This window comes from Phyllobates terribilis, unplaced genomic scaffold (genome assembly GCF_046119375.1).
Source record: "Phyllobates terribilis strain yellow unplaced genomic scaffold, ASM4611937v1 Scaffold_3__8_contigs__length_932513732, whole genome shotgun sequence".
NCBI lineage: Eukaryota > Metazoa > Chordata > Amphibia > Anura > Dendrobatidae > Phyllobates > Phyllobates terribilis.
In genome coordinates this window covers 343,348,003-343,420,091 of record NW_027362763.1, presented here as the reverse complement: position 1 = coordinate 343,420,091, position 72,089 = coordinate 343,348,003, and the positions used below count along the sequence as shown (strand labels likewise).

Here is a 72,089-nt window from a genome sequence, read left to right as displayed (position 1 = left end):
TGACCCGGTCCGTGCCCAGGGTGTCAAACTCAGTTGTATGTGGCAGTCCTACAGATGTTATTAAGTTCTTAATGTCGACTACGCCACCCGTTGTATTGCGGTCACTATGGCCGCCGCTGCAGCAGGGTCCGCTGAGGCTGATGGTGTTGGTGCAGCTTTTGGTGGTATAACCCCCAACGGGTGGGGTATAGCCTCAGGGGGTCAGGTGCAGAGAATGGGGGTTGTGGTGGTGCAGCATAGATGTTAAAGGAAGACAGAGTCGGGTTATGCAGTTAAGGGTATTTACTCACTGCTGATGTTCCGGTCACTCCAGCTTCAAGTGACCTCCCGAGCCGTGCTGCATCCACCAGGTCCTGGATCCAGCCAACCCCCAAGCGAGTCCGGAGCGTGACCCTGAGCTCTCCTTCTGTCCTCTCTCTGGCCGTCCCCACTAGTGATCCACCCAGGTCCAGCTCCCTCAGGCCTTCTGTTGGGAGACCCTTGGCCTTGGGTTCCCTGACCCTCCACGTGGTATGCTTTCGGGGTGGATGTGGTGGGTGGCCGTGGCAGACGCTGCCCACGGCCTCCGGTCTCTGGCTGGGGTGTGTTTTTGCCCCCACCAGCTTGGGTTCCGGTACCCTGATGCCGACTCTTCACCCGATGATTGGATTTGGGGTCTCAGAGTCCTCTCTTCTGCTTCCCCCTCTGGGTCTCTCTTACTTTCTCCTCTCTCTCTCTCTGGGGCTTCTCTGCTCCTCTGACTTCTCTCTGCAAAGACTCACAGCCTGACTGACTGTGGCTGACTGACTGACCCTGTTCTTTGATGGTGCCCACCTTATATACACCCTCTATGTGTGAGCTCAGGTGACCAGCACCCAATGAGCTCCTATCTTTACCCAGGCTGCTCCCCCTATCTGCCCCTACACTACTTGGGATGTACCACCCCCCTCCCACTCCAGCCAGGAACAGACTCTGTCGTACCTGCACATTTCTAAGTGGGAGTACCGTCGGCCTGTTCCCCGGAAATGGGATGTGTGTAGTGCATGCAGCCTACCGAACTCAGTTCCACACTCCATCCTTACCCGGGAGTGGAATATCACACCTCTGGGTTGAGGTGCAATACCCCTGTAGCAGCCGAATCCTCAGGGTGCTACAGATCTCCTATACTGTTATTGCCTATGCAGTGAATGCAAGGGCTGCCAAAAATTTGGACGCATCTCAATACCCCTTTGAAGAGACATAGAAGAGGGCCTCAGTAAAAGAAATGTTCCCATTATAAAGAAGTGGGTCTCCTACAGTGGTAATGCCCATGCAGTGAACGCAAGGGCTGCCATAAAATTGAATGCACTCCAATACCCCTTTTAAGACATGTAGAGGAGGTCCTTATTCAAAAAATTGTTACTATTGTTAAGGACTGGTAATGCCCATACACTAAGTGCATGGGCTGAAAAACATTTACCCCTGGGGGGTATATATGAACATACTGTATATCATACAGAATGTTAGAGGTAGACCTCTAAAAAAATTACCAACCGGTATCATAAACACCCTTTAAAAAAATTATGTGGGTGTTACATCACGGTCACCTTGGTGATATGGTGGTGGAGGTGGAGGATGAGGAGAAGGATGAGGACAGCAGAAAATAGACAAAATCAGGAAGCGTATAACCATGTCTGGGTGTGAAGAGGTGCATGGGAATAGACCTCCCATAAAAAGACACTGGATTTGAGTTTATGTTACACTGCTATCATTCGGTGGTGTTGAGAAGTCTGGCCCAATCCCGACTTCATTTTTATTAGAATCAGTCTGTCAGCATTTTCCGTTGATAGGTGGTTGCGCCTTTCGGTTATAATTCCCCCGGTGTCGCTAAAAACGCGCTCTGACAAAACGCTAGTGGCAGGGCAGGCCAGGTCCTCCAAGGCATAGAGAGCCAGTTCATGCCACATGTCCAGCTTGGATGCCCAATAATTATAAGGCACAGAGGAATCTCGGAGGACATTGGTATGGTCGGTAAGGTACACCTTCAGCATCTTCGTAAAATTATCCCTCCTTGTTAGAGTATCCCGCGCATCAGGGCCTGTGCGATGGGAGGGTCTGAGAAAACGCTCCCAGACCTTTGACAGTGTTCCCCTGCCTTTGCTTGATCGTATTTGTGTTTCTCTCACCTGTACTCCTTGGTTGTCCAACGAACTGTGACCTCTGCCGCCAGTGTTTTCAGATGGGAATTTTCTTAATAATTCCGCAACAAGGGCACCATTTAAGGAGACCTGTTCGCCACGAAAATGAGAGATAGAAAGTTCTGCTTGTAGCCTGGGTCTAGAAGTGTCACAAACCAGTAATGATTGTTACCCAAATTTTGGACAACGCGAGGGTCATGGGAAAGGTAGCGTAACATAAAGTCAGCCATGTGCACCAGACTGCTAACAGGCAAGACTTCCGTGTCCTCACCAAGAGAACGACTGACCATGCTCTCCTCCTCCTCCTCCCTCTCCTCAGGCCATCCATGCTGAACAGACGGTATGACAGTTGTGTGGGTAGTACCGTCTATTGCACGGGAAACTAGCTCCTGTTCTTCCTCCTCCTCTTCCTCATTGTCACCCATTCCACGTTGGGATAAGATGAGGCTGGGCTGTGTGGAATCACCCTGTATGGTTCCTTGCTCCATCTCATCATGCTCTGCCTGCAATGCCTCTTCTTTTATTGTGAGCAGCGATCATTTCCGAATACAGAGAAGCGGGATGGTGATGCTAATTATGGCGTCATTGACGCTTACCATCTTAGTGGAGTGCTCAAAGTTTTGGAGGATGGCACAGATGTCTGACATCCATGCCCACTACTGAGCTCTTATGTGCGGAGACTGACCTGAATACCGATGGGCGTTTTGAAGCTGGTACTCAACAACTGCCCTGTGCTGCTCACATATCCTTGCCAACATATGCAATGTTAAGTTCCAATGCGTGGGGACATTGCTCACCAGTTGGTGAGCTGGAAGCTGCAAATGCTGCTGAAGCACGGCAAGGGCGGCGGAAGCTGTTGCTGACTTTCTAAAATGGGCACACATGCGTTGTACTTTGACAAGCAGATCAGTCAGATCCATGTAGGTTTTGAGAAACTGCTGAACCACTAGGTTGAGCACATGGGCCAGGCATGGTACGTGTGTGAGCTCGCCTCGCTTCAGAGCCGCCACCAAGTTCCTGCCATTGTAACATGCCTGGCTTTAGGTTCAGTGGTGACAGCCACAGATTTGCCTGCTTTTTTAGAGCTGTCCACAACTCTTCAGCAGTGTGCGGTTTGTCACCTAAGCATATTAGCTTCAGCACAGCCTGTTGCCGCTTGTCTGAGGCAGTGCTTCCAGCTTCTGACTGATGTGGTCATTTTGGAGATGGAGGATGAAGAGGAGGAGGAAGTGCAAGAGCTGTAGAATGTGGGGGCAATCCTGATTGATCTAGGGCCCGCAATCCTTGGTGTCGTGTTCCGTCCCAAGGTCCGACTGGGTCCTGGCTTCCACTATATTAACCCAGTGTGCCTTCAGCGATATGTACAGTCCCTGCCCACAAACACTAGTCCATGTGTCCGTGGTTAGGTGGAACTTCCCAGTAACAGCGTTGTTGACGGTACGGCTAATGTTCTGCTACACATGCTTGTGTAATGTGGGGACGGCACACAGAGAGAAATAGTGGCGGCTGGGGACCGAGTACCGAGGGACGGCTACTGACATCAGGTTATGGAAAGCTTGTGTCTCCACGATCCTAAAAGGCAACATGGAAGTGGTTGCTGATGGTGGTAGTTGCGAGTGTACAATGAGAGGTGCAGGGCGGTAGGCATCTTTGCATATGCCATGGACAGGGGATTGGTGTGCATGCACAACAGCGGAACAAGCAATGGTGTCACCCGCAGACACTGTTTCTGGACCATAGCATTCAGCCCACCTAGTCGGGTGCTTTGCTGTCTTGTGCCTGAGCATGCTTGTGATGGTCAGGCTGCTAGTTTTGCTACCCCTGCTGATGCTGGCCAGGGAGATGGTGCAAATGGCCTTTTTGGGGTTATCTGCAAAGTCTTTAAAAAACAACCAGACTCGAGAAGACCTAACAGTTGTACTGGCAGCTTCCATCGTGTTGGTTTTCCAGGGAACTGTTGCCCACCTTGTGTCTGTGGCCATCATACTGCTTGTTCCTGCCTGTTTTGGTACTACACCTCCCTCCTCCTGTGTGCTGCTGTCCTCGCTCTGCATGTCACTTTGCCAGGTTGGGTCAGTGACTTCATCGTCCATCACCTCATCTTCCACTTCCGCACCCTGGTCCTCCTCCTGACTTTCTGGCAATTGTATCTCATCATCATCCACCTCTTGTGACAGTAATTGCACTTTCCCACCGTCACCTTCATGTGACCGTGGCTGCTCAAATACTTTGGCATCAATACATGCATTCTCCTCTTGCCCCATTTGAAGCTGGCCGGGCGAGAGACCCGAATCTACAAATGGAAAAGTTAATACACAAACTGCGGCCCTTATCATGAAGCTAGCGAATGGGGGCTCTGGAAAAACAACAACTCAACCCCCATCGCCGCATATTAATGCCTACTCAAAAGTATATAGACACAGGAGAAAATACGAGTACATTGGCATAAAAAAACTTTATTAGTATATAAATTACATGAAGACAATGCATAAGATTTGTAGTATCAAAAGAGTGTACAAATACGGATATGGCAGCCACCTAAAATGCCTGAACTAAAGAGAAAGGAATGAGAGAAAAAGTTTTCCCTATAGGGCCCTGATAAATTGCGAGTGAAACATGAATGATGGCCAAGAAATAAAATGAGCCTATAGCTTCATTATAGATGTCATAAGTCCTTTAGATTAATATGATCAATTATATGAGCAGACAACAGACACTCACCCAGTAAGCAGGGGCTCAGCTCAGGGGAGAGCAGAGACAGGACTAAGGGAGGGCCAGTAGAAGCCTCGACGCGCGTTTCACCTGTACAGAAGTGGCATTTTCAAGAGACATGTAGCAGAGACCTGTAAGGACCTCTTATGTACGCCCCCTCAGTGATCCCCCTCAGTGATCATGTGGTCGGCCAACATGGCCGATCACGGGCTGATGATTACGGCGCATTCATGTCACCTTCATGTGACTTTGGCTGCTCAAATACTTTGGCATCAATACATGCATTGTCCCATTTGAAGCTGGCCGGGCGAGAGACCCGAATCTACAAATGGAAAAGTGAACAGCTCTTCGGAGTGTCCAAGTGTGGGATCAGTTGTCTCCGGTCACTCGGCATGGTGGAAGGCAGGTAGATCAGGGTGAGGAATATGCGGTCCAGACTCACAGCTACTGAGACTTGACCGTGGTGGTGGTGGTGGTGGTGGCAAAGTGACTGGAAGCATTATCTGCTATCCAACCAACAACCTTTTGACACTGTTCTGGGTTCAATAGTGGTGTGCTGTGGTCCCCTAGTAATTGGGACAGAAGGTAGGGTGGCAAGATATGGTTGTTTGTTGTGGCACAATTTCAGCTTGCCCACTGCTTCCGCCTCGGCCAACGCATGCACCATCACCACCACATCCACTTCCCCGTCCCTTGGCATGCACCTTGCCCATTTTAAATGGAGGATAATATTTTGCACCGTCACGACCACATATCAATAGCTTCACTGACACACTGTTGCCTAACTGTAAAAGGAAGATAATATTTTGCACGATCCCTACAAATGGCTGCATTTGTACCCCAGTTATATGGGATACGTCTGACGGACGCCCACAGTTTTAAATACTGGGCTTGTAGTTTCCTATTATTGGCAATGACCACGTGTCAATAGCTTTACCAACACACTGCTGCCTAACTGTAAAAGGAGGATAATATTTTGCATGATCCCTGCAAATGGCTGGATTTGTACCGCAGTTATATGAGATACGTCTGACAGACGCCCACGGTTTTAAATAATGAGCTTGTAGTTTCCTATTATTGGCATTGACCACGTGTCAATAGCTTCACCTACATACTTCACCGACACACTGCTGCCTAACTATAAAAGGAGGAAAATATTTTTCACAATGCCTATAAATGGCTGGATTTGTACCGCACTTATACTGGGTTTGTAGTTTCCTATTATTGGCAGCGACCACGTGTCAATAGCTTCACAGACACACTGCTGCCTAACTGTAAAAGGAGGATAATATTTTGCATGGTCCCTACAAATTGCTGGATTTGTACAAAAATTATATGGGATAAGTCTGACCGACGCCCACGGTTTTAAATACCGGGCTTGTAGTTTCCTATTATTGGCAGTGACCACGTGTCAATGGCTTCACAGACACACTGATGCCTAACTGTAAAAGGATAATATTTTGCACGATCCCTACAAATGGCTGGATTTGTACCGCAGTTATATGGGATACGTCTGATGAACGCCCACGATTTAAATTTCGGGTTGTTTCCTATTATTGGCAGCGACCACGTGTCAATAGCTTCACAGACACACTGCAGCCTAACTGTAAAAGGAGGATAATATTTTGCACAGTTCCTGCAAATTGCTGGATTTGTAGCGCAGTAATATGGGATCACGTCTGATGATGGAAAAGATCTGGCTGTATTCTGCAGTGCTAACAAGTAAATGGAGCAGTAAAATATTGGACACTATTACTTTTTTAGAAAATAATCAGGCTTAACAGCAAAAAAAAGCCCGGATATCTAGTCCAATGGCTATCTGTAATAGCAAGTAAACATGAAATATATGAAATTTGACTTGCATTACTGCTTTAGATAATAGGATAAAATGGACATACTTAGCGCATAATTTGTCCAATTCATGCATGCCAAGCAGCAGACGAGAAGGCAATCTCTGCTTGCTGGGAACCTATCAAATGTGAATCCTCTCCTAGGCTGAAGCCTGCATTTATGGGTAGGTAGTATCCTGTCCTGCTGCAATTATAACCGCCACAGGCTGGTAGGTGGAGTGCTCAGTCAGAGAGCCCATACACAAATAAAAAGACTGACTGTCACTTCCAAAAAGAAAACTGGTGTGTACAGGGGCAAACTAAGAGTAGCCATCTCTATGCATATATTTCATACTAGCTATTGAACCCATTCTATGCCCGGGTGGTGAGCATTTTATTGGTATATGCACCCCCATCCTGGTCCATGCTCCTCCATCCTGGCATGGGCCCCCCCTTTCCTGGTCCTCTATCCTATTATGTGCTCCCCCTTACTGTTATGTGCAGCCCCCATCCTCTTATGTGCAGCCCCCATCCTCTTATGTGCTGCCTCCATCCTGTTATGTGTGGTCCCCATCCTGTTTTGTGCTGCCCCCATCCTGCGCCCCATCTTCTTTTGTGCTCCCCCATCCTCTTTTGTGCTGCCCCATCCTGCGCCCTCATCTTCTTTTGTGCTGCCCCCATCCTGCGCCCCCATCTTCTTTTTTTGCTGCCCTATCCTCTTTTGTGCTACCCCCATCCTGCTTCCCCCATCCGGAGGCCAGGAGAGGAGTGTGGCGCCGGAGTACGCGCATGCTCATACCATGCTGTCTGGCGCCATTTTGTTGAAGGCACAACACAATTGTGTCTTCACTAAAATGGCGCCGGATAGTACTCTATTCACATGCGGCGATTCAGATAAGGCACTCCTTCCCCGGCCTCTGGCCTGAACAGAGGCTCCGCGGCAACACTCCTCCCAATCAAGTATGTACTTATGGCATCAGAGATCGCGGTATGCATTCAGTGCCTAAGCATACCACGATCTCCAGCGCCATATACTTCTCTTACCTGTAACGGCTGAATGCTTTCTTCTGTCGGGAGCCAGACTGCGTAGGCGCATCTCGCCTGCGCAGTTTATAGAGGCTTCGGACAGACGGATACATCCATGATAATATTATAGATGTCCCCCAATTCTGTTAATATCCCCCATCCTGGTATACATGGCGCCCCTGATCCCCATCCCGGTATGCATGGCACCCCTGACCCCCATCCCGGTATGCTTGGCACCCCTGATCTCCATACCGGTATGCATGTGTGGCGCCCCTGAGGGTTCAGTCGCCACAGAGGTACTGCACCTCATCAAGAGGTGTGGTGTCTCCCTTCACTCAGGTAAGGAGGGAGTGCTGCACGGAACCCCAAAGACCTGCATCCAACACTACACTGCTCCAGGCCGGCTGGAGGGGCAAGACGCAATGTATGTTTCTGCTGAGCCCTGACCCTGGCTGGAGTGGGGGGAACCCAAAGGTAGGGGGAACCAGTTGTGGGTGTGGGTGGAGGAAGTAGTTAGAGGGAGCATTTTGGTAGGAGCATAAATAGGGAAGCCATCTTAGGGTGGAGAGTTCAGTTGAGTAGTAGGTGTTACGCTTGCGCCCGGACTGACTGGCATGAGTGTGATTAGTGATCCCACTGTACCATGAACTAAGGAGTGCCTGGAGGGGCGTAACTAAGAATCAACCTGATCCGACCAATGTCGCACGTCGGCTTAGTCGACTCCGTGGACCAAGGAGGAACCGAGCAGAGGGACCTGGTGCGACTCCAGGTCAGACCCCGGTCACAGTTGTTGACCCACACAGGGGAATGCAGGAACAGGCCGGTTAGACTGGCATACAGGCAGGTGGGTATTGGCAAGTACGGCAGGTATGCCGACAGGTGGGTACTGGCAAGTATGGCTGGTATGCAGACAGGTGGTCACTGGCAAGCACAGCTGGTATGCAGACAGGTGGGCACTGGCAAGCACAGCTGGTATGCAGACAGGTGGGCACTGGCAAGCACGGCTGGTATGCAGACAGGTAGGCACTGGCAAGTACGGCTGGTATGCAGACAGGTGGGCACTGGCAAGCACAGCTGGAGTGCAGACCAGGAGGTACTAGCAGGTTGGAGCGCAGGCTGGATAGGGTACAGAGTACAGACTGGGAGACAGGTACAGCGCTGCAGATGCGGAAGACAAGCAGAGTAAAGCGAAAGCGCCGGAGGACAAGGTAGAGCAGAGAGGAACTGCTGGTGCGATGAGCAAGCAGAGCGGAGCGAAAACCGCAGGTTCGGTGGGCAAGGCAGAGCAGAGCAGAACCGCCGGAGCGGTGGACTAGGCAGAGCAGAGAGAAACCGCAGGTGCGGTGGACAAAGCAGAGCAGAGCGGAACCGCCGGAGCGGTGGGCAAGGCAGAGCCGAGAGAAGCCGCCGGAGCTGTGGGCAAGGCAGTGCAGAGAGAAGCCGCCGGAGCGGTGGGCAAGGCTGAGCAGAGAGAAACCGCTGGTGCGGTGGGCAAGGAAGAGCAGAGAGAAGCCGCCGGAGCGGTGGGCAAGTCAGAGCAGAGAGAAACCGCTGGTGCGGTGAGCAAGGCAGAGCAGAGAGAAGCCACCAGAGCGGTGGGAAAGTCAGAGCAGAGAGAAGCCGCCGGAGCGGTGGGTAAGTCAGAGCAGAGAGAAGCCGCCGGAGCGGTGGGAAAGTCAGAGCAGAGAGAAGCCGCCGGAGCGGTGGGCAAGTCAGAGCAGAGAGAAGCCGCCGGAGCGGTGGGTAAGGCAGAGCAGAGGGAAACCGCCGGAGCGGTGGGCAAGTCAGAGCAGAGAGAAACCGCCGGAGCGGTGGGCAAGACAGAGCGGAGCGAAACCGCAGGTGCGGTGTACAAGGCAGAGAGGACAGGGCTCTGTTCACATGGCACAGACTGGAAAGTACAGGAAGATACGGAGGAAGGGAAAAGGGACAAGCAGAACCAGATACACACAAGGTACTTCCTATGAAGTAGCGAGTGGACACAAAACTCACAAACAGAAGTTCAGAGACAACGAGTTGGAGTTAGGTGCAGGTTCAGATACTGCAGGAAAAGGGAAGGTACGGACATAGAGACAAACAGGTAACAGACTAGGATACAGTTCAGACAGGAACTGCTACTGCAATGAGATACAAAAACGAGCCTGGGAATACAGCCCCCAGAGTGGCGGAAACAGACTAGAAGTCACAGGTAACAGGCCTGGGAATACAGCCCCCAGAGTAGCGGAAACAGACTAGAAGTCAGAGATAACAGTTCTGGGAATGCAGCCCCCAGAGTGGCAGAAACAGACTAGAAGTCAGAGATAACAGGACAGGACCTGGCAATACAGTTGCAAAGACAAACTGAGTGAAGGTGTTGCTCAGGCACCTCCTACTGGGTGGAGGGGGTTTAAATATCCAGTGACTCACAGCAATAGGCTGGAGACACTTTAGGGGTGCGCCCATAGCAGCTATAAGAATCAGGAAGTAACCGGGCCGCCGCCCTAAACAGTCAGTCAAGAGACATTCACATAGCATGAACTGGAGCAAGGTTTGTAGGCTGGACTGACAGGTAAGATTGCGGTCTTGCATAGTGGGAGGTGGTGCACTATGCAAGCACGCCGCCAGGGATGTTACAGTACCCCCCCCTTTACGCCCCCTCTTCTTTAAGCCTGCAAAGGTCTTCTGCAGAGAATTTGGAGGTCAATCCTTCTCTTCAAGAGGATTACCTCTTTTGTCCATTAGAGGAAACGAAACTGATCTCATCATCTTGGTGACTAGGATGCTTCCTCCTATCAAGCCATCCTCAGCAACAGATGAAGTGGGTGAAGTACCAGGAACAGCACACAGGAAAGTCTCTCTCCATTTGTTATCAGGCAGCACCCTGGTGGATTCAGGAGACAACTGGAGGTCCTCCGCCTGGTTGGAGGGGTGCAGAGACTCGGGGGTAACCACCGCCTTGACGTACACTTTGCCAAGCTTACTGGATGAAGTGGGCGGCGTACCAGGTACTGGGTGTAGGAAAGTCTCTCTCTGTTTATCAGGTAGCACCCCGGGAAATTCAGGAGACAACTGGAGGTCCTCCGCCTGGTTGGAGGGGTGCAGAGACTCAGGGGTAATCACTGCTTTGATGTACACTTTGCCAAGCTTACTGGATGAAGTGGGCGAAGTACCAGGTACAGGGTGTAGGAAAGTCTCTCTCCCTTTGTTATCAGGTAGCACCCCAGAGGATTCAGGAGACAACTGGAGGTCCTCCGCCTGGTTGGAGGGGTGCACAGACTCGGGGGTAAATACTGCCTTGATGGACGTAGGACCAGATTTATTAGAGACAGAGGGTCCTTGCTTTAGGACCATCTTCAGACTGGTTTCAGAGATGACATGTCTGTAAGGCGGGATGGTACCTGAAGCCAGATCATTGGTACAATCGTCGACACTGTGTGGGGACATCGCCTCTGCTTCTCTTCCCTCGGAGACTTCAGCGCACTGCGAGTCAGCGACTAGCAGATCTGGTGAAGAAGAAGAAACTGCTGACTGTCCTCAAGATGTGGGGACTGGACACCTCTTGTACCTCAGCAGTCCCCCAGGATACACCATGCAGGATCTCCAGACCTGAGCGGGCACTAGGTCTCTCGGCTCTGGACGACCTGTGGGTAAGCCAGTCAGCACCTGGAATGTGAACTTCTTCATGTGTAATGCTCCAATCTGGAGCTTAATTTGTACAGACATATTTTGACTGTTTCTGAGTAGGATTCGTCCTTCTGCTGACAATGCCCAAACCGGCTTCTGGAGTTGTCGGACGGGAATCAGACACCGACTCTTCAAGGCTTTAAGCCCGAAACTTCCGCTTAATCCGAGGCCTTCACTTGCCACGGAGACAGTCATGGTCATCTGTGGAGAGAAAACACTAATGCCTAGGGCAGCCTCTCCTACAGGCCTAATGTCTTGGGATTCTCCGTCCTTCGCTGGGCAAAGACCGTCAGAGGGTCCCAAACCACCACAGCGGGGCCGCAATCCAATTTCGTGACTGAGTTCTGGCTTCTGCTTTGCCTGACGAACATAGTCATCCTTCATGGATTCTGTGCGGAAAGCTGCCTCTACAGGCTGGGGAACAGGAGGTCTTTGGGAGGACAGAACCTGGCGTGACGGTTTACCTCTACGCCTTGCACGTCTGGACTGCCTCTTGAGGTTGGGAAGAGAAGTATTCTGTGGAGCATAGTCATCCTGTGTGGATTCTCGGTGGGCAACAGTCTCTTCGGGCTGGAGGACTGGTAGGCTACCTACACACATTACCCATCGGGGCTGCTCCGGGATATTGGGAAGGGAAGCTTTAGCAGAGGCTTAAGGATTAGGGTCATCGAAGACCATTAGAAAGGCCACCAGGAAGGCCTGCAGGTCAAAGACGATAGGATCCCATGCTTCCCATAGGGGGGTGATCCATTTCAAGGCATCACCCACTAGGTAGGACATCATGAATGCTACTTTAACCTGATCAGTAGGAAAATAGTGAGCACAGAACTTGAAATGCAGCATGCATTGCTCCACAAATGCACGGCTTCGTTTTGGATCCCCATAGTACCGTGGTGGATCCGCAGGAACGAGTGCTGATAGATCCATTTGGGCTGGTGCATAAATCGCCTGGGCCATAGCTTGAGAAAATTATTATTTTTTTCTTGGTGCACATATTCGCCAGACAAGGATTCAAAATGTCTCTGATAGCGAAAGGCCGTGGGGCTCAACGGGAACCATGGCCTAAGCAAACTGTTACGCTCGCGCCTAGACTGACTGGCGTGAGCATGATTAGTGATCCCACTGTACCATGAACCGAGGAGTGCCTGGAGGGGCGTAACTAAGAATCAACCCGATCCGACCAAGGTCGCACGGCGGCTTAGTTGACTCCGTGGACCAAGGAGGAACCGAGCAGAGGAATCAGGTGCGACTCCAGGTCAGACCCCGGTCACAGTTGTTGACCCACACAGGGGAATGCAGGAACAGACAGATTAGCCTGGAATACAGGCAGGTGGGTATTGGCAAGTACGGCTGGTATGCAGACAGGTGGGTACAGGTAAGTACGGCTGGTATGCAGACAGGTGGTCACTGGCAAGCACGGCTGGTATGCAGACAGGTGGGCACTGGCAAGCACGGCTGGTATGCAGACAGGTGGGCACTGGCAAGCACGGCTGGTATGCAGACCGATGGGCACTGGCAAGCACGGCTGGTATGCAGACAGGTGGGCACTGGCAAGCACGGCTGGAGTGCAGACCGGGTGGTACTAGCAGGTTGGAGCGCAGGCTGGATAGGGTCCAGTACAGACTGGGAGACAGGTACAGAGCCGCAGATGCGGAAGACAAGCAGAGTAAAGGGAAACCACCGGAGCGGAGGACAAGGTAGAGCAGAGAGGAACTGCTGGTGAGGTGAGCAAGCAGAGCGGAGCGAAAACCGCAGGTTCGGTGGGCAAGGCAGAGCAGAGTGGAACCGCCAGAGCGATGGGCAAGGCAGAGCTGAGAGAAGCCGCCGGAGCGGTGGGCAAGGCAGAGCAGAGAGAAGCTGCCGGAGCGGTGGGCAAGGCAGAGCAGAGAGAAACCGCTGGTGCGGTGAGCAACGCAGTGCAGAGAGAAGCCGCCAGAGTGGTGGGCAAGGCAGAGCAGAGAGAAGCCGCCAGAGTGGTGGGCAAGTAAGAGCAGAGAGAAACCTCTGGTGCGGTGAGCAAGGCAGAGCAGAGAGAAGCCGCCAGAGCGGTGGGAAAGTCAGAGCAGAGAGAAGCCGCCGGAGCGGTGGGTAAGTCAGAGCAGAGAGAAGCCGCCGGAGCGGTGGGCAAGTCAGAGCAGAGAGAAGCTGCCGGAGCAGTGGGTAAGGCAGAGCAGAGGGAAACCGCCGGAGCGGTGGGCAAGTCAGAGCAGAGAGAAACCGCCGGAGCGGTGGGCAAGTCAGAGCAGAGAGAAACCGCCGGCGCGGTGGGCAAGACAGAGCGGAGCGAAACCGCAGGTGCGGTGTACAAGGCAGAGAGGACAGGGCTCTGTTCACATGGAACAGACTGGAAAATACAGGAAGAAACAGAGGAAGGGAAAAGGGACAAGCAGAACCAGATACACACAAGGTACTTCCTATGAAGTAGCGAGTGGACACAAAACTCACAAACAGAAGTAAAGAGACAACGAGTTGGAGTTAGGCGCAGGTTGAGATACTGCAGGAAAAGGGAAGGTACGGACATAGAGACAAACAGGTAACAGACTAGGATACAGTTCAGACAGGAACTGCTACTGCAATGAGATACAAAAATGAGCCTGGGAATACAGCCCCCAGAGTGGCGGAAACAGACTAGAAGTCACAGGTAACAGGCCTGGGAATACAGCCCCCAGAGTAGCGGAAACAGACTAGAAGTCAGAGATAACAGGTCTGGGAATACAGCCTCCAGAGTGGCAGAAACAGACTAGAAGTCAGAGATAACAGGACAGGACCTGGCAATACAGTTGCAAAGACAAACTGAGTGAAGGTGTTGCTCAGGCACCTCCTACTGGGTGGAGGGGGTTTAAATATCCAGTGACTCACAGCAATAGGCTGGAGACGCATTAGGGGTGCGCCCACAGCAGCTATAAGAATCAGGAAATAACCGGGCCGCCGCCCTAAACAGTCAGTCAAGAGAAGCAAGGTTTGTAGGCTGGACTTACAGGTAAGATTGCGGTCTTGCATAGTGGGAGGTGGTGCACTATGCAAGCACGCCGCCAGGGATGTTACAGTAGGGTCAGTTCTAGGGAGCTGTTCAGAAGAACAGCTCGGGACAGTTCAGAAGAACAGTCTGGGAGTAGAGCATCATTAGCTCCACAAGTAGGGCCCAGTGTCAGAGGCCCAGGAGGGGAGCAGGGAGTAGGCTCCGTTCTACAGAAAGGAACCTAGGGGGTATGGCGCGTACAGGACAGCACCCATACGCCCCGCATCTGTCAGAAGACAGAGGGATCGTTGCAGCATTCTAATCCCCAGGAGGGTCAAGTGGGTCCCGGATCCGACATACAGGAAGGACTTCAGAGCACCCGAGCGGGATTGAGAGTGGGCAGCGCAGAGCAGGAGGGAGAAGGACCTAGTGTGAAGACGGTCAAAATAGGAACACGAGAAAGTGGGGTTCTGCCAGGTATTCCCAAGTCGTCTGAGGAAGGATTGAACCCCTGCCCGGTGAACGCAGCGTGACGCGGGAGGCCTTTACCTGAATAGTGCACCTGTGAAGTGTCTTAAAGAACTGTGAGTAAAAATCTTGGATGACTGCACTGCACTGCCTCCGTCCATTATTCATCGGCGCCATCGTTCTCCCTGCACCACAACGCCCAGCGCACCCACGCTCCATAACTTCACTGCCCTGAGGCCTGCTCCACCTGAGGGGAGCCGTTCCATCACAAGCTGCCCTAACATCTTCCTCAGAGGACTGTTGCAGCGCTGGTGAACCTCACCAGACACCACAGGTGGCGTCACGAACTTTCCAAATTCCCCTATATCCCCTTTTGCATTGACCGACCTGGGTCACGGACCGGGCCAGCCACCGTGATATCCCCCGGCTATCGGAGGCCCGTCTGCCGAGTACCCCACGACCCTGGGGGCGCGTCACATGGCACCCCTCCATTCTGATATGCATGGCACCCCTCATCCTGGTATGCATGGCACCCCTCATCCTGGTATAGCCTGCGCAGTTTATAGAGGCTTTGGACAGATGGATACATTCGTGATAATATTATAGATGTCCCCCAATTCTGTTAACATCCCCCATCCTGGTATATTTGGCCCCCCCTTCCTATTATACGTGGCCCCCATCCCCATCCTGGTATGCATGGCACCCCTGATCCCCATCCCGGTTTGCATGGCACCCCTGATCCCCATCCCGGTATGCATGGCGCCCCAGATCCCCATCCCGGTATGCATGGCACACCTGACCCCCATCCCGGTATGCTTGGCACCCCTGATTTTCATCCCGGTATGCATGGCACCCCTGATCTCCATCCCAGTATGCATGGCACCCCTGATCTCCATCCTGGTATGCATGGCACCCCTGATCTCCATCCCGGAATTCATGGCACCCCTCATCCTGTTATGCATGGAACCCCTCCATCTTGGTATTCATGGCACCCCTCCATTCTGATATGCATGGCACTCCTCATCCTGGTATGCATGGCACCCCTCTCTATCCTGGTATGCATGGCACCCCTCATCCCCATCCTAGTATGCATGGCACCCCCCCATCCTAGTATGCATGGCACCCCTCATCCTTATCCTGGTATGTAAGGCCTCCCTCATCCTTATCCTACTATGCATGGTACCCCTCATCCCTATCCTGGTATGCAAGGCACCCGTCTTCCTGATATGCATGGCCCCCCTCATCTCTAACCTGGTTTACAAGGCACCACTCATCCTTATCCTGGTATGCATGGCACCCCTCATCCCTCTTCCTGTTATGCATGGCACCCCTCATCCCTATCCTGGTCTGCGTGGCACCCCTCATCCCTATCCTGGTATGCATGACACCTCTCATCCTTATCCTAGTATGCATGGCCCCACTTATCCCTATCCTGATATGCAAGGCACCTCTACTCCTGGGATGGCCCCCCTCATCCCTCTACCTGGTGTGCATGGCACCCTTCATCCCTGTCCTGGTATGCATGGCGGCCCCCCTCATCCCTCTTCCTGGTATGCATTGCCTCTCCCCTCGAGGACCTGTCCGGCGGCCATTTTACAGCCACTAATTGAATGTTTGAGGAAAATTCTGCAAAGCTGGTGAAGTTGAATTTAAAAAAGGTCTGCTTATGTTTTGTGGAGGGTCCTACTGGTTCAGAAACCATCAAGTTATCATTTATTCTTTGGGCAGATAATAACTTGCTGAGTCTGGACAGTTGAAGTTTGTACAGATTTTTTTTTAACCTCTGAATGTGAATCAAAGTGTTTTTTGCTGACATCAGTTGAAGATATTGAAAATAGTGAGGAATTGAAAAGGAAAGTACTTTAGAAAGTTGCCTAATGTTTGATTATATAATGATTCTATTTTCCATACCCTGGAAACTTTCCTTTTATATGAATCTGACAAACTTGCATACTAGACAAGGTACGTTCCTTTTCTACATTACTCAGCGTATGAGATTTCTTCCTTTCCCCGCCTCCACATTGTTATATGATGGAGTCACAAGCAAAATACTCCTCCTACAACGAGAGGTAAGTACATCAGTACGTTGTTTGCAAGTCATCAGCTTTCATATTCGGATGCTTCCTCGTGTGTCTCACTTCTCTGCATTCTTTCCGCTGACAAGGCCTGTATCCATAAGAGCTTCCTAACCCATATGAAACTGAGGATCAGCAAAAGTAACCAGCTATAGGACACAGGATGAAAAGAGAATTATATTACCATACCTTTGTAAAGATTTCAGAGCAAAGATCAGTGCTAATTTGTCTTTAGATATAGGACTTTTAATCAATGCAAGACCTGAAAAAAAGTTGGAACCTTCACTTTTCCATCATCTGGGCTACATTTTTCTACATGCACAAGTCTTTTTTAGGAATACTCTGAATTCCATAATACTTCGCTGTCAGAGAAATCTGAATGCAACCACAACTCAACATATCAAGGTAGACCACAAGCCACAGAGAGACCACCCATTCTACTCACCACAAGTTCCTCCATCTACAACACTTAATTATCATCAAAACGGACTTCTTTATTTTTCTCAACACGTGAGTTACACAGGTGCTACCTCAGTTTTACATTCAAGTAGACCCAAGACAGGGGGAAATAAGACTCCCCCGCTCTCTTTGATGAGAATGGAGCGTTTGTGCCTTATCACACAAAGTATCTGTGTCAGCATTGTTCTGGGAGATACTGTCTCTGGTAAGGAAGTTGCTTCATATATATATCACTGTGTATTTTACTGATCACACACATATGTTTATCTGTATATATCAACATTTAGCTATATTTATACTTGGGACATTTATAGAAAAAATATGTTTGTAAAATGAAAAGGTCAGAAGTGATATTTTTCCTTAGTGAAATTGAATGGGTAATGTAGTGTGAACGAAAGATAAAATGTAGCAATATTGCTGATATAAGTCTGTTATGGTGTGTTATGCTCTATTTAGTACTTGGGATGTAATCCATTATGGGTAGTGATAATATGTTGAAGTAATACTTTGTTTTGTAAGGATATATATTTGTATAAGCAGAACTCAAACACATGCTTTCATACTTTATATTTTTATATCATAACATAAAGTATTTTACTATACCTTTCCATGACATAGTTTACTGCACCTTACCATACCATGTTATATGGTAAGCTACCCTATCGCAGTATACTGTATATTACCATTCCAAATTTTGCAATAATTTTACAATATTATTAATTATTATACTGCCGTCCATTCCATGGCGCTTTACATGGGAAAAGTGGTATACATAATAAAAAACAAGTACAATAACCATGAACAATGCAAGTCTCTGACTGGCACAGGAGGAGAGAGGACCCTGCCCGCGAGGGCTCACAGTCTACAAGGGATGGGTGAGGATACAGTAGGTGAGGATAGAGCTGGTCGTGCAGCGGTATGGTGGAGTGGTGATTACTGCAGGTTGTAGGCTTGTCGGAAGAGGTCGGTCTTCAGGTTCCTTTTGAAGGCTTCCATGGTAGGTGAGAGTCTGATATTTTGGAGTAGAGTTCCAGAGTAGGGGGGATGCATGGGAGAAAACTTGTATGCGATTGTGGGAAGAGGAGATAAGAGGGGAGTAGAGATGGAGATCTTGTGAGGATCGGAGGTTGTGTGCAGGTAAGTACCGGGAGACTAGGTCACAGATGTATGGAGGAGACAGGTTGTGGATGGTTTTGTATGTCAGGGTTAGAGTTTTGAACTTTAATCTCTGGGTAATGGGGAGCCAGTGAAGGGATTATCATGTTAGCCTTTACCTTCCAATACTATATTATGATACAATACCTTACATTATTGTATATACTGTAGAGTACCATAATATATAATATGGTTTCATTCTGTTAAACTATATTATAGAAGAGAATGCCACCACAACATGTTATTCTATACCACAAATAATATAAAGTACACTAAAAACATTACACTATACTTTACCATACCGTACTATAAAATAGGTTACCATAACATATTTTTAATGCTATAATATTATACCTGTTGACAACTAATATACTATATCTTACCATACCTTATTATTTTATACCTTAGTGTATCATATTATATAATATTATCATAGAATGTTACATTATACCATATATTATACCTTGCCATAACATAGTATATAACACCATACCATGTTATACTACTGTATAACTTACAATAAGGACCATTAAAATAATAGCATTGGACTACAACGAACCATATAATATTTCAAAAAGTGCAATATTGCTACGGAAGTTGTTGATGGAAGTCTTTTCATCATACATATATATATGTACTGTATAGCTTCCGTCATGTACTATTTTTGAAAAGAATGAATGAGAAGTGTCACAACCCTGAATCTTAGCTGCTACTTAGACCGAATCCACACGTTCGAGTTTCATATGTGCTCTATTAATTTTTTTCATGGATAGAACTTGTACTCTTTTTATTCTATGGCCATATTCACACGTCCACTTGTGAAAAACAAAGACTAGTCTGAATTTGAATCTAATTGAAGTGAATGAGTCGATGGAAAATAGCCAGCACACCGAAGCCACCTGTATTTTCTCCTGTACGAGAAAAACAGATTACAATCAGATGGTAAAATCAGGTTCAGGCACTAAAAATGAATGAAAATCGGATCCAGATCACTGATAAAAAATTGGTCCATATTTTTACTTACAAAAAAAATAATTGAAGTGTGAATTTGACCTTAAAGTTTTTTTTGATATTGAACACATGACAACAGGAATGAGGGGTACAGGAACAGTTCATATGAAAAGTAGAATTAGATATTACACTCAATAATAATTATTCAGCTAATATTAAGCGTTAGGCCATGAATGGAGTGTGGATTTGATTGCTTATATTGCTTTTTAGTTTCTTATTAATATTTTGTTGATATTGGGACTTTTTCATTTTACACAATTATGAGATCCAGGTAATGCTAAACCAATTTAGGCCAATTCACACCTGCATTCTGAAATTCTGGTTGCCTGTTTTATTTTAGAAAGAAACTCATAACCCATATATAATTGTTGCATAACTGATGCAATTGGAAACACGGGGGCCTCATTAATTAATTAATATGGGGCCCATCTTGGTTCCATTTTCTGTTAGTTTTTAGAATGGAAGAAAAAAGGTACATAAAGCAGAATTTTTTTTCCTTTCTAAAAAGTTCTAAAACCTGACACATAATAATCAATGGGGCCCCTCTGCTTCCATTTGCATCAGTTATGCAACGGATCAATTTTGGACACAAGTTCTGTTTCTGTTCCTAAAATGAAACAGATAATTGGAATATCCAAACGGAAGTGTGAACATAGCCTTATTAGTGCTAATCAGTAAATAAAAATACAGATAGCCCATTATATAAACAAACTGGACCTCCAGATTTTCTCGGATTTTTGCTTGGACATGATCATTGTTGTTAAAATAATGAAAAGAATTTTGAAAAAAGAGGCGATGGTAGTTTAATCTTTCATGGCTTTGATGGAAAATTGGGTAATGAAATATGTTATTCTGCTTAGAGAAAGCTAGGAGAAAAGGCTGCTATGAAGAGATATATAATGATATTTAATATGGTGTATAGATTGTGTGGAAGCCATTGACAGATCAAGTCTATATTGTTATTGCCGCTATTATTGGTATTACTCATTTGTACTATTTTGAGTTCATATCAATGAATGTAATTTTGGCTATAATTGTAATAAAAAATATAAAAAAAAGTGTTACAAATCAATATCAACTAGGTGATTGAGTAAATCATTAGGACTCAGTGACTTGTATTATGATTTAGTTATGTTAACATGTGTGTCCATAGTTCTTTCTTATATTCTATCTTTTACCATATTTTTTCAATAGGAATCTAATGAGTCTATGAAATACATTAATTTATCCTTCTTTGTCAGTTAACGTTCTTCATTTCTGGCAAAACGTAATATTAAAAAGGATTAAAAACAGATTATAACTTTAAAGAAACAAAAATAATTACATTTATTTGAAAAATGTGTTGTATAGCATGGCATAGTGGACATCCCCGATGTGAATTGTTAATATCAGAGGTCAACGTAATATAGAAAAACATATTGTCTATATAGAAAGTCAACAGGTTAATCTATCATTGTAGCACATAAGATGTTAAGATACGGCAAATTATGAAAAATTATTGGCTTGACTGTCTAGTATTAAAAAACAGTATATAAACAAACAAAAAAATGAGAAAATTAAACAGATTGGGAAAGAAAATGTTATAAAAAAAGGAAATTGTAGCCCACCAGTAAGGTCTATGGCCGTGAAATATCTCAAAAAGCAGAATTATTATTTTATTCAACCATCCCTTGCCTTTCAAATGATCCGAACAAGCCGGGATGTGGTGAACTTTGTAAATCTAAAATCTATAAAAATAAAAGATAAGACGGTAATTATACATTTAACTACCTAATTGGTTGTGCTGTTTACCCATTGTGAGCCCAGTTTTTAGAGAACTTACAGACGTATGACTCTGGATCTTGAAGAAAGTTTTTTTTAACTATCTGAGCAGAGAGAATATTGAACTTCTGCCAGAGGATGTTGCAATTGCAAATAATTATAAAAAAAGTTTAACGGGGTCCGGCAATCCTTCTGTGCGTAATGTACTAGGAATACAAGATATAGTTACTAAATTACTATAGATAAGTTGATGAAACAGGATCTTTCATAATTGTCATATTTTGAGTTTTTTTCCCTGAGATGAGAAAGACTGGTTTCTGATTTTTGCCTTTGTCTGGATCAACTTTACAAATGTTAAATGGGTTGTCCAATATAATTAAAAATCAGCCTACAGGCAGCAAGTTAGAATAAATAACGTATGTTCCACATTGTAATCCCTGACGTTCTAACTTTTTTTCTTCTGATTCTAGCTGCTAGTCCCCTGTTTACTCTGGCTGCAGATGTCACAGTCTATATACCCAATATAACTACTGCAGCCAATCACTATCCTCATTGGTCTTGTGCCGCATACTGCAGAGGCCAATGACTAGCTGAAGGCATTGGACATATACCAAAAAGTACAGCAGCACACTTTGTGCCCCAAGATATTATGGTTGGTGGAAGTATATTCTATTAGTATTGTAGCTTAAATTACATACAATTAGAATGTTTGTGCATATCTTTGCTCCACTTTTTGTATGTATGCAATGCAGTCAGTACAGCTTGCACCTGTTCACATTTGCTTCATTCTATTGTGAAGTGCTGGTCAGGTTTTGCTTAGCTGCAGCCATTGCACACTTTTTTTGCAAACCTAGGAGGCTAAAATGGAGCTAAGGACAAGAAAATATCCTTAAAAACATCTGGAAAAAAGAGAGTGAGAAAGCTCGGGAGTGTTTAGTCATGTGTATATCATGTGTAAGTGAGTTTCTAGTAATTCATTGATTGTATTTATTTGTATATATCACTGTGATTGTGTAATACTCCTTTATTGATAATGGCGTCCAGTGTATATATTGGCACATGTATGCAATCCTTCACCAGCCATGCATTCTGATGTATTAAATGCGTCCATGTTGAACATTTGGAAGCCGAGGTACATGCAGTTTGCATCATGATTCATTGACAATATGGAAAGGAGATGGCTTCTCACTGAGCATGTGCTTGTTGGGTACATGTGGTAAAGATCATTGTGCTTGTTGGGAACATGTGGTAAGGATCACTGTGCTTATTGGGTACATGTGGTAAGGATCGTTGTGCTTATTGGGTACATGTGGTAAGGATCGTTGTGCTTATTAGGTACATGTGGTAAGGATCGCTGTGCTTGTTGGGTACATGTGGTAAGGATCATTGTGCTTGTTGGGTACATGTGGTAAGGATCACTGTGCTTGTTGGGTACATGTGGTAAGGATCACTGTGCTTGTTGGGTACATGTGGTAAGGATCATTGTGCTTGTTGGGTACATGTGGTAAGGATCATTGTGCTTGTTGGGTACATGTGGTAAGTATCATTGTGCTTTTTGGGTACATGTGGTAAGGATCGTTGTGCTTGTTGGGTACATATGGTAAGGATCATTGTGCTTATTAGGTACATGTGGTAAGGATCGTTGTGCTTGTTGGGTACATGTGGTAAGGATCGTTGTGATTTTTGGGTACATGTGGTAAGGATCACTGTGCTTGTTGGGTACATGTGGTAAGGATCATTGTGCTTGTTGGGTACATGTGGTAAGGATCATTGTGCTTGTTGGGTAGATGTGGTAAGAATCAATGTGCTTATTGGGTACATGTGGTAAGGATTGTTGTGCTTGTTGGGTACATGTGGTAAGGATTATTGTGCTTATTAGGTACATGTGGTAAGGATCGCTGTGCTTGTTGGGTACATGTGGTATGGATCGTTGTGCTTGTTGGGTACATGTGGTAAGAATCACTGTTCTTATTAGGTACATGTGGTAAGGATCACTGTGCTTGTTGGGTACATGTGGTAAGGATCACTGTGCTTGTTGGGTACATGTGGTAAGGATCATTGTGCTTGTTGGGTACATGGGGTAAGGATCATTGTGCTTGTTGGGTACATGTGGTAAGGATCATTGTGCTTGTTGGGTACATGTGGTAAGAATCATTGTGCTTGTTGGGTACATGTAAGGATCGGTGTGCTTGTTGGGTACATGTGGTAAGGATCTTTGTGCTTGTTGGGTACATGTGGTAAGGATCGCTGTGCTTGTTGGGTACATGGGGTAAGGATCATTGTGCTTGTTGGGTTCATGTGGTAAGGATCGTTGTGCTTGTTGGGTACATGTGGTAAGGATCATTGTGCTTGTTGGGTACGTGTAGTAAGGATTGTTGTGCTTGTTGGGTACATGTGGTAAGGATCGCAGCAGGAAAGTTCAGGACAGTAAGGCAGCTAGCTGGGATACAGTTACAAGAGTATAGGAAAAAGTGTCAGGGAGGCTAGTCCTGATCTGGCACACTCAAACAAGTTTGTTAAATTGGTAGATGAGAGGAAAACCAATACAGGGGTAGCAACACTACAGCAAGACAAGTCCACTGAAAGCCAAAGGAATGTTTGCTCCAGTAAGGAGGGGAATAGGATCACAAGGCAGCCCAGACAGGTGATGGTAATGGGGAATTCATTAATTGGGGGCAATCAGTCATAAAGATCAGGATAGTTGAAATTTGGGTTTTGCTGCTGCTTGACTTGGAAGCATCATGAATCAGGCTGACAGATTATTGGAAGGGCCTGGTGAGAACCCAGTGGTCATGGTGCACATTTCCACCAATTACAAAGTTAAAGGTACCTGGAAGATCCTTAAAATAATTCAGAGTGTTAGGCCATAAGCTTAATGCAAAAATTAGCAGCAGGGTACTGTCACATCTCCATCTTGACCTTCTCTTGTTATGTCTGCATATGTCAACAGGCGCTGCCCTATTCATTTTATGGGTGGTGCTGGTGATGGAGGAGAAATCATGACCTGAAACTCTGGGCAACCTAGACTCTGTCCAGCAAAAGCTGCTAGTGTGGCTGCTGCCCACTCTGGCACTATGAGTGTGTGTGCTGTCTTGCAGGAGTAATCAGCTCTTTGCTGTAGCCAATTTGACAGCACCACACCCTACTTAAACTCCCAATATACTGCTGAGAAGTGCCAGTTAGATTATTCTTCTGCCTAATGATTCTGTTTTGTTTCTAATATCGTGGTATTGGTGCGTCTTCCTGACTACCCTCTGTCAGATCGTTCCATTGGCGAGCAACCACTCGATGGACCCAACCCAGGAGCCCATGTATAAGTCAAAATCGCTGTACAAGGGTTAAAGGATAAAGGCCAGGGCAACCCCTGGGATCCCCTTGTCAGGGTGGTTAGCAGAACACCTGTCCGTGAAAGCCCTGTTAAGAGCTGCAAGCCTTTCACTGACAGTGCTCCCTGACAGGTACCTTGGGAGTCAGTATTGGACTCTCTTATTTTAAATACATTTATTATTGATCGTGCAGAGAGCACATACAGCACAATTTCAATATTTGCAGATAATGCTAAACTCTGTAAGATAATTTAATGTTGCAGCAAGGTTTATGTAGGCTAGGTGCTTGGGCAGAGAAATGGCAATTGAAGCTTAATGTAAAAAAATGTAAGGTCATGCACTTAGGCCGAGGAAATAAAATGTACAAATATATATTAATTTGTAAATGGGTAGTACTGTCACTGAAAAAGAACTTTATGTATCGTTGGACAGAAATCTCAATGTTAGTGACCATTGCCAGGTAGCTACTGCCAAGGCAAATAAAACCAAGGGATGCATTAAAAAAGCATAGCTGCTTATGACAAGAACATAGTTTTGCCTCTATACAAGTCACTAGTGCGGCCACAATTAGAATACATTTTGGGCTCCAGTGTTTAAAAAGGTCACAGCTCAAATAGAGTAGGTACAGAGAAGAGCGATCAAGGTTATTAAGGGAATGGGTGAACTGCAATATCAAAATAGGTTATCAAACGTAAAGTTATTCAGTTTGGAAAAACGAAGGTTTAGGTGTGATCTTATTACTCTGTACAAATATATGAGGGGACAGTACAGAGATCTTTCTAATGATTTTTTTTACACCTAGACCTGAAACTATGACAAGGGGACATCCTCTACGTCTAGAGTAAAGAATGTTTAACCCCTTAACAACATTTGACATACTAATACGCGTCTGTGCCCTGGGACTTAAGAGCCAGACCCGTATTAGTACGTCATGGCGATCGCACACGCAAACAGGCTGTGCGGGCGCGATCGCCGCCGGGTGTCAGCTGATTGTCACAGCTGACACCCGGTACTATGTGCAGGGAGCGGTCACGCACCGCTCCCAGCACATTAACCCCCGCGATGCTGCGATCGAAGTCGATCGCAGCCAATCACAGCATTGCGGAGGCAAGGGGAGGTGATCGCCGATACTCACCTCCTCTTCCGGCCTCCAGCGCTGAATGCCGTGGCTTCCAGGATGTTGCCATGACGACCCGATGTCGTGATGACAACATCCGGGTCACCAGACAGCAGGAAGATTGTTTGGACATGCACAGTGCATCTCCAAACAATCTTCTCCCTGTCCAGCGCTGACAGCCTGCATGGCACAGGGATGGTGCTGCATTCCTGTGCCATGCAGGCGATCAGAGAAAAAAAAGTGAAAGTCCCATAGTGGGACAAAGTAAAAAAGTATAAAAACTATTCGAAAGTGAAAAAAAAAATAAAAAAAAAATTGCAAAAATATAAAAAAAATAAATAAAAAAAGAATCCACCAAAAATAAAAATATAATGTACCCATCAATAAGTATTATTATAAAAAAAACAAAAAAACAATAAAAGTACACATATTTGGTATCGCCGCGTCCAGAAAAACCTGACCTATAAAACTTTCCCACTAGTTAACCCCTTCAGTGAACACGGTAAAAAAAATAAATAAAAAACGAAGCAAAAAACAATGCTTTATCATCATACCATCAAACAAAAAATGGAATAACACGCGATCAAAAAGACAAATATAAATAAAAATGGTACTGCTGAAAACGTCATCTCGTCCCGCAAAAAAGAAGCTGCCATACAGCTCCATCAGCTGAAAAATATAAAAGTTATAGCTCTCAGAATAAAGCTATGCTAAAAAATATTTTTTTCTATAAAATTGCTTTTATTATGTAAAAGTGCAAAACATAGAAAAACGATATAAATGTGGTACCACTGTAAATGTACTGACCTGAAGAATAAAACTGCCTTATCAGTTTTACCACACACGGAACAGAATAAAAAAAAAACAAAAAAAACAATTCCTGAATTGTTGGTTTTTGTTTATTCTGCCTCCCAAAAATCGAAATAGAAAGCGATCAAAAAATGTCACGTGCCTGAAAATGGCACCAATAACCACGTCAACTCATCCCGCAAAAAACGAGCCGTCACATGCCTGTCTGCCAAAATCTGGAAAAATTATAGCTCTCAAAATATGGCGATGCAAAAACTAGATTTTACAAAAAATGCATATTTTAGTGTGTGACAGCTGTCAGTCATAAAAACCCCATATGATTCTGGTATCGCTGTAGTCTCACCGACCCGAAGAATAAGGTCGTCTAATCACTTATACCGCATGAGGAACGGTGTAAAAAATAAACTCTCGGGTTAGGGTTGGGCTAGGGTTAGGGCTGGGTTTGGGGTTAGGGCTGTGATGGGGTTGGGATTTTTTTCAAAAGTAAGAAAAAAAGATGACGATATGGCGACTAGTGTTGAGCGCAAGTGCTCGCTACTTGAGTTTGCATCGGGTGCTCTAGTATGCATTGAGTATCGTGGGTATTTGAGTGACATGCTCGAGTCTCCGCCCCATATGCTTCGCGGCCAAAAAAACTTTGCGGGGATTGCCTGCCATGCACGAGCGATCCCCGCATGTTTTTTTTTGGGGTGTCTAATAACCGTGAAACATGCGGAGCAGGGACTCGAGCATGTCACTCGAGCACACGCTGTACATGGTGCATACCTGAGTACCCGATGCAAACTCAAGTAGCGAGCACTTGTGCTCAAGACTAATGACAATTTATTCAATATGATGACCTAATGTTATCAAATTCTGTGTCGTACCTATGGGTTCAAAATGTTCACTATACACCTTAATAAAATCCTTGAGGGGTATAGTTTCCAAAATGGGGTCACTTGTGGGGGAGCTCCACTGTTTAGGCACATCAGGGGCTCTCCAAACGCGACATGGTGTCCGCTAACAAATTGAATGGAAAATCGGCTCAAATTGTTACCGGACGCCATGTTGCGTTTGGAGAGCCCCTGCGTGCCTAAACATTGGAGCTCCCCCACAAGTGACCCCATTTTGGAAACTAGACCCCCCAAGGCACCTATCTAGATGCATAGTGAGCACTTGGAACCCCCAGGTGCTTCACAAATTGATTCGTAAAAATGAAAAAGTGAAAAAAAAAACACTTTTTCATTTTTATGAATCAATTTGTGAAGCACCTGGGGGTTCCAAGTGCTCACTATGCATCTAGATAGGTGCCTTGGGGGGTCTAGTTTCCAAAATGGGGTCACATGTGGGGGAGCTCCAATGTTTGGGCACACAGGGGCTCTCCAAATGCAACATGGTGTCCGCTAACAATTTGAGCCGATAATTTTTTAGCGGATACCATGTTGCATTTGGAGAGTCCCTGTGTACCCAAACATTGGAGCTCCCCCACATGTGACCCCATTTTGGAAACTAGACCCCCAAGGCACCTATCTAGATGCATAGTGAGCACTTGTAACCCCCAGGTGCTTCACAAATTGATTCATAAAAATGAAAAAGTGGTTTTTTTTTTTCACTTTTTCATTTTTATGAATCAATTTGTGAAGCACCTGGGGGTTCCAAGTGGTCACTATGCATCTAGATAGGTGCCTTGTGGGGTTTAGTTTCCAAAATGGGGTCACTTGTGGGGGAGCTCCAATGTTTGGGCACACAGGTGCTCTCCAAACGCAACATGGTGTCCGCTAGCAATTTGAGCCGATTTTCCATTCAATTTGTTAGCGGATACCATGTTGCATTTGGAGAGTCCCTGTGTGCCCAAACATTGGAGCTCCCCCACAATTGACCCCATTTTGGAAACTAGACCCCCCAAGGCACCTATCTAGATGCATAGTGAGCACTTGGAACCCCTAGGTGCTTCACAAATTGATTCGTAAAAATGAAAAAGTGTTTTTTTTTCACTTTTTCATTTGTATGAATCAATTTGTGAAGCACCTGGGAGTTCCAAGTGCTCACTATGCATCTAGATAGGTGCCTTGGGGGGTCTAGTTTCCAAAATGGGGTCACTTGTGGGGGAGCTCCAATGTTTGGGCACACAGGGGCTCTCCAAACGCAACATGGCGTCCGCTAATTATTCAAGCAAATTTTACAATCAAAAAGTCAAATGGCACTCCTTCCCTTCCGAGCCCTGCCGTGCGCCCAAACAGTGCTTTTTCCCCACATATGGGGTATCTGTGTGCCAAGGGGAAATTGCACAACAAATTTTGGGGTCCATTTTTTCTTGTTACTCCTGTGAAAATAAAAAAAATTGGGTCTAAGTAACATTTTTGTGAAAAAAGTTAAATGTTCATTTTTTTCTTCCACATTCCAAAAATTCCTGTGAAGCACCTGAAGGGTTAATAAAGTTCTTGAATGTGGTTTTGAGCACCTTGAGGGGTGAAGTTTTTAGAATGGTGTCACTTTTGGGTATTTTCTGTCATAAAGACCTCTCAAAGTGACTTCAAATGTGATGTGGTCCCTAAAAAAATGGTTTTGTAAATTTTGTTGGAAAAATGAGAAATCGCTGGTCAACTTTTAACCCTTATAGCTACCTAACAAAAAAAAATTTTGGTTCCAAAATTGTGCTTATGTAAAGTAGACATGTGGGAAATGTTATTTGTTAACTCTTTTGTGTGACATATCTCTCTGATTTAAGGGCATACAAATTCAAATTTTGAAAATTGCAAAATTTTCAAAATTTTCGCCAAATTTCCATTTTTTTCACAAATAAACGCAAGTGATATCGAAGAAATTTTACCACAATCATGAAGTACAATATGTCACGAAAAAACAGTCTCAGAATCAGAGGGATCCGTTGAAGCGTTCCAGAGTAATTACCTCATAAAGTTACAGTAGTCAGAATTGTAAAAATTGGCCTGGTCATTAACGTGCAAACCACCCTCGGGGGTTAAGGGGTTAATGACCAACACAGATGACGATTCTTTACTGTAAGAGCAGTGAGACAATGGATCTCAATGCCACATACTGTAATGTAATGGTTGATTCACTAAGAGGGTTCAAGGAGGGCCTGGATGCCTTTCTTGTAAAATATAATATTACAGGTTATGGGCACTAGATTATGTGATGAGACATGCTGTATGTGAAGTTGGGACGATTTTTTTTTTAAATATGGGGCAATTAGCATCTGCCTCATGGTGTTTTTTCTTCCTTTTCATCTGTATGTTAGACTATAGGTTGAACTCGATGGACCTGTGTCTTCTTTCAACCTTTTACCCAATTATGTGATGTTACTCTATAGTATACTTCTTTCAAAATAGACAATGGACTTATTGTTTTATATAGTTATTAGTAAAAATAATTCAATTTATGTTTTAAAAACCATTTTGTTTCTTAAGAAATGTTTTAAAGTAATCTTATGTCTTTGTTTTCTACAGGAGTAAGCATTCTGTTTGTCCATTCTCCCCCAAGTCTCCATTTAAAGCCTGGAGAAAATGCTACATTCACTTGCAATATTTCAGCACTGGATAGTGATCCAAAGGACTTTAACTGGTACAAAATGGTTAACGTATCGGAAAAGATTGCAGATCTAAAGAATGCACCACATAGTAGACTGAATATAACTGCCAACTGGAAGCTGCGAGAAGCCAAACTGCACATAGTCAATGTTACATTTAGTGACAGTGGAAAATATCATTGTAGTTACATATCTGAGAACGGGAAGATCTTTGACAGCAATGAGTCAGAACTGATTGTGAATAGTAAGTATGGCAATTACAAAAGTTTCATTTATTTTTATATTTTTTGGAGAATTTTCAAACTGTAATTTATTTTATTTGGCTGTAGCATCTAGTTCATAAAAATGCTAACAGCGATATTTGTCTTGTTCCCTATTTCCATCGGCAATAGCTGTATAGAAACCACCACAAAATATTGTTCTTCTTTGTCATCTTACATTATTGAATCAAACACTATGATCAACAGAAGCAAATGATTTCTGTGCCTTCTCTATCAGTAGTGGGATGATAGATGTAATAACCCATGGTCAATGGTGACTGTGGCTTCAAGTGATTAGTTAGGGAAGGGCTTTCTATCACCCCATCCTTACCGCATCAAAGACCTCTTGGCATGCTATAGTTAAATGCCTATTAGTACTGCAATGTTTTTAATAAAAAAAAAATATTCAAATTCCCTTGTTTTCATGTTGTAAGAAATACTATTAGACTACATTCCCTAGTAGAGTTTTTCTGCACCTATTATGTAAATTAGGTTACTTGCGTTTTTTCTCTGCATTTTTGAGTGCATTTCTATACATACGTTTTTATCGTGTTTTGACACTGATTTTTTTTTTGTCTCTTTTTGGTGTGTCATGTTTTAAATAAAGATGTATTTTATTATACTTTCTGGTATTTGGCTTTGATTAAGGTATAATGATACAGTTATCTGTGGTTTACATGCATTTTCGATACGTTCCACTAAAAACTCAGAAGCATTTTTTACCAGTGGATTTTCTGCATCTAATGCAATTCTATGGATAAAATCTGCACATAAAACTCAGCATATCCACAAGAGAAATTGACATGTTGCAGATTTGAAACATGCATCGCAGGTCAGTTTACACAGCGTAAAAGAAAAGCACAGTGGGCATGAGATGGGGTGAAATCAGACAGTAAGCTATCAAGCTAAAGAGGCTGGTGCTGGGTGGTGAAATAAGCTGGGTAGACCAAGGCCTCTTAAGTGCTCAGTTATGAACAGATCACTTAATGTCTCATTTACATATTAGTTAAAACATTGATTGGAATGCAGCAACAGATAGAAGATATAAAAGTGTTGATTTATTTACATTTCAATTAACAGCACTCCCTTATATATGGTTGATGTTACTGACATTCCCTTTAAACATTGTACTATAGATATTTTTCTAGAGAATGTATGGCATGCTCAGTACAACTTGTAGATTATGTTTTTCAGTGTATATTCAGTGGGACCTACCATATTTTTCGGACTATAAGACGCACCCAGGTTTTAGAGGAGGAAAATAGAAAAAAATTGAAGCAAAAAATGTGGTCATGATGCACTGTTATGGGATGTGGGATCTGCTGCTGACACTGTTATAGGGGTAATATCCCCCAATTCTGTACTAATATCACCATTCTGGTATATATATGTACCCATCCTGATATATATGCCCCTTATCCTGATATACATACACCGCGTGCAGAATTATTAGGCAAATGAGTATTTTGATCACATGATATTTTTTATACATGTTGTCCTACTCCAAGCTGCATAGGCTTGAGAAGCAACTACCAATTAAGTAAATCTGGTGATGTGCATCTCTGTAATGAGGAGGGGTGTTGACTAATGACATCAACACCCTATATAAGGTGTGCTTAATTATTAGGCAATTTCCTTTCCTTTGGCAAAATGGGTCAGAAGAGAGATTTGACGGGCTCTGAAAAGTCCAAAATTGTGAGATGTCTTGCAGAGGGATGCAGCAGTCTTGAAATTTCCAAACTTTTGAAGCGTGATCACCGAACAATCAAGCATTTCATGGCAAATAGACAACAGGGTCGCAAGAAGCGTGTTGGCCAAAAAAGGCGCAAAATAACTGCCCATGAATTGAGGAAAATCAAGCGTGAAGCTGCCAAGATGCCATTCGCCACCAGTTTTGCCATATTTCAGAGCTGCAACGTTACTGGAGTATCAAAAAACACAAGGTGTACGATACTCAGGGACATGGCCAAGGTAAGGAAGGCTGAAAAACGACCACCTTTGAACAAGAAACATAAGATAAAACGTCAAGAATGGGCCAAGAAATATCTTAAGACTGATTTTTCAAACGTTTTATGGACTGATGAATTGAGAGTGACTCTTGATGGGCCAGATGGATGGGCCAGAGGCTGGATCAGTAAAGGGCAGAGAGCTCCACTCCGACTCAGATGCCAGCAAGGTGGAGGTGGGGTACTGGTATGGGCTGGTATCATCAAAGATGAACTTGTGGGACCTTTTCAGGTTGAGGATGGAGTAAAGCTCAACTCCCAGACCTACTGCCAGTTTCTGGAAGACAACTTCTTCAAGCAGTGGTACAGGAAGAAGTTGGTATCGTTCAAGAAAAACATGATTTTCATGCAGGACAATGCTCCATCACATGCATCCAACTACTCCACAGCGCGGCTGGCCAGTAAACGTCTAAAAGAAGAAAAAATAATGACATGGCCACCTTGTTCACCTGATCTGAACCCCATAGAGAACCTGTGGTCCATCATAAAATGTGAGTTCTACAGGGAGGGAAAACAGTACACCTCTCAGAGCAGTGTCTGGGAGGCTGTGGTGGCTGCTGCACGCAATGTTGATCGAAAACAGATCAAGCAACTGACAGAATCTATGGATGGAAGGCTGCTGAGTGTCATCATAAAGAATGGTGGCTATATTCATCACTAATTGTTTTGGATTTTGTTTTTGCATGTCAGAAATTTTTATTTCTAAATTTTGTGCACTGATATTGGTTTACCTGCTGAAAATAAACAAGTGAGATGGGATTATATTTGTTTTTTATTAAGTTGCCTAATAATTCTGCACAGCAATAGTTACCTGAACAAACAGATATCCTCCTAAGATAGCCAAATCTAAAAAAAAAACCACTCCAACTTCCAAAAATATTAAGCTTGGATATTTATGAGTCTTTTGGGTAGATTGAAAACATAGTTGTTGATCAATAATAAAAATAATCCTCTAAAATACAACTTGCCTAATAATTCTGCACACAGTGTATATATATTTCCCATCCAGGTATATTTTTCCCCCAATCCAGGTATACATAGCCCCCAATTCAGGTCCTCCATCCTGGTGTACATGGCGCCCCCCATCCTAATCCAAGTATACATGGCCTTCTTATCCCCATCCTGGTATACATGGCTCCCACCCCCATCCTGGTAGTATACATGGCCCCCTCATCCACATCCTGGTATATATGGCCCCTCATCCACATCCTGGTATATATGGCCCCCTAATCCCCATCCTGGTATACATGGCCCCCTCATCTCCATCCTGGTATACATGATCCCCCACATCTCCATCCTGGTATCCATGGCCCCCCATCCTGGTATACATGACCCCTCATCTCCATCCTGGTATCCATGGCCCCCAATCCTGGTGTACATGGCCTTCATCACACTGGAGACATAAAAATATAAACTATTCTACTCACATCCCCTCTGCTCCAGCGCTGCATACTGTTCTGATGTCAGCGGCTGATCTCAGCTTGTAAGCAGTGCATGACGTCACTGCCATACATCCTCACATGTTGAGGTCAGCTACCATTATATTCACTGCCCCCCATGCTTGGGCCTATGGGCATGGGGAGCAGTGAATATTCATTCTCTCTATTAGCAGGCATGGTGTTAGCCGCCGGCTCCTGCAGCTGCAGGACGATCTTGTGTGCCCGCTATTAAAGAAAATGAGTATTCACTGCTCCCCACGCTCAAGGGAGTGGGGAGCAGTGAATATTCATTTTCTTTAGTAATGGGCACACGTGATAGCCGAGCCCTTGCAGCAAGCCGGCGGCTGTGGCTAACACTGTGCCCGCTATTAAGGAAAATGAATATTCACTCCCATGGGTGTGGGAAGCAGTGAATATTCATTTTCTTTAACAGCGGGCACAGTGTTAGCCGCAGCAGGCAGCTTCTGCCTCCTCTGACCCGCACCTCCACCGCTGCCGCTCCCCTCCATTCTCAGCCACAGTAATATAAGGTACATTCAGACTATAAGACGCACCCCCACTTTCCTCGAAAAGTTTGGAAGCTTGGAGGAAATAAGTGCACCTTCTAGTCTGAAAAATATGGTAATTGTTTTTCAGAGTTTTCTATTGATAGTAGCTGAAGAGAATGTAGCATGTGCAGACAGTTCTCTATACATAAGGACAGACATCTATCATTCTGCAGGTTAATGGGTCTAGCTGCTTATTGACATCAGTCTGATATCAGAATATAAAAGATGAAAACTGATCTATGTAAGGGGATCAAGGGAAACATGTCAAGTGTGTATTCTGGCTCCGCAAGCCACAGCAACTAGCACAGAGAAATGTGAATTTAAATGCAACTTTACTGAATATTGCCATATAGGCAGAGATAGCAACAAAGGAATTTACACTCCAAATGCTTCAAAAACTGAAATATTCGGGCCAATAGCCCAAAACACCCTGTCTGCAAATTGAGATATCCTAAGTCATATTGCAATACACGGTAAAGGGTTGATTGTGACTTGTAGGATTGCTGCTTGCAATAGGTGGCGCTATAGAGTTCAAGTCCTCTTTCTCTCTGAAGAGGCAATTTGCATATGAAATACTGAAAGGCACATATCTTAAATTTAGCATAAAAGTCTTTTACAAATCCATAGCAGGCAGTAGTGGTACAAAAGTCCAAAATAAATCCAAAAATTGCGTAGCGTATCAGAATGCCGGGAATACAATAAAAAATAGGACACACTGTATACGGGAACTGGATCTCATGGTTCTCTACTTAATGTAGACAATTGCAATAGAAGTCAAAATTTCAGGAAAAGAACATCTCGCTAACCATTAAGCATAGGGGTGGATGAATCATGCTTTGAGGTTGTGTTGCAGCCAAAGGCACGGGGAACATTTCATGGGTAGAGGGAAGAATGGATTCAATGCAATTTCAACAAATTCTTGATAGAAACATAACAGTATCTGTAAAAAAGCTGAAGTTAAAAAAAGATGGCTTCTACAAATGGATAATGATCCTAAATACACAGCAAAATCCCCAAATAGACTACCTCAAAAGGCATAAGCTGAAGGTTTTACAATGGTCCTCACAGATCTCTGATCTGAACATCATTGAAAATCTGTGGCTAGACCTCAAAATAACAGTGCATAAAAGATGACCCAGGACTCTCACAGAACTGGAAGAATTTTCCAAGGAAGAATGGATGAAAATCCCTCAAACAATAATTGAAAGACTTTTGTCGGGCTACAAATAGCGTTTACAAGCTGTGATAGGCCTTTTAGAGATCATTTCATCTTCAACTTGCTTAACTGTTTACAATAACCGTAATTTTGACCATGGGTGCCCAAACTTTTACATGCCACTGTAGATATACCACACAAAATAGATAATAAATAACATTTACCACATGTGTACCTTACATCAGCATCATTTTTGAAAAAAAATGTTTACGACGTTAGACCAGTTAAAAGTTTATCAGAAATTTCTCATTTATCCAACGAAATTTGCAAAACCAATTTTTTAAGGGACCACATAGCATATAAATTGACTTTGAGGAGCACATGTGACATAAAATGATCAAAATTGTCTCACAACTAAATTCAAAAGGTATATTAATCCTTCAAGTGCTTCATAGAAATTAAAACAATGTGAAAGGAAAAAATGAAATTTTTTTTCAGCAAAAATGTTGCTTTAACACCAAATTTTTAATTTTAACAAAGGTAACAGTAGAAAATGGACTGCCCAATGTGATGAGCAATTTCTCTTGAGAACGCTGATACCTCATATGTGGTGGAAAACTACTGTTTAGGCACGTGGCAGAGCTTGGAAGGGAAGGAGCATCATTTGACTTTTGGAGCACAAAATTGGCTGGATTACATAGCAGAAGCCATATTGTTTTTTCAGAGCCCCTAATGTGCTTAAACAGTGGAAACCCCCACAAGTAACTGTGGCACCCCAGGGGTCTGGTTTCCACAGTAACAGCAATGTTATGTCTGAGAGCAGGTGGGAGGTCTCTTGGTCAGGAATCCTATGCATGCCACACCTCCTGCCCAGTCCTGGGAGGGGAAGGACTTCCCCTATATAAACCTAGGGCTGAGGCAGGGTTAGTGAGTAGAGAAGAAGTAGAGACAGAGAAGAGAAGCAGATATAGGAAAAGAACATCAGGAGCTCTGTGGGAGCAGTGCTATAAGGAGTCAGGGGCTGGCAGCTGCAGAGCTCGCCCTGACTGAGAAGCTATCACCGGACCCGGAGTCCGAGGCTGTGGGGACTAATCCTTACCCAGCAGCAGAAACCGCCCGGCAGGGGATTTCAGGTCCTCTGGCCAAGGAACCCGAAGGCACGGTCACACGCGTGGGACCAGCACCGCCGTCGTGGAGCGGACGCCACTAGAAGGCCCCGAGTCACCGGCCATACGGGTGAGCACCACACGGTACACTCAGGGACGTGGGCTACTTATACCCGCCTCTAGCAAGGTAGCCAGAAGAGTACAGTCAGTTTGGGAGGCCTACAACTCCGCCTGGCCAGGGGAGATCCCATCTGCTCAAGGACTGACCAGGCCCCGATCGCTAGCCAGTACTCCGGGAGGGTCTATCTTTATCACCAGTAAAGACCCTGAATTACACCGCATCGTCTCTGAGTGATTCCTGCTACCCCATCATCCACGTCGGCTGCCCTGAGGCCATACCCCTCCCGTTGGGGGTGATACTATCACGCTGCACAATCCTACCACCGGCCTCAGCGGTCTGCCCTGCAGCGGCAGCTCCTTCGCTGCATTCAACGGGTGGCGTAGTCGTCCAACATCTACCGCTAATACAGCGCCACTTAGTCTGACTCCCTGGGCACGGACCGGGTCACCGCCACGAGACTACAACCCTCAACAGATCCGGCTCCGGGTAAGCTCCCGCGTGCGCAACGCTGCGCGACACAGGCCCAGGGGTGCGTCAACTTTTGGCGTAGTCGGCAGGATCTCGTGCCCGCAACCACCGGGTACTGCGTGCCTGAAAAAGACTGTTCAAACTTACCAGTGGTGAAGATTCCCGCCATCCGGCGCCATCTTCTCTCTTCTTCCCGCCATCCGCGAAGTTTTCCCGCCATCCGGCGCCATCTTCTGCCTTCTTCCCGCCATCCGTGGAGTTTTCCCGCCGTTGGACGCCATCTTGAAGACGCCGCGCGGGAAGAAGAGGGGCGTGGACTCCGAAAGCGCGCGAGAACTGAAGCCCCGCCTCACGTCCGGACGTTGCGTAAGGTCCTGGAAGGAGCCCAGCAGATGCCGACGTCACAGGAGCGCGACGGAAGGTCCTCAACCCTGACGATCCACTGCGGAGCCGCGGCCTACGGAAGAGGATCATCGCAAGGTAGGCCACGGTCCACTAGGGGGGAGAAGGATGTCGGATACGGAGGAGAGCTTCACCGCTTCAACCCCCGCCAGCGCCACCGCTGTTGCGGTCATGCCTTTCACCATGCCCTATATCCCGGGGGCAGCCTGGCTACCCCAGTACTCAGGGGAGTCACATACCCTGCATGACTTTAGAGAAAGGCTGGATAGCCTCTTCCAGGTGTATCCCCTCACAGAGGAGCAAAAAGTGAGCATCCTGGTGGCCCAATTAACCGGGGCAGCCCAAAGGGAGGTAAAGTCCTGGCCACCTGGGAGGAGGACTGTCTCAGAGATACTAACCCGGCTGAGGGACACCTTTGATACCCGCACCTCAGCCGAGATCAAGCTTAGATTCTACGGGTGCAAACAGCGGGCACATGAGAGTATAAGGGACTATGCCCTGAACCTACAAGAGGCCCTGAGAGCCATTAAGCAGACCGACCCTGACGGCGTGGGAGACGAGGACAGGCTGTTGACTGAACAATTTATAGAGGGTTTATATTGCAATGCCCACCGAACCCAGTTGCGGGCAATGGCCTTACAGGACCCTCATCTGGGATTTGCACAGTTCAAGGACAGAGCCATCCGGGTGCTCCGAGAACCGGCACCAGGTGGCGTTGTGACCCACAGACGCCCCACTACCACTTACCACCAGGAGGCGGCACCCTTGTCGGCAGGGCCTGTGGGAGCTGATGCGCAGGCTTTGAACAATGACCCGGCTCCAGACCTGCACCATCAGGTCCAAGAGCTAGCTAAAAGCGTTGCCGCGCTAACCCGAACTGTGCAGTCTTTCCAGGTTTCCACTCCAGGGAGGATCCAGCTGGCATCCGGACCGGAGGACATCCCGTGGCGTCGACCAAGGAGGACCCCACCGGCCAGAGGAAGACCCAGCGACCGATACAACGAGGACAGACAACCCATCTGCCGCTGCTGCAATCAACCCGGACATATGGCAAGGTACTGTCCTTTAAACTGGCACAACCTGGGGTAGAGGGCCAAACCCCAGGAAAAAGATCATCAGGCCCATCGAACTGGCGCGACAAATATGTGGGAGGACGTCCAGTCTTGCCCGTGGTACTGGATGGCATCCCCATGAGTGCCCTACTGTACACCGGGTCACAGGTTACCACTATCCCGTACGTGCTCTTCAAGCAGTACTGGAATGACTCGGATATCACCCGCTACCCTGACGACGACTTGAGTATCATCGCCAGCAATGGTCAGCCCGTGCCACAGATTGGATTTAAAGAGGTGACCATTAAAATCGGTAGGGTCGAACTGGCAGCACAGGGACTGATCATTGTAGACATTGACAAACACGAGAGTCACCCAAAGATAACTCTAGGAACTAATGTAATTGAAAATTGTCTTGCAGAGGTGATTTTCCTTTTACAACAGGTTGCCAAGAACGCCAGCTCCGGCCAGCAGCGAGTGCTCCAGAAAGAGATCCGGGCACTGATGCGACGGCAACAGATAGAACTCTCCGGTGGTGAGATTGGTAGCGTAAGAATGTGTGACCCTTTCCCTATTGCCATGCCCCCAAAAAGTGAAATGATGATTTGGTGCCGGGCAGCTATTGGTCTGAGAGGTAGAGATTACCAGGCAATGGTAGAACCAGTTTACTCAGACAGTAGGCCCACCATTTTGACGGGGGGTCGTCAATGTACGCCATGGGAGGGTGCCCGTTCGCATAATAAATATCGGGAAGAGGGAAGTGTACCTGCCCCGGTATGCCACGCTAGACAAATTGTATACCATCAATCAAAATTCCATACAGTCCGTAGAACCCTTGCCTCCATCTTCCCCGGAGGAAGGTAACGGCTCTAAGGAAACAATGGAGGACTGGTGTCAGCAACTACATTTGGGTACTGACTCCACTCCCTCACGCCAGAAACAGGGAGTCTATCGGGTGGTTCAAGAGTACGAGAGAGTGTTTAGTAAACACCCGTTAGACTTCGGGCGAGTCAAGGGGGTAGAACACCACATCCCCACGGGAGACCATCTTCCTATAAAAGAGAGGTATCGACCCGTACCCCCTGCACACTACCGACACGCCAAGGGGATGCTTAGGGACATGAAGGAGGCTGGGGTGATCAGGGATAGCTGTAGCCCCTGGGCAGCTCCACTAGTCTTAGTCAAAAAGAAAGACAACACCATGAGGATGTGTGTAGATTACCGGAAAATTAACCGTATCACACACAAGGATGTGTACCCCTTACCAAGGATAGAGGAGTCTTTGGCTGCTTTAAGATCTGCTAACTTCTTCTCTACCTTGGATCTCACTAGCGGGTACTGGCAGGTTCCTGTAGCAGAGGCGGACCGGGAGAAGACCGCATTCACCACCCCGATGGGACTTAGCGAGTTTACCTGTATGCCGTTCGGACTCTGCAACGCACCAGGAACCTTCCAACGATTAATGGAGTGCTGTCTGGGCCACAGAAACTTCGAGACGGTCCTGTTGTACCTGGACGATGTCATCGTATATTCCAAGACTTATGAGGACCACCTGAAACACCTGGCGGAAGTGTTCGAAGCTCTGGCAAGCTACGGCTTAAAGGTAAAACCCTCCAAGTGTCACCTCTTGAAACCAAAGGTGCAGTACCTGGGACACGTGGTGAGTGCTGACGGAGTGGCTCCCGACCCTGATAAGATCACCGCAATTAAGGAATGGCCAAGTCCCTCCAGTGTAAAGGAAGTACGGCAGTTTCTCGGGTTGGTAGGCTATTACCGCAGATTCATCCCCGGTTTCACCAAAAAGGCAGCTCCTATGCAGGACCTCCTGGTAGGCCAGTCCCGGAAGGCCAAGAACCAGAAGCCGCCCTTCAAATGGGAGAAGTTAGAAGAAGAGTCCTTCCGCCAGCTGAAGATGGCCCTCACGGGGGATGAAATCCTGGCGTACCCTGATTACAGCCAGCCCTTTATCCTCTACACCGACGCAAGTAACATCGGGCTAGGAGCCGTACTGTCCCAGATCCAGCAGGGGAAAGAACGAGTAATCGCTTACGCTAGCCGAAAACTGCGATCCACCGAAAGAAACCCTGAGAATTACAGCTCATTTAAGCTAGAGTTCCTGGCAGTGGTGTGGGCAGTCACCGAACGCTTTAAGCACTACCTCGCTTCTTCCCGGTTCACCGTGTACACGGATAACAACCCGTTGACACACCTGGACACGGCAAGACTCGGTGCCCTAGAGCAGAGATGGATGGCCCGTCTGTCCAACTACGAGTTCACAATCAAATACCGGGCAGGACGCTCCAATACCAACGCGGACGCCCTGTCCAGGATGCCAAACCTACCGGACGTAGGAGAAGATCCAGAGGGACTGGAAGAAGTCGAACTCCCCGCGTTCCACCGTCATGGGACTATCCAGTATTCCCATCGGGTAAGGAGTAAGCAAGCCGCTACGTTTAACCCCTTGCCTCACTACAACTGGGAGGAAACGCAAGACAGTGACCCTGCCGTCCGGCTGGTGAAGGAGATGCTGACTCGGCCAGAGGCTCGCCTTGACCCAGACGCTCCGGAGGAAGCCAAGCAACTGTGGGCTGAGAAGAGTCGACTATTCCTTTACAAAGGGAAGTTGTGCCGCAGAATGGTTAACTCCCGGACGCATGAACTAATCTGGCAAGTAGTGGTGCCACGGAGAGACGCAGCCATGGTGATGGAAGCATACCACGACGGGGCTGGACACTTCGGATGGAAGAAGCTGGAGTTCCTGCTGCGTGGGCGGTTCCACTGGGTAGGCATGAGGGGAACCATCGAGAGGTGGTGCAGAGACTGTGGCCCGTGCAACCTAAGAAGGAAGGACCGTGCCAGCCAGAAGACTCCCCTGCAGTCCATCGTCACCCGGCAGCCGTTGGAACTGGTAGCCTTGGATCATGTAAAACTGACCCCAAGCAGAAGTGGCTACGTCTACGCGTTAACCATTGTGGATCATTACTCCCGGTTCTTGGTTGTCGTCCCCGTTAAGGACTTAACGGCTCAAACAGCAGCTAGAGCCTTCCAGCAGCACTTCTGCCGCCCACACGGGTACCCGGACCAAGTGCTGACGGACCAGGGACCTGCCTTTGAAGCGGAGGTCTTCCAGGAATTCTGCAATCTGTATGGCTGCCGGAAGATAAGGACGACACCCTATCATCCGCAAACTAATGGACTTTGTGAGAAAATGAACCAGGTGGTAATGGATCTCCTGAAAACGTTGCCCCTGGAAGAACGCAGTCTGTGGCCTGAGAAGCTGCCCGATCTGGTGGACCTATACAACCACATCCCGGTAGGTTCCACCAACTGTACCCCGGCTTACCTAATGAGGGCGAGACCTGGTAAGTTACCTGTTGACCTGGAAATGGGAGTCCTGACACCCGAGGACACTTCACCAGAGGCAGACTGGGACACAGAGAGGCAGCAGCAGTACCGGAAAGTACAGGAGAGCGTGGAGCGAAGTCTCTGTCAGGCTAGGGAAAGACAAGAGAAAACTTACAACCAGTATGCTCCCGCTGTTCCCCTGGTACCCGGAGAGCAGGTCTTGAAGAGGAAAAGACGGCTCCACAAGTTGGACGACCAGTGGGAGAAGGACCCGTACACCGTACTGCCCTCAAGCCACGAGAACCCGAAAGTCTGTACCATCAGTAAAGACGGAGGGGAGACCATAGCCATTGTATCCCGGGATCACCTGAAGAAGTGTCCTGAACAGCTACGGAACCCTGAAGAGGAACAAGAAGACCATCGACCCGTAGAGGAAAGGGAAGATATGGTTAGTACTGTGCTCGGAGACTTCCCTCGGTCCTGGACTCAAGTCAATGGTGCAGTTGTGGTACCCGTCCTCACGTTCCTCCAACCAGCATCCCAAGTGCCTACGGAGCAACAGGTAGAGCTGGAAGAGCAGCCGGTCCAGGAGGCAGAAGACTCCACACAAGCAGAACAGGAGGATCAACCCTCTGCTTATAGTGAGCCTGCCGTACCCCTAGTGAGCCAAAGAGCCGGTAGACAGCTGCCCAGTTTACCCTTGACAGCTCCTACACCCTGTAGTTCAGGGCTAGACAGTCAGCTCCGTAGGTCCACTAGGGCCACTAGAGGCCAGTTACCCGCACGTTGGAGGATTTGAAGTGTATAAATTGTTTTATTTGTGGTTACCTGTTTTTCTTGTTGCTTGTGTATAATCATGTGTTTCTAGTTATTTATAGGAGTCCTTGGTGGATTTACCGGGAATCCTTGTACATGGTTGGAGCGTAACCTAGGAATGGACTAAAGACTGTTAAGGACTCGGGGCAGGACAGACCCCTACCTGGTTACGTCTCCCTGTTTTGGTGAAATGGACACCTTGCTTTTCTTCAAAAACTGCACCCGGTTGCGGACACGCCATGACCATCTTTATATGTTTTTCTTATTGTACTATTATTGTTTATACCTTGTTATGTTTAAAAATATGTTTAGTCCCGGAGTACTAAATTTCACTAGGGGGGAATGTGGCATCCCAGGGGTCTGGTTTCCACAGTAACAGCAATGTTATGTCTGAGAGCAGGTGGGAGGTCTCTTGGTCAGGAATCCTATGCATGCCACACCTCCTGCCCAGTCCTGGGAGGGGAAGGACTTCCCCTATATAAACCTAGGGCTGAGGCAGGGTTAGTGAGTAGAGAAGAAGTAGAGACAGAGAAAAGAAGCAGATATAGGAAAAGAACATCAGGAGCTCTGTGGGAGCAGTGCTATAAGGAGTCAGGGGCTGGCAGCTGTGGGGACTAATCCTTACCCAGCAGCAGAAACCGCCCGGCAGGGGATTTCAGGTCCTCTGGCCAAGGAACCCGAAGGCACGGTCACACGCGTGGGACCAGCACCGCCGTCGTGGAGCGGACGCCACTAGAAGGCCCCGAGTCACCGGCCATACGGGTGAGCACCACACGGTACACTCAGGGACGTGGACTACTTATACCCGCCTCTAGCAAGGTAGCCAGAAGAGTACAGTCAGTTTGGGAGGCCTACAACTCCGCCTGGCCAGGGGAGATCCCATCTGCTCAAGGACTGACCAGGCCCCGATCGCTAGCCAGTACTCCGGGAGGGTCTATCTTTATCACCAGTAAAGACCCTGAATTACACCGCATCGTCTCTGAGTGATTCCTGCTACCCCATCATCCACGTCGGCTGCCCTGAGGCCATACCCCTCCCGTTGGGGGTGATACTATCACGCTGCACAATCCTACCACCGGCCTCAGCGGTCTGCCCTGCAGCGGCAGCTCCTTCGCTGCATTCAACGGGTGGCGTAGTCGTCCAACATCTACCGCTAATACAGCGCCACTTAGTCTGACTCCCTGGGCACGGACCGGGTCACCGCCACGAGACTACAACCCTCAACAGATCCGGCTCCGGGTAAGCTCCCGCGTGCGCAACGCTGCGCGACACAGGCCCAGGGGTGCGTCATAACCATTTTCGAAACTACACCCCAGAAGGAATTTATCTAGAGGTATGGTGAGCACCTTGAACCTGCAAGTGCTACACAGAATTTTATAATGTGAGCCGTGAAAATATAAAATAACATTTTTCCCACAAAAATTTTGCTTTAGCCCCAAGTTTTTGATTTTCACAAGGGTAAAACAGGAGAAAACAAATAATACAATTTGTTATGCAATTTTTCCTGAGTACACAAATAACCCATATGTGGTAAAAAATACTTTTGAGGCACAGTATGAAGCTCAGAAGGGAAGGAGCACCAGATTTTGCAGCAGATTTTGCTGTTATATTTTACAGGTGCCATGTCACATTGGCAGAGCCTCTGAGATGCCAGAACAGCAGAACCCTCCCATAAGTGACACCATTTTACAAACTACACCTCTCAATCAATTTATCCAAGGGTGCAGTGATCATATTGACACCACTAGTATGAAACAGAACCTTATACCATTAGGTGGTCAAGAAAAGTAATTACATTATTATCACAATAAGTTTGTTTTCACCCCAGATTTTACATTTTCACATGGGGAAATCGGTAAAAATGGCACAAAAATGTGTCACACACTTTCTGCTGAACGTGGAAATACCCCACATGTGTCTGTACAGTACTGCTTAGCCACACAGCGAAACTCGGGAGGGAAGGAGCTGTTTAACTCTTGGAGCACAGATTTTTCTAGAATAGTTTGCAGACTCCATATACAGAGCCCCTAAGTGCCAGAAAATCAGAATCCCCCTCAAGTGACTCCATTTTGGAAATTATACCCCTCTGGGAATTTATCTTCAGGTGTGGTGACAATTTTGAATCCATGGGTGTTTTCCATAAACAAACAGCAATAAATGCTGAGTGAAAATTGCAAATCTGCCATTGTAGTGCCCAGTAGGTTGTAATGCCCAGTGGATTATAGTGCCCATACATTGTGCCCAGCTCGTGCTTCTGGAGATATGAACCCCGTAAATTAAGCGGGCTCTCATCGCTACAGTGCTGACAAATATGTGGATGCTAAATGTGGTTTAGGCACATTGTGTGGCTTAGAAGAAGGGAGGCATTTTGGATTTGGGAGCGCAGAGTTCACTGGATTTCTTTTTAGAGGAACCATTTTGCTTTTCCAGAGCCTTTGTGCTACCAGTAACGTGGAAACCCCCTATACTTCCATTAACAGATGACAGACCTGAGTAGGAACTTGCTTTTTTCCTGGATTGAGTTGAACTTTTGTTGGAATCATATTGGATCACATTTATCCTGCACTCTGCGCTGAGCACTTTTATTGGGGTTTCCCTCTAAATCTCTGAATGTTGTGATTCAGATGAAATCCCTGAGGGATCCATTCACTAATGAGGCAGCCGAGTTACTCTGGACCGTGTCTGGTCTCTGTTCAGTTGTGTCCTTCTTCTCAGAGGTGCACGAAATGCGTAGAGTGCAGGATAAATGTAAGCCAAGCCTTACTTATCTTTGGGAGGCAGAATAAACAAATCAACAGCAGGTCAATAGTTGGTTTTGTTTTTATGCCATTTGCCGTGTTGTATAAGTGATAAGGCTTTATTCTTGGGGTCGGTGCGATATTACAGCGATACCAGAATTATATCGTTTTTTTATGTTTCGCTACTGTCACAGACTAAAAAACATTTTTTTTTTCAAAAACAACTTTTTGCATCGCCATATTTTGAGAGCTATAGTTTTTCTATATTTCTGCCGACAGTCATGTGAGGGCTTGTTTTTTTTGCGGGATTAGTCAGAGTTTTTATTGGTACAATTTTCGGGCACATAACATTTTTTGATCGCTTTCTATTCCGATTTTTGGGAGGCAGAATGAACTAAAACCAGCAATTCAGGAATTGCTTTTTGCTTTTTTTTATGCCATTTACCGTGTGGTAAAAGTCATTAGGCCGCTTTATTCTTCAGGTTAGTACAATTACAGCAATACCACATGTGTGTCTTGTTTTCTGTTTTGCTGCATTTACACAATAAAAACATTTTTTTTTTTTAAAAAAGAATTTTTTTTGCATCGTTATATTCCGAGAGCTATAGCTTTTTATTTCTCCACTGATGGAGGTCTATGGCAGCTTGGTTTTTAAGGGGCAAGATAATGTTTTTATGATATCATTTTTATTTACATTTGTCATTTTGATCGTGTTTTATTCCATTTTTTGTTTGGCGGTATGATGAAAAAGCATTGATTTTTTTGCCATGGTTTTTATTATATTTTTTTACAGTGCTCACTGAACGGGTTAAATAGTGTGACCGTTTCATAGATGCGGTCGTTCTGGACTTGGCTATACCAAATATGTGTACTTTTTTATGTTTTGCTTCTTTTACACAATAAAAACACTTTTTTAGAAAAAATAATTTTTTATTTCTCTGCTGACTGAGCTGTATGGTGACCTGTTTTTGCGGGATGAGATGACTTTTTTAGCTAGATACAAATATCCAGCGAGGAAGAAGGGCCTGCACTTCGAGCTCCTTATAAAATTTCCATTTATTCTGAATCAGGTTAAAAAACAAAAGTCCATTGCACGTAAAAACCATACAAGTCAGTCCATCATGATTGAACATCCAATATGTTTCTCTATTCAAAATCTTTCGACTATAGTTACCGCCTCTCAATGGTCTTTTTATTTTCTCTATCCAACGGAATTTAAGTGCTGAAGTGTCTCCCCTATGTTTTAATGAGAAGTGTCTAGACACTGCTGACACATTTAATTTCAATCCACCTGTGGCATCTGACATGTGTCTCCTTATTCTCCGTTTTAGGGGACCTGTGGTACATCCGATATATTGGAGTTTACAAATTATGCATTCAATCAAATAAACTAGGCCTGCAGTGTTGCAATTTATAAAATCAGTAATGGGAAATGTTTTACGTGTATTAATGGAAGTAAAATCCTTACTCTTAACTGCATGATTGCATCTAATGCCAACATTCTGTCGGCATTTGAAGAATCCAGTAGTTTTTAACCAATTTATTTTTCCTTATTTTTATCCGTCACAAATAAGCTAGGTGATACCATAGAGCCTATTGTAGGAGCTTTCCTCGCTGAAAATTGGGTAACATTATTTTCCAGAACTTTTTTTTACCAGTTTGTCTTGATGTAAAATTGGAGTATAAGTATTTAGGACTTTAACAATTTTTCCAAAATCCTCACTATATTCTGTCGTAAAATGAATATAGTTATTTCTCAGTTTATTTGGAATGGTTTTATCACGATTTTCCTCAAGTAAATATTTCCTGTTCATTTTCATCACTTTTTTTTGGCAGATTTTAGAAGTCTATTAGTATAACCTCTCCTCCTTAGACTTTCACATTTTTTATCAAGCTCTTTATCCATCTCATTAACTTCCAAACAATTTCTCTTTATACGTACCAACTCTCCAGTTGGTATATTATGTGTGACATGGTGTGGGTGACAGGTGTTGTATTTTAGAACTGAATTAGTATCCGTATCTTTTTTATATGGCAGAACAGAGATACATTTCGACCCCCTGCCAGTGCGAAGGATGACGTCCAGGAAGCTAATTTCTGATTCATTAAATTTGTATGTGAATTTCAAATTAAAACTGTTCATATTTAAAAAATTTCCAAAATCTTCTGCTTCCTTTTTGTCACCCCCCCACACACCAGCAGGAGGTCATCAATGTATCTCCCATACCATATTATTTTTAATAGAAAAGGGTTGTTGTCAACAAAAATAATTAACTCTTCGCAGTATGCCATTGTTAAATTGGCCAATGCAGGGGAGAATTTCCCTCCCATACTCACACCTTGCTTTTGTATAAAGAAATGTCCGTCAAAGGACTTTTTCAGCTATGCCATTTTTATTTACATTTGACTTTTTGATCATATTTTAATCCGCTTTTTGTTCGGTGGTATGATGAAAAAGCATAATTTTTTGCTACTTTTTTATGGTGTTCTCTAAAGTGGTTAACTAATGTGACAGTTTTATAGATCAGGTCTTTTCGGATGCGGCAATACCAAATATGTGTACTTTGTTTATTTTTGTTTTTACATTAATATACCGTATATACTCAAGTATAAGCTGAGTTTTTCAGCCCATTTTTTAGGCTGAAAAGGCCCCCCTCGGCTTATACTCTGGTATATACTCGAGTATATACATAGTCCGGTGTTGGATAGTGGGGGGTGGTTGCGGCAGCGGAGGAGTGGGGCACACGCAGTTGCCGGCTGCTGCAGCTACCACCATGGGTGTGGAGAAGGGTGAATATGCATTCTCTTTAGTAGCGGGCACACAAGATCACTGAGCGCTGCTGACACTGTGCGCACGACATTAAAGAACAGGGATATTCACTCTTCTCCACGCACATAGTCCCGGCGTGGAGAGGAGTGAATATCCCCGCAGCTCACTGCGGCGTCTGAGGGCATATGGCAGTGACGTAATGCGCTGCTCAGATGCGGAGGCGAGCTGCTGCTGGCAGAACAGGAGCAGCGCTGGAGAAGAGGGAAGGAAGGTCAGTATGAGTGTTTATTTTTTTAATGTGTGCAGTGATGGGGGCCATGCAAACCAGAATAGGAGGGCCATATATACCAGGATTGGGATGAGGGGGCCATGCATAGAAGGATTGGAGATGAGGGGTGCCATACATAACCAGCATTGAGGATGAGGGGGCCATGCATACTAGGATTAAGGATGAGCGGGCCATGCATGTCAGGATTGGGGATGAGGGGGCCATGCATATCAGGATTGGGGATGAGGGGGCCATGCATATCAGGATTGGGGATGAGGGAAGCCATGCATTCGAGGATTGGGGATGATGGGGCCATGCATACCAGGATTGGGGATGAGGGGGGCCATGCATACCAGTATTGGGGATGATTGGGCCTTGTATACCAAGATTGGGGATGAGGGGTGCCATGCATACCAGGATTGGTGATGATGAGGTCATACATACCAGGATTGGGTTAAGGGGAGCCATGCATACCAGGATTGGGGATGATGGAGCCATGCATACCTGGATTGGGGATGAGGGGTGCCATGCATACCAGTATTGGGGATGATGGGGCCATGCATACCAGGATTGGGGATGAGGGGGCCATGCATACCAGGATTGGTGTTGAGTGGGCAATACTTACCAGGATGGGGAAATTTACCAGTAGCTGCTGCCTTTCCCACCCTAGGTTTGTACTTGAGTCAAAATGTTTTCCCAGTTTTTTGTGGTAAAATTAGGTGCCTCGGCTTATATTAGGGTTGGTTTATACTTGAGTACATACGGTATGTATTTATTGGTATAATATGTTTACATTTTTTTGTTCTTTACTTTATGTTTTTTTTTAAATATTTTTACAATTTTTTAAAACTTTTTTTTAACTCTTTTTATATTGTCCCAGGATGGAACAACAACTTTCCCTTCCCTGACTGCTATTCTAATACTCTGCAATACTTTAATACTTTTGCATTGAAAACCAACGAAAAAAATCTGAAAAAAAAGGTCAATGAAACAATAATGTAGTGAAAATATCAAAAAACTTTATTGAATACACAAGTGGGTGTGTGGTGGCTCAATGAGAGACAGGCAAGCACACAATGTTAAAAAACAATACAATTATTAATATAAACATGATTGTAGAACTTTCAAAGTAATTGATAAATGTACAGATACCTGGGCATGCATAATATATCTCAAGCAAGAAAGTTCACAATAAGGGGCAAATAACCTATATGATGGTCAACACATAAGATAAAATGCTAGAGTCCTGGTATAGATATGTAAATATCCAAACTGGCCCTTGTATGCTATAATAACTAAAATGTAATAAGTACACCAAACTATTATATTGAAGGAGATGAATCAAAAAGATACTACCTAGAGTGAGGAAAATGAAAATGGATAAGTAGTGTAATCACATATGCAGCAGTTCAACATGCACACAAAAGAATCAATGTGTGTATCACTTAATAATTAGGGATCATCGGGCCCGTGGAAGTTCGGGTTATGGTACCCAACCCGATCTTTATTCCAATTCCAAAGTTTGTTTCGGGTACCAGAACTGTACCTGAACTTGAACCAGAACCCAAGCCTCATTGAAAACAATGTGGACCCTAACATTTGATCTTGAAAATCTCTCTCTTTCCTCCGGAATTCCGAACATTTCAATGGACTTTCAGGAGAAGTTCGTGTTTGGCGTTTAGCATCGGACACTTGCCGCCCGGAACAAACCGCAAAATTTTAAGTTCCGTTTCGTTCTTCTCAACTAATAATTCAGCTACAGATAGTAATAGCGCAATTTTAAAAATGTGAAGAAAAACTTTATTTGGAAAAATAGTCAACTCACAGATACTAAAGCTGTATTAACTTGTTAGGGTATAGGGAACAAAAAGTAGTGTGCTACCACCATGATAAAGATGAGGACAATTGAATTGGATATAAGTAGTCAACTAACAATCGGTATTGCTAAGTCACTTATCCCATCTGCAGGACATTGCAGAAGCTTAGATGTCCATGGTTACCACCACTAACAACTAAGTAACTAACTGTCACTATATGAGAGGTAGTAACCATGGATACCTAAGATACTGCAATGCCTTACACATGGGGTAAGCGACTTAACAAATAAGAACTATACTACATGTTTAATTGGAGGTATTTGCTAATATTATCATTATTATTATTATTACACCTACAGTGGTGGCCAAAAGTATTGGCACCCCTGCAATTCTGTCAGATAATACTCAGTTTCTTCCTGAAAATGATTGCAATCACAAATTCTTTGGTATTATTATCTTCATTTAATTTGTCTTCAATGAAAAAATACAAAAAAAATTGTCCTAAAGCCAAATTGGATACAATTCCACACCAAACCTAAAAAGGGGGTGGACAAAAGTATTGGCACTGTTTCAAAAATCATGTGATGCTTCTCTAATTCGTGTAATTAACAGCACCTGTAACCTACCTGTGGCATCTAAGAGGTGTTGGCAATAACTAAATCACACTTGCAGCCAGTTAACATGGATTAAAGTTGACTCAACCTCTGTCCTGTGTCCTTGTGTATACCACATTGAGCATGGAGAAAAGAAAGAAGACCAAAGAACTGTCTGAGGACTTGAGAAACCAAATTGTGAGGAAGCATGAGCAATTTCAAGGCTACAAGTCCATCTCCAAAGACCTGAATGTTCCTGTGTCTTCCGTGTGCAGTGTCATCAAGAAGTTTAAAGCCCATGGCACTGTGGCTAACCTCCCTAGATGTGGATGGAAAAGAAAAATTGACGAGAAATTTCAATGCAAGATTGTGCAGATGGTGAATAAAGAACCTCGCCTAACATCCAAACAAGTTCAAGCTGCCCTGCAGTCCGAGGGTACAACAGTGTCAACCCGTACTATCCGTCGGCGTCTGAATGAAAAGGGACTGTATGGTAGGATACCCAGGAAGACCCCACTTCTTACCCCGAGACATAAAAAAGCCAGGCTGGAGTTTGTCAAAACTTACCTGAGAAAGCCTAAAACGTTTTGGAAGAATGTTCTCTGGTCAGATGAGACAAAAATAGAGCTTTTTGGGAAAAAGCAGAGCGTACAGGAAAAAAAAGAGGCATTCAAAGAAAAGAACACGGTCCCTACAGTCAAACATGGCGGAGGTTCCCTGATGTTTTGGGGTTGCTTTGCTGCCTCTGACACTGGACTGCTTGACCGTGTTCATGGCATTATGAAGTCTGAAGACTACCAACAAATTTTGCAGCATAATGTAGGGCCCAGTGTGAGAAAGCTGGGTCTCCCTCAGAGGTCATGGGTCTTCCAGCAGGACAATGACCCAAAACACTTCCAAAAGCACTATAAAATGGTTTGAGAGAAAGCACTGGAGACTTCTAAAGTGGCCAGCAATGAGCCCAGACCTGAATCCCATAGAACACCTGTGGAGATCTCAAAATGGCAGTTTGGAGAAGGCACCCTTCAAATATCAGGGACCTGGAGCAGTTTGCCAAAGAAGAATGGTCTACAATTCCAGCAGAGCATTGTAAGAAACTCATTGATGGTTACCGGAAGCAGTTGTTCGCAGTTATTTTGGCTAAAGGTTGTGCAACCAAGTATTAGGCTGAGGGTGCCAATACTTTTGTCTGGCCCATTTTTGGAGTTTTGTGTGAAATGATCAATGATTTGATTTTTGCTTCATTCTCTTTTGTGTTTTTTTCATTGAAGACAAATTAAATGAAGATAATAATACCAAAGAATTTGTGATTGCAATCATTTTCAGGAAGAAACTGAGTATTATCTGACAGAATTGCAGGGGTGCAAATACTTTTGGCCACCACTGTACTACATATTGGCATAGGATCTTGAAGATAGGAATACCCCTTAAACAACACAACGCTAATTGTTTAACTCCTAGTTTGAACCTGTGGCAATTAGCAAAACATGCAAACAGTCCACACTTGAACAAGACTAGTTATTCCAAAATCTACAGGTGCCGTAGGAGCAGCTTTAACAATTTTGTGAGGGTTCTTACTATGCATTAAACTGGGAACATCAAATTTTGTGCAAGTTTTAAAGGGATTGTCTCAGAGCAGGCATGAAAGGCATCTCTGTAAGAACCATCATAAAATACATTTAGCAGTGGTCTGACTTCTGTTGACCACCACTAGTATTAGAAAAAAGTGCAGTGTCACTTTATTGGCTGTCGACTCTGCTCAGCTTTTACCAGTGGCCACTTGGTCAGCCATTGACTATAATGGACCGACCATATGACCTTTGGATAAAAAGGTATGCCCCCAATGTGTAAGACAACTCTTTCAAGGAATTCTTATAATCAGCTTATGACTATGACTAAGTTTGAATTGAATTGTTTCCTTTAAAATAGTAATATAAAGGTATGTTTTCTTCCAGCAGGTTTCCCAAGTGCAGTGACTGATACAACTAGTACTAGAAACTTATCTGAAGATAACCCAAATTCACAAAAAATGTCAATCATTTCTACTTCATTTGTTCTGACTCTTATCTTGCTTCTAGCAATTGGCTCTGCTATCATTTTAATTTGGTACAAGAAACGTAAGTATTACAATATCTTATAGCTATATACAACCCCTGGCAAAAAAAATGGAATCACCGGGCTCGGAGGATGTTCATTCAGTTGTTTAATGTTGTTGAAAAAAAGCAGATCACAGACATGGCACAAAACTAAAGTCATTTCAAATGGCAAATTTATGGCTTTTAGAAACTCTAAAAGAAATCAAGATAAAAAATGTGGTACTTAGTAATTTTTTTCAGACCAAGCAAAGGGAAAAAATTATGGAATCACTCAATTCTGAGGATAAAATTATGGAATCATAAAAAACAAACACACAAAAGAACACTCCAATACATCACTAGTATTTTGTTGAACCAACTCTGGCTTTAATAACAGCTTGCAGTCTCTGAGGCATGGACTTAATGAGTGACAAACAGTACTCTTCATCAATCTGGCTCCAACTTTCTCTGATTGCTGTTGCCAGATCAGCTTTGCAGGTTTGAGCCTTGTCATGGACCATTTTCTTCAACTTCCACCAAAGATTTTCAATTGGATTGAGATCCGGAATTTTTGCAGGCCATGACATTGACCTTATGTGTCTTCTTTCAATGAATGTTTTCACAGTTTTTGCTCTATGGCAGGATGCATTATCATCTTGAAAAATTATGTCATCATCCCCAAACATCCTTTCAATTGATGGGATAAGAAAACTGTCCAAAATATCAATGTAAACTTGGGCATTTATTGAAGATGTAATGACAGCCATCTCCCCAGTGCCTTTACGTGACATGCAGCCCCATATCATCAATGACTGTGGAAATTTGCATGTTCTCTTCATGCAGTCATCTTTATAAATCGCGTTGGAACGGCACCAAACAAAAGTTCCAGCATCATCACCTTGCCCAATGCAGATTCATGATTTATCACTGAATATGACTTTCATCCACTCATCCACAGTTCACGATTGCTTTTCCTTAGCCCATTGTAACCTTGTTTTTTTCTGTTTAGGTGTTAATGATGGCTTTTGTTTAGCTTTTCTGTATGTAAATCCCATTTCCTTTAGGCGGTTTCTTACAGTTCGGTCACAGATATAGACTCCAGTTTCCTCCCATTCGTTCCTCATTTGTTTCATTGTGCATTTCCTGTTTAAGAGACATATTGCTTTAAGTTTCTGGTCTTGACGCTTTGATGTCTTCCTTGGTCTACGAGTATGTTTGCCTTTAACAACCTTCCCATGTTGTTTGTATTTGGTCCAGATTTTAGACACAGCTGACTGTGAACAACCAACATCTTTTGCAACATTGCATGATGATTTACCTTCTTTTAAGAATTTGATAATCCTCTCCTTTGTTTCAATTGACATCTCTTGTGTTGTAGCCATGATTCATGTCAGTCCACTTGGTGCAACAGCTCTCCAAGGTGTGATCACTCCTTTTTAGATGCAAATTAACGAGCAGATCTAATTTGATGCAGGTGTTAGTTTTGGAAATGAAAATTTACAGGGTGATTCCATAATTTTTTCCTCAGAATTGAGTGATTCCATAATTTTTTCCCTCTGCTTGGTCTGAAAAAAATTACGCTTACTGAGTACCACATTTTTAATCTTGATTTCTTTTAGTGTTTCTTAAAGCCCTAAAGTTGCCATTTGAAATGACTTTAGTTTTGTGCCATGTCTGTGATCTGCTTTTTTTTCAACAACATTAAATAACTGAATGAACATCCTCCGAGCCCGGTGATTCCATAATTTTTGCCAGGGGTTGTAATAAGATATAACATAAGTATTGTTGGCTTGCAAAGCGATTGTTGTTTTTAGCTTCTACTAGTGGTGCCTGCAGACATGTAAAATGTTCTTGTTAAAAGTGTTGGACACTTTACTATTATATTAACAAATGTGTTGAGGACATAACTCTGTGAAGCTTATTAATGTATTCAGGATCCTCTTCTGCACTTGTGCAGTCTGTGAGAAAAGCGGTGTTAACAACACTGCTGTCCACAAAATGACTTCTTATGGAGGAGCATGTGATCCGTCAGCCTCCTCCACCTGATCTAACCAAGTTGGTTCTATGCACCCAATATACTGTACATTTTCAGGCTTAAAAGGGTTGTCCACTTTTAGAAAAAGCTTAAATCTGATGTCTACAGTATGTGCATAGTATACTACATGCAATATACAGGAAAATATGTGACCAGTGTATGTCGTCTGTAGTGACAGTATATCATATTATCCTGTATACTGCATGTGATATATTCACAGAAAAGCGAAAAATCCAGCACAAAATCCAAGTAATGTGAAAAAAGTTAAAACTCCATTTATTGTAAAAAAGTTAAAAGAAGATAATGGGACTTAGGAGTCACGATAACATGTTTCGAACTCAGATGTTCTTAGTCATAGTGCATGTGGTATATTGTACACAGCCATCAGATGTAATATACAGGATGCTATATAACTGGTAGAGTGGTGTGAAAAAAGTGTTTACCCCCTTCCTGATTTCTTATTCTTTTGAATGTTTGTCACACTTAAATGTTGTAGATCACAAAACAAATTTAAATATTAAACAAAGATAACACAAACACAAAATGCAGTTTTTAAATGAAGGTTTTATTATTAAGGGAAAAAGAAATACAAACCAACAGGTCCATGTGTGAAAAAGTGATTGCCCCCCACTAAAACATAAATTACTGTGGTTTATCACATCTTTGGGAAGCGGAGTACAATTTTCCGAGCCACACATAGGCCTGAGTACTGCCACATCTGTTATCATTCAAGAAATCACTTAAATAGGACCTGCCTGACAAAATGAAGTAGACCAAAAGATCCTCAAAAGCTTGACATCATACTGCGATCCGAAGAAATTCAAGACAAATGAGAAACAAAATAATTGAGATCAATCAGTCTGGAAAAGGTTATAAAGCCATTTCTAAAGCTTTGGGACTCCAGCTAACTACAGTGAGAGCAATTATCCACAAATGGCGAAAACGTGAACCAGCGGTGAACCTTCCCAGGAGTGGCTGACCTACCAAAATTATGCCAAAAGCGCAGCGACGACTAATTCAAGAGGTCACAAAAGAACCCACAACAACATCCAAAGAACTGCAGACCTCAGTTAAGGTCAGTGTTCATGACTCCACCATAAGACACTGGGCAAAAATGGCATGCATGACAGAGTTCCAAGACGAAAACCACTACTGAGCAAAAAGAACATAAAGGCTCATCTCAGCTTTGCCAGAAAACATCTTTATGATCGCCAAGACTTTTGGGAGAACACTCTGTGGACTGAAAAGACAAAAGTTGAACTTTTGGAAGGTGTATGTCCCATTACATCTGGTATAGAAATAAAACAGCATTTCAGAAAAGGAACTTCATACCAACAGTAAAATATGGTGGTGGCTGTGTGGCTGTGTGATGGTCTGGGGCTGTTTTTCTGCTTCAGGACCTAAAAAACTTGCTGTGGTAAATGGATCCAGTTGCATTTTATCCTGTATACCAGGGATGTCAAACTCAAATGCACAGAGGGCCAAAATTAAAAGCTTGGATAAAGTCACAGGCTAACCTTTATATTTATTAAAAAATTGTTTATGACGTGACCCCTGGGCCGTGGGGTACTCGGTAGCCGGGCTGGTCGGTATGTATATAATATACTATGTGCCCTGTATAGACACGTTTACACACAGGGATGGCCGGCCAGTACTTGCACACATTTAACCCCTTCACGACAGGGCCAATATTCTTAATTGCGTTTTCGTTTTTTCCTCCCCTTCTTCCCAGAGCCATAGCTCTTTTATTCTTCTGTCCACATTGACATATGAGCTCTTGTTTTATATTGGACAAGTTGTACTTTTGAATGACACCATGAATTTTACCACATAGTGTACTGAAAAACGGGAAAATAATTCCAAGTGGGAAGAAATTGTGAAAAAAATCTTCAATTCTGACAGTGTTTTTTGGGAATTGTTTTTACGGGGTACATTTTGTGAGACCCATAACGTTTCGATTTTTCAGTTGATGAAGCTCTGTGACAGCTTATTTTTTGTGGGATGAGAAAATGTAGATTTGACGTTTTGATTGCTTATTACAGCATTTTTTGTGGAATTGCAGCGATCAAAAAATATGTAATTTTGGAGTTGTTTCTTTTTCATTTATGTTGTTACCAATTGGGACAATTATTTTTATATTTTCATGGACTAGACTTTTCTGAATGTCGCGATAACACATATGTATATATTTTTTATATCTTTATATTTAATAAAGGAAAAAGGAGGTGATTTGGTTACTTTTCACTGTACTTGTTAGTCCTCTTAGGTGACTTGAAGCTGTGATCATCTGATTGCTTGTGCTATATACAGCGATACCACAGGCTTTGAAGACCAGCCACAGGCAGGGTTTCAAGGAAGTTCCGTAATGACAGGCACGAGGGTCTTCAGCAACCCATTGGCGACTTGCGATCATGTCACAGCATGCCAATAAGCACATGGAATGACCCCCCCCATACCGGGGTGTGTTAAATGCCGGTCAGAGTTTGATAGTGACATTTAACAGTTTAACAATCGCGGGCCAAGCTCAATTGTTAAAGGCAGGTACACATCCATATTACTAAATCTCGAATTTCCCAATAATGTCTCAAATTTTCAGAAACAATTTTGGCAAAGCTTGGTACATCTACATCAGAAAAGGGCATGTTTGACCTATTTGTTGTGGTCCTAAGGGTGGGATGTTGGTAAGTATATACATCTGACAATGATATAGAATAGCCACTACTATAATAGTAACTATTAAAGACCATATTTCTAGGTTGGCTTATACTAATTTGAAGATATTATAATGATACCTTTGGCTACTGTGTACAGTACAGACCAAAAGTTTGGACACACCTTCTCATTTTAAGATTTTTCTGTATTTTCATAACTATGAAAATTGTATATTCACACTGACGGCATCAAAACTATGAATTAACACATGTGGAATTATATACTTAACAAAAAAGTGTGAAACAACTGAAAATATGTCTTATATTCTAGGTTCTTCAAAGTAGCCACCTTTTGCTTTGATGACTGCTTTGCACACTCTTGGCATTCTCTTGATGAGCTTCAAGGGGTAGTCACTGGAAATGGTTTTCACTTCACAGGTCAGCCCTGCCAGGTTTAATAAGTGGGATTTCTTGCCTTATAAATGTGGTTGGGACCATCAGTTGTGTTGTGTAGAAGTCTGGTGGTGAATACACAGCTGATAGTCCTACTGTATAGACTGTTAGAATTTGTATTATGGCAAGAAAAAAGCAGCTAAGTAAAGAAAAACAAGTGGCCATCATTACTTTAAGAAATGAAGGTCAGTCAGTCTGAAAAATTGGGAAAACTTTGAAAGTGTCCCCAAGTGCAGTTGTAAAAACCATCAAGCGCTGCAAAGAAACTGGCTCACATGAGGACCGCCCCAGGAAAGGAAGACCAAGAGTCACCTCTGCTTCTGAGGATAAGTTTATCCGAGTCACCAGCCTCAGAAATCGCAGGTTAACAGCAGCTCAGATTAGAGACCAGGTCAATGCCACACAGAGTTCTAGCAGCAGACACATCTCTTCAACAACTGTTAAGAGGAGACTTTGTGCAGCAGGCCTTCGTGGTAAAATAGCTGCTAGGAAACCACTGCTAAGGACAGGCAACAAGCAGAAGAGACTTGTTTGGGCTAAAGAACACAAGGAATGGACATTAGACCAGTGGAAATCTGTGCTTTGGTCTGATGAGTTCAAATTTGAGATCTTTGGTTCCAACCACCGTGTCTTTGTGCGACGCAGAAAAGGTGAACGGATGGACTCTACATGCCTGGTTCCCACCGTGAAGCATGGAGGAGGAGGTGTGATGGTGTGGGGGTGCTTTGCTGGTGACACTGTTGGGGATTTATTCAAAATTGAAGGCATACTGAACCAGCATGGTTACCACAGCATCTTGCAGCAGCATGCTATTCCATCCGGTTTGCGTTTAGTTGAACCATTATTTATTTTTCAAAAGGACAATGACCCCAAACACACCTCCAGGCTGTGGCCTCCACAGTCACCAGCCCTGAACCCAATCGAGATGGTTTGGGGTGAGCTGGACCGCAGAGTGAAGGCAAAAGGGCCAACAAGTGCTAAGCATCTCTGGGAACTCCTTCAAGATCGTTGAAAGACCATTTCCGGTGACTACCTCTTGAAGCTCATCAAGAGAATGCCAAGAGTGTGCAAAGCAGTCATCAAAGCAAAAGGTGGCTACTTTGAAGAACCTAGAATATAAGACATATTTTCAGTTGTTTCACACTTTTTTGTTAAGCATATAATTCCACATGTGTTAATTCATAGTTTTGATGCCTTCAGTGTGAATGTACAATTTTCATAGTCATGAAAATACAGAAAAATTTTAAAATGAGAAGGTTTGTCCAAACTTTTGGTCTGTACTGTATATGAAAAATTAATTATTGATATTTTTTTTCTTTTTACTTTTCAGGAAACAGAATTCCACAGCCTCAGCAACAGGACCCAGTGAGTAATATTTATAATATCTGATCTCTTTAGAAATATATGGAAATATATAGTTTCTCTTGAAACCCTGTAAAAAAGGGCATTTTTCACCAATAACTGTTACAATTTTTAAATAGCTGCACATATTCATTAAGGATGTAACCAATAAATTGGCATTTCATGAATGCCTTGGATGCTGTGCCAAGTAAACCAATGTTAAAGTGTAATTAAACATTTATATATAATTTTGGCCAGTATGGAAAGTTATGAATTTTTTCAAATCACTTTATTAGGTGATTTGTCCCGATTCCTATAAAAAATTAAAGGGCTTCCAAACTTCTGCTTTTTCTCAATCTATTTTTCTGACTTTAGCTGCAGTAATATCAGTACGTACTCGTTTGGAGATATGATGTTGGCAATGAAAGGGTCAGCACCTGTGTCTCACTAACACTGGGGATAAACTGCTATAGGAGATTGTTCAGATAAGCAGAACACTCGCTGCCAGCATCTGTACTCCTAATGAGTACTCCTGATACCAATGCAGCTAAATGGAGGCAGATAGACCGGGTGAAAAGCAGGAGTTTGGAAGCCACTTACATTACATGTATTTTTTTCAGGAACAAATGCAAACTCCTCAATAAAGCGATTTTTCAAAGTTTCATAATTTTCCATGCTGGACAAAATTATTTAAAAAATATGAAAGTTTAATTAGACTAAGAAAGTGTTTAGGTGCTTACCTTTTACAACAAAGACTAATGTCTCTTCATTTTAATACTATCCTATGCATGTTCTGTAAATTATTAAGCTATGTTTCTGTCTCAAAAATGCCCCCCATGAGCAGTGTTCAATGTCTCCTGTACTTTCGCGCATCTTCTCTGCATATCAAAGAGTGTCATAAATGACTGGACAATATTTTACGTTATTTATTTACCCCCCACACACACTGACCTGAAAAAAGCCTCTATGGTATCAGCCACTAAGGCCATGGCCCCACTATTAGTATTTGGTCAGTATGTTTTCTCAGGAGTGGGAGCCAAAACCAGGAGTGGGTGATAAATGCAGAATTGGTGACTTGTTTCTATTATACCTTTTCTCTGATCGTTCCTCACCTGGTTTTGGCTCCCACTCCTGAGAATAAATACTGACTGAATACTGACCAAATACTGATAGTGGGGCGGTGGCCTAAGGGTCCGATTCACTAAGGGCGAGTTGGAGTCAGACATTCTGGATAGGGGCAGGCCTGTAGGCAGGTCTTTTCTTGCTGATCTGGCCTAGAGCACCAAGGAAAGACCCTGCCTACAGGCCCGCCCGGTGCATGTGACGCACCCCCTGGGCCTGTGTTGTGCAGGGAATACCCGGAGCCGGATCGCTGGGGGTTGTAGTCTCCGTGGCGTTGACCCGGTCCGTGCCCAGGGTGGTCAATTCAGTGGCAGTCTTATTAGTGTGATAATAGTCCGACTACGCCACCTGTGGATTGCGGTCAGTGGGGACCGCTGCTGCAAGGCAGACCGCTGAGGCTGGTATTATGTGTGCAGCTAAGAATGGGATGACTCCCCACGGGAGAAGTATAGCCTCAGGGCAGTTAGTGTGGATGATGGGAGTGATGGTGCACGAGCGCAGCAGGAATAACTCAGAGTCCGTGCAGTGCAGTTCAGGGTCTTTACTGGTGTTATAAAGCAGACCCTCCTGGGAGTACTGGCTAGCAGTAGAGGCCTGGTCAGTCTGAGAGCGAGCAGGATCTCCCCTGGCCAGGTGGAGTTGTAGGCCTCCCCGTCTATCTGTACTCTTCCTGGTTACCTTGCTGTATGCGGGTAAAAGTAGCCCACGTCCCTGAGTATACCGTGTGGTGCTCACCCGTACGGCCGGTGACTTGGGGCCTTCTGTTAGCCTCCGCTCCACGATGGCGGTGCTGGTCCCTTGCTTGTGACCGTGCCTCCGGGCTTCTATGGCCAGAGGACATGGAATCCCCTGCCGGTTGGATTCTGCTGCTGGACCTGGATGTCCCCACAGCCTCGGACTCCGTGTCCGGGTTTAGTGTATTCAGCCAAGGCAAGCTATCTGGCTTCCAGCCCCTGGCACTCGCTCCTGCTCCTACAGAGCTCCTGCTGTCACTTTCCCTCTCCAGGCTCTGACTCCCAGACTCTGACTCCCTTAATCCCGCCCCAGACCCAGTTTATAAGGGCAGATTCCTCCCCTCCCAGGTCTGGGTGGGCAGTGTTGCATGCTTAGGGCTCCTGACCAGAGAAACCTCCCACTTGCTCTCATACATAATATTTATATTACTGTGGCAACAAGACCCCTGGGGTGCCACATTCCCCCCTAGTAAATTTTAGTACTCCTGGACTAAACATTTTTTAAAGAAACATAAATGCAGGGTATAACAATAACAAGTCAACATAAAAAAGTACATTTTGTGGTCACGGCGTGTCCGTAACCGGGTGTCCATATCACCCAAGGTGAAGTTTGTGAAACAAGAGGGTGTCCATGTCACCCGAGGTGAAGTCGTGAGCGAGGTAGGGGACCTGTCCAAAGCAAACCCCTTGCGTTGGCCTTGGGCGTGGCTGCAAGGCTGAAGCTAGCTACTTTGGGCCGCAAAGAGGCCACGCCAGACAGGTTTTCTCTTCCGCGGCCGTCTTCGCAAGAGGCACAATGTGCAACTATCTACAAAATTGTTCCGGTTATCCAGTGTCCATAACCTGTTAGTCCATAGAAATCTGCAGGGTAACTGAGAAACATAATTAATAACAGGCAACAACAAAAACCATCAACATTTCTCAATAAACAGGTAAATTTACAGTTCATTACTTTATATTCTCCAACGAGCGGGCATCTGACCTCTAGTGACTCTAGTGGACCTAAGGAGCTCACTAACTGGTCCTGCACTACAGGGTGTAGGAGGTGTTATGGGTAAGCTGGGCAGCTGTCTGCGTACTCTTTGGCTCACTAGGGGCACGGCAGGCTCACTATTAGCAGAGGGTTGATCTTCCTGCGCTGCTGGTGTGGACTCTTCTGCCTCCTGGGCCGGCTGCTCTTCCAGCTCTACCTGGTCTTCTGTAGGCACTTGAGGGGCTGGCTGGAGAAAGGTGAGGACGGGCACCACGATAGCGTTGTTAACTTCTGTCCAGGACCGGGGAAAGTCTCCCGAGTATGGTGCTGATCATTTCCTCCTTTTCCTCTACGGGTTGAGGGTCTTCCTGATCTTCATCCGTGCTTTGCAACTTCTCGGGGCACTTTTTCAGGTGGTCTCTGGAGACAGTGGCTGTGGTCTCTCCTCCATCCTTGCTGATGACATACACCTTTGGATTATTGTGGCTTGAGGGCAGTACGGTGTACGGGTCCTTTTCCCACTGGTCGTCCAACTTATGGAGCCGCCTTTTTCTTTTCAAGACCTGCTCTCCAGGTACCAGGGGAACAGCGGGAGCATGTTGGTTATAAGTCCTCTCCTGCCTTTCTCTTGATTGACAGAGACTTCGCTCGACGCTCTCCTGTACTTTCCGGTACTGCTGCTGCCGTTCTGTATCCCAGTCTGCCTCTGGCGAGGTGTCCTCGGGTGTCAGGACTCCCATATCCAGGTCAACAGGCAGCTTACCAGGTCTTGCTCACATTAGGTAAGCCGGGGTACAGTTGGTGGAACCTACCGGGATGTGATTATACAGGTCCACCAGATCGGGCAGCTTCTCAGGCCACAGACTGCGTTCTTCCAGGGGTAATGTTTTTAGCAGATCTATCACCACCTGGTTCATCTTCTCGCAGAGTCCATTGGTTTGGGGGTGATAGGGCGTTGTTCTTATCTTCTTGCAGCCATACAGGTTGCAGAACTCCTGGAAGACCTCCGCTTCGAAGGCTGGTCCTTGGTCTGTCAACACCTGTTCCGGATACCCGTGCGGATGGCAGAAGTGCAGCTGGAAGGCTCTGGCTGCTGTCTGAGCCGTCAAGTCTTTGACAGGGACCACCACCAGGAACCGGGAGTAGTGATCCACGATGGTTAGGGCATAGACATACCCGCTTTTGCTTGGAGCCAGTTTAACATGGTCCAGAGCGACCAGTTCCAGCGGCTGCATGGTGATGATGGGCTGCAGGGGAGTCCTCTGGCTGGCACGGTCCCTTCTTCTTAGTTTGCACGGGCCACAGTCTCTACACTATCTCTCAATGGCTCCTCTCATGCCTATCCAGTAGAACCGTTCACGCAGCAGGAACTCCAGCTTCTTCCGTCCGAAGTGCCCTACCCCATTGTGGTAGGCCTCCAGCACCATAGCTGCTTCCCGTCTCGGTACCACAACCTGCCAGATCAGTTCATGTGTCCGGGAATTGACCATTCTGCGGCACAACTTCTCCTTGTAGAGAAACAGTCTGCTTTTTTCCGTCCACAGTTGCTTGGTCTCTTCCGGAGCGTCTGGGTCCAGGCGGGCGTCAGCCTGGGTCAGCATTTCCTTCACCAGACGGACTGCGGGGTCACTGTCTTGTATCTCTGCCCAGTTGTAGTGGGGTAAGGGGTTGAACATAGCGGATCGCTGGCCCCTCACACGGTGGGAATACTGGGTAATCCCATGACGGTGGAACGCAGGGAGTTCGACCTCTTCCAGTTCTTCTGGATCTTCCCCTCCGTCCGGTAGGTTTGGCATCCTGGACAGGGCGTCCGCATTGGTATTGGAGCGTCCTGCCCGGTATTTGATCGTGGACTCATAATTGGACAGGCGGGCCATCCATCTCTGCTCCAGGGCACCCAGTCTTGCAGTGTCCAGGTGTGTCAACGGGTTGTTGTCCATGTACACGGTGAACCTGGAAGAGGCAAGGTAATGCTTGAAACGTTCGGTTACTGCCCACACCACTGCCAGGAACTCTAGCTTGAACGAGCTGTAATTCTCAGGGTTTCTTTCCGTGGGTCGCAGTTTTCGGCTGGTGTAAGCAATTACCCGTTCCCTCCCCTGCTGGATCTGGGACAGTACGGCTCCTAGCCCGATGTTGCTTGCGTCCGTGTGGAGGACAAAGGGCTGGCTGTAATCAGGGTACGCCAGGATTTCATTCCCCGTGAGGGCCATCTTCAGCTGGCGGAAGGACTCCTCTTCCAGCTTTTCCCATTTGAAGGGTGGCTTCTGGTTTTTGGCCTTCCTGGACTGGCCTATCAGGAGATCCTGCATAGGAGCTGCCTTCTTGGAAAACCGGGAATGAATCTTCGGTAGTAGCCTACCAACCCGAGGAACTGCCGCACTTCCTTTATGCTGGATGGTCTTGGCCAGTCCTTAATCACGGTGATCTTGTCAGGGTCGGGAGCCACTCCGTCAGCACTCACCACGTGTCCCAGGTACTGTACCTTTGGCTTCAGTAGATGACACTTTGAGGGTTTTACCTTTAGGCCATAGTTTGCCGGGGCTTCAAACACTTCAGCCAGGTGTTCCAGATGGTCCTCATAGGTCTTGGAATAGACGATGACATCGTCCAGGTATAATAGGACCGTCTCGAAGTTACAGTGTCCCAGACAGCATTCCATCAACCGTTGGAAGGTTCCTGGCGCGTTGCAGAGCCCAAACGGCATACAGTTAAATTCGCTGAGTCCCATCGGGGTGGTGAATGCGGTCTTCTCCCGGTCCGCCTCTGCTACAGGAACCTGCCAGTACCCGCTAGTGAGATCCAAAGTAGAGAAGAAGTTAGCAGATTTTAATGCAGCTAAGGACTCTTCTATCCTTGGTAACGGGTACGCATCTTTGTGTGTGATACAGTTGACCTTCCTGTAGTCTACACACATTCTCATGGTGTTGTCTTTCTTTTTCACTAGGACTAGTGAAGCTGCCCAGGGGCTACAGCTGTCCCTAATTACCCCAGCCTCCTTCATGTCTTTTAGCATCCCCTTGGTGTGCTGATAGTGTGCAGGGGGTACGGGTCGGTATCTCTCCTTTATGGGAGGATGGTCTCCCGTGGGGATGTGATGTTCTACCCCCTTTACTCGCCCGAAGTCTAGCGGGTGTTTACTAAACACTATCTCGTACTCTTGAACCACCCGATAGACTCCCTGTTTTTGGTGTGAGGGAGTGGAGTCAGTACCCAAATGCAGTTGCTGACACCAGTCCTCCATTGGTTTCTTAGAGCCGTTACCTTCCTCTGGTTGAGATGGAGGCAAGAGTTCCACGGCCTGTACAGAGTTCTGGTTGATGGTGAACAATTTGCCTAGCGTGGCATTCCGGGGCAGATATACTTCTCTCTCCCCGATATTTATGATGCGGACGGGCACCCTCCCATGGCGTACATCGACCACCCCCCGTGCTGTCAAAATGGTGGGCCTACTGTCTGAGTAGAAGGGTTCTACCATTGCTTGGTAGTCTCTACCTCTTAGACCAATAGCTGCCCGGCACCAAATCATCATCTCACTTTTCGGGGGCATGGCAATAGGGAACGGGTCACACATTCTCACGCTACCTATCTCACAACCAGATAGTTCCACCTGTTGCTGTTTCATCAGTGCCCGGATCTCTTTTTGGAGGACACGCTGCTGGCAGGAACTGGCGTTCTTGGCAACCTGTTGCAAAATAAGAATCACCTCTGCAAGACAGTTTTCGATTACGTTAGTACCTAGGGTTATTTTTGGGTGACTCTCGCGACGGTCAATGTCCACAATGATCAGTCCTTGTGCCGGCAGTTCAACCTTACCGACCTTGATGGTCACCTCTTTAAATCCTATCTGTGGCACGGGCTGACCATTGCTGGCGATAATGCTCAGGTCGCCATCTGGGTAGCGGGTTATGTCCGAGTCATTCCAGTACCGCTTGAAGAGCACGTACGGGATGGTAGTCACCTGTGACCCAGTGTCTAGTAGGGCACTCATAGGAATGCCATCCAGTACCACAGGCAAGATCGGACGTCCCCCTACGTATTTATCACGCCAGTTCGATGGGCCTGATGATCTTATGCCTGGGGGTTGGCCCTCTACCCCAGGTTGTGCCCGTTTAAATGACAGTACCTTGCCATATGTCCGGGTTGATTGCAGCGGTGGCAGATGGGTTGTCCGTCCTTGTTGTATCGGTCGCTGGGTCTTCCTCTGGCCGGTGGGGTCCTCCTCAGTCGGCACCACGGGACGTCCTCCGGTCCGGATGCCAGCTGGATCTTTCCTGGAGAAGAGACCTGTAAAGACTGCACAGTTCTGGTTAGCGTGGCAACACTCTTAGTCAGCTCTTGGACCTGATGGTGCAGGTCTGTAGCCGGGTTATTGTTCAAAGCCTGTGCATCAGCTCCCACAGGCCCTGCAGACAAGGGCGCCGCGTCCTGCTGATAAGTGATAGCAGGGGGCCTGTGGGTCACAGCGCCACCTGGTGCCGGTTCTCGGAGCACCCGGATGGCTCTGTCCTTGAACTGTGCAAAGTCCAGGTCAGGGTCCTGTAAGGCCATTGCCCGCAACTGGGTTCGGTGGGCATTGCACAGTAGACCCTCAATAAATTGTTCGGTCAACAGCTTGTCTTCATTCCCCACGCTGTCAGGGTCTGCCTGCTTAATGGCTCTCAGGGCCTCTTGTAGGTTTAGAGCATAGTCTCTTATACTTTCGTGTGCCCGTTGTTTGCACCCGTAAAATCTGAGCTTTATTTCGGCTGAGGTTCGGGTATCAAATGTGTCTTTCAGCCGGGCTAGTATTTCTCTGACAGTCCTCTTCTTCCTAGGTGGCCAGGACTTTACCTCCCTTTGGGCTGCCCCGAGTAACTGGGCCACCAGGATGCTCACTTTTTGCTCTTCCGTGAGGGGGTATACCTGGAAGAGGCTATCCAGTCTTTCCCTAAAGTCACTTAGGGTATGTGACTCCCCTGAGTACTGGGGTAGCCAGGTTGCCCCCGGGATATAGGGCATGGTGAACGGCATGACCGCAGCAGCGGTTGCGCTGGCGGCCGGTGTGGCAGTGGAGCTCCCCTCGGTATCCGACATCCTCCTTCCCCCCTAGTGGACCGTGGCCTACCTTGCGATGCTCTTCTTCCGTAGGCCGCGGCTCCGCAGTCGATCGTCGGGATCGAGGACCTTGCGTCGCGCTCCTGTGACATCAGCATCGCTCCCTCTCCCTTCCAGGACCTTACGCAGCGTCAGTGCGTGGGGCGGAGCTTCGGATCTCGCGCGCTTTCGGCGTCCACGCCCCTCTTCTTCCCGCGCGGCGTCCCGAAGATGGCGTCCGATGGTGGGAAGCGGCTGCGGATGGTGGGAAGACGGCAGAAGATGGCGGGAAACGACCCAAGATGGCGTCCGATGGCGGGAAACGACTCCGGACGGCGGGAAACTTCTCTCAGTTAAGTGCAAAAGTCTTTTTTCAGGCACGCAATACCCGTTGGGGCGGGTTTGTTTGAATCCTGCCGACTACGCCAAAGTTGACGCGCCCCCTGGGCCTGTGTTGTGCAGGGAATACCCGGAGCCGGATCGCTGGGGGTTGTAGTCTCCGTGGCGTTGACCCGGTCCGTGCCCAGGGTGGTCAATTCAGTGGCAGTCTTATTAGTGTGATAATAGTCCGACTACGCCACCCGTGGATTGCGGTCAGTGGGGGCCGCCGCTGCAAGGCAGACCGCTGAGGCCGGTGTTATGTGTGCAGCTAAGAATGGGATGACTCCCCACGGGAGAAGTATAGCCTCAGGGCAGTTAGTGTGGATGATGGGAGTGATGGTGCACGAGCGCAGCAGGAATAACTCAGAGTCCGTGCAGTGCAGTTCAGGGTCTTTACTGGTGTTATAAAGCAGACCCTCCCGGGAGTACTGGCTAGCAGTAGAGGCCTGGTCAGTCTGAGAGCGAGCAGGATCTCCCCTGGCCAGGTGGAGTTGTAGGCCTCCCCGTCTATCTGTACTCTTCCTGGCTACCTTGCTGTATGCGGGTAAAAGTAGCCCACGTCCCTGAGTATACCGTGTGGTGCTCACCCGTACGGCCGGTGACTTGGGGCCTTCTGTTAGCCTCCGCTCCACGATGGCGGTGCTGGTCCCTTGCTTGTGACCGTGCCTCCGGGCTTCTATGGCCAGAGGACATGGAATCCCCTGCCGGTTGGATTCTGCTGCTGGACCTGGATGTCCCCACAGCCTCGGACTCCGTGTCCGGGTTTAGTGTATTCAGCCAAGGCGAGCTATCTGGCTTCCAGCCCCTGGCACTCGCTCCTGCTCCTACAGAGCTCCTGCTGTCACTTTCCCTCTCCAGGCTCTGACTCCCAGACTCTGACTCCCTTAATCCTGCCCCAGACCCAGTTTATAAGGGCAGATTCCTCCCCTCCCAGGTCTGGGTGGGCAGTGTTGAATGCTTAGGGCTCCTGACCAGAGAAACCTCCCACTTGCTCTCAGACATAATATTTCTATTACTGTGGCAACCAGACCCCTGGGGTGCCATACATGGGCATATCATTAACTCAAAACTGCAAACACTGATTACACAAGAACTACAAGATGGATTTCTTCACCACAGGTATCATATTAATCAGTGCAGCAACCCCAACATGACACTGCCTATAGTTTACTTAGTATAATCCTGCTGACAGGTTCTCTTTAAGTATGTCTTTGGATTGTGAAACTTGTAAAATCAAACTATAAAAGTTAACATAAGAATAAACTATTGATTGTGGCAATGTAATAAAACACTTTGTTATCAACCTGTAACCTCTACCATGTTAGATAAACAGTTTTTTTCTGTAATAGGAAAAATCTCCTCAGGATCCTTCAGTTTACACCGTCAACTATGGGATTTTAGAATTCGGATCTAGACAACCCTACAGGAAGTCACCAGAACTGAATATACCGGAACAAGTGGAATACGCAACTATCATGTTCCCACCACAGACCCCATCAATGGCAGAGAAGAAGGGAAGATCAGCATGATTTTTGAAAAAAGTGGACTAATACCATTCAAATCTGAATTTCTATTTAAGGATCAGTGGCTGCTCTGGCAGTAGTGCCAATCTCTGCCATAATGAAAAGACTATTTTGTTCCATCTGAATGGACGAATTGCTTCTTTTGTGTAGGACAATGAGTAATAATTCAGTCCATGTGCCTGAAACTTGAAAACTAGGAAAGAGTTTAGAGACATATAAAACTAGTTAAAATGGAATATAATAAAATAGAACATGATGTACTGATGACAATGTAAATAATAATGTCTATTTTTATATTTGGAAGATGCTTGGGTACATTTGGGATACAGTGGGAAAATTCTCTATCATCACTTTTTTAAAAGTCCACTTTCTAAAATTCTAGGGCTTGGGAAAAATGGCCAAAAAAACATACACAAAAGGGGTTGTCCCCTTTTAGAAAACTTTCCCCTATTTGTATAGTTTGTTGCAAAAAAACAAACAAACTGTTCTTTACTTATCCTCCTTGGGTCCAGCTCTGTATCACTGCCGCTGCTTTGGTCTCCGTGGTTTGGCTGTAGCTGTGGAGTCATGTCAACATCGTTGCAGCCAATCACTGAGCTCAGTGGCTCTAGATGGCACAAGCTACTGAGCTCAGTGATTGGCTGCAGCAGTGATGTTGATGCGACATCACCATTTCAGCCAAACAATGGAGACTAGGGAAGGTACGTAAAGCATACTTAACTTTTTTTTTACAACATATTGTGCTGCTGGGACAACCTCTTTAAAACAAGTGACTCTCACAGTGAGGGAGATTTATCAAGTTAAATGCATAACAATGTCTTTCTTGACTTGCACTATATTTATTATGTCTTTTTTAGAAACTTTCTGTGCCAGGTTCAAGATGCACTGCGTTGCTGAAAATGGGCGTACCTTAGTGGAAAGGAGTCATGGCCTTATATGCAACACCATGCACCAAAAATGCGCCAAAATTGTGGCTTAAATTTTTGACACAAAGTGGAGTGGAGCATCCATCTGTGACACATCGCGCCGCCACAGATGGATGCTCCACTCTCCGACAGAGCCAACCACAGATTTCCTTGATAAAGGTCTCTGGCCGAAACACTGGGATCACTTATCTGTTACTTCACACAGTAGGTGTATTTTTCAATAAAGCAACAATTCTGATATCAAATTGCCCCATTTTCAGTGCCAAATGTCGTGTTGCATAGAATTTACATTGATTGTTCCTTCTGAGCCCAAATTCTCCAACTACGGTTGTGCTAGTCCTATCCATCTTCACTATTTGGGGGTGGCACTTTTAAAATTATCAGATCGTCACTGTTGTGGTAAAGACCATATGTGAGTTACTAATGTAGTTTATCTGTTTGTTTCTTGTAACATTTGTAAAAATTATAAAAGTGTATAAATTTATAAAAAAGTTTACAATTTATAAAAATTAGAAAGTGGCCAACTGCTTAAAATACTTAAGAAAATCCACCAGAAGAAAATTAGCAATAAACATGTTCTTAATACCTGTTATTAATAACCTGCATACTAAGTAACCATTGTTTTAATTTTTATTCCATAAAATTTCAGAGAAATACACTTCTTTCACCTTGTGGACTTTTACCCATGAATTGAGAGTAAAAGTTCAGTACAGGGGGAGAAGGAAGAAAATTTCTCTGACAAAATTAGACAGTATTACAAAGTTGATTATTTTCATGTGTATTATTATACAATGGTTACTCTTTAAGTCAAGTGGGCAGACAATGTTGGGTATCATAACTACTGTATTTTAAAGTTAACATTACTTACATTACATGTATTTTTTTCAGAAACAAAGACAAACTCCTCAATGAAACGATTTTTCACAGTTTCAAAGCCCTTATAGACTGTCAGCTTTATACAATGCCAGCCATTTGAGTCCTATACAGTGTCAGGCAACCATGTGGTTCAATCAGAAGGCGACAAAGAAAAATCTATGTCTCTCTCCATGGAATCACACAAACAGCAAATAACTGCTTATGACTTTCTGGATATGTCAATAATTGGCTGGAATACTTATTTAAGGGCAATTGGTTTCGAATGCGCATTTTCACGGACTTTTGTATATGATATTTACTCTGAATTTGTAAGTGTATATTTATTAAACTATTTGTAGATTTTTTTGATTTATATAGTTTTTTGTGCTTTAAACTTGTGAGATGATGACTTAAAGAGCAAGGCAATTTAAGTGGTCAAACTTTAGCGATTAGAGAGCACTCCAGCAACTGTAGTTACAGGCAGGTGCCAGCTTTGTAGTACAGCTGGCATCTGACTGGTATAGTGCGGACTCAGTGCCTGAGCCCGATCCATATTTGGGGACATGACATAACATGTACTATTACATCTTAGGTTGGGAAGGGGTTAAAGAGGATCTGTCACTTGCCATAAACATGTATTTTTACCTGGTCATAATGTCTTCTGCTATCCTGTATGTAAATCTAGTCTCAGTAACTAAGGTGGCAGCATCATCAATCCTTCTCTGTGGGAATCTTCATAAGGACCCTGCCACTATGGTTAACAAGACTAGATTTATATACAAGGAAGAGGGGGCCATATCTTGGGAATGGAGAGGCACAGAAGCAAATAAATAATTAAATAAAATAAAGCAATACCAGATTCTGAAGAGCAGTGGCATTTACAAAGTAAGAAAGCAACAAGCTGTTAGTTAAAAATGTACTTTGGTTCCAGCAAGTAAAGCTTATTCATTGCAAAATTAATAATCCCAACAATATCCCACTATACT

General features: G+C 45.4%; 1 protein-coding gene across 1 annotated transcript; it reads left to right on the top strand.

Moving 5' to 3' along the window:
- The first annotated feature begins 16,919 nt into the window (after nucleotides 1-16,919).
- On the top strand, nucleotides 16,920-71,128 carry PDCD1 (programmed cell death 1). Its single transcript, XM_073673111.1, has 5 exons — nucleotides 16,920-17,552; nucleotides 29,974-30,297; nucleotides 52,914-53,075; nucleotides 59,503-59,537; nucleotides 69,149-71,128. Exons 1-5 carry the CDS (start codon nucleotides 17,480-17,482, stop codon nucleotides 69,326-69,328), a joined length of 774 nt encoding a protein of 257 aa, XP_073529212.1. The 5' UTR covers nucleotides 16,920-17,479; the 3' UTR covers nucleotides 69,329-71,128.
- Nucleotides 71,129-72,089: the final 961 nt, after the last annotated feature.

What these genes read in the sequence shown, in the direction of transcription:
- PDCD1 (XM_073673111.1), top strand. Translation starts at nt 17,480, where the DNA reads ATGAGAATGGAGCGTTTGTGCCTTATCACACAAAGTATCTGTGTCAGC. An exon ending in TCTGGGAGATACTGTCTCTG is followed by an intron (nt 17,553 to 29,973) that starts GTAAGGAAGTTG and finishes TGTTTTCTACAG; the next exon opens with GAGTAAGCATTCTGTTTGTC. An exon ending in AGCCTCAGCAACAGGACCCA is followed by an intron (nt 59,538 to 69,148) that starts GTGAGTAATATT and finishes TTTCTGTAATAG; the next exon opens with GAAAAATCTCCTCAGGATCC.